Source organism: Falco biarmicus, chromosome 7 (assembly GCF_023638135.1).
Source record: "Falco biarmicus isolate bFalBia1 chromosome 7, bFalBia1.pri, whole genome shotgun sequence".
Lineage (NCBI taxonomy): Eukaryota > Metazoa > Chordata > Aves > Falconiformes > Falconidae > Falco > Falco biarmicus.
Window position 1 is genome coordinate 45,131,243 of NC_079294.1, and position 71,674 is coordinate 45,202,916.

General features: G+C 43.7%; 2 protein-coding genes across 2 annotated transcripts; one reads left to right on the plus strand and one right to left on the minus strand.

Annotated features, from left to right (window-relative positions):
* Positions 1–16,613: 16,613 nt before the first annotated feature.
* On the plus strand, positions 16,614–35,391 carry TMEM179 (transmembrane protein 179). The gene is made up of 4 exons (XM_056347497.1): positions 16,614–17,080; positions 20,921–21,058; positions 22,600–22,678; positions 25,416–35,391. The coding sequence occupies exons 1-4, from the start codon at positions 16,779–16,781 to the stop codon at positions 25,593–25,595; spliced, it is 699 nt and encodes a 232-aa protein (XP_056203472.1). The 5' UTR covers positions 16,614–16,778; the 3' UTR covers positions 25,596–35,391.
* Positions 35,392–39,094: 3,703 nt separating this feature from the next.
* Positions 39,095–48,755, minus strand: C7H14orf180 (chromosome 7 C14orf180 homolog). The gene is made up of 4 exons (XM_056347106.1): positions 48,551–48,755; positions 44,598–44,721; positions 42,712–42,738; positions 39,095–39,907 (listed from the first exon to the last, which is right to left on the minus strand). Exons 1-4 carry the CDS (start codon positions 48,566–48,568, stop codon positions 39,705–39,707), a joined length of 372 nt encoding a protein of 123 aa, XP_056203081.1. The 5' UTR covers positions 48,569–48,755; the 3' UTR covers positions 39,095–39,704.
* Between the last annotated feature and the right edge of the window lie 22,919 nt (positions 48,756–71,674).

Below are 71,674 nucleotides of genomic sequence, written 5' to 3' on the forward strand. Positions count from 1 at the left end.
TGTTGTAGCAGAGATAACTTTGGCTTCGAGTGCTTTTCTTTGGCCTGTGAAGATGCAAAGGCTCTCAGCATTTTGAAATGTTGATGTTCAGTGTTCCCTCCGACTTCCATGACCCATGAAAATAGGGAGATATTTTGCAGAAAGGGAGACCTGGAGAATTTGCCTGCCTTCTGCTAAACCTTGCCCACGTGGTCTGCGCTTACAGAGAACGAAGGTTAAACTCCCTCAGCGTAACGGAAAGCTGTTTGGCACTCGCACACCAAAACACACTGAACCTGCCCACCCTCTGACCTGTTCATCTCTTCTCTGATGGAAAGCAGCCAGATTCAGCATACACAACTTTATTATCAGAAAAGTGAGATAAATGTCTTTAGCAACACTTTATTTACTTCAGAAGTAACCTTGAGTTGTCAGCTGGAGAGGAATAGGTTCCCTCTCTGTATCCACTTCACATTTCCCTTGCTTCCAAGATCCCAGTTGGAGGCAGTTTCTGCTGCTGTGGGAGGAACAATAGCATGTTGCTGCGTGCCTGGTTAAGATATTTATAGGTGCACATTTAGAGCCAAAGACTGCACTGGAGCATTATGTTTTCTAGACACAAAGAACAGTTACATGTTTTCAGCTAAATTGTTTTCTATTTGAAATGAAGACACTCAGCACCATAAAAAGTGCAAAATCAAACTCACCCAGAGGCAGCTTGCTGAGCATTTTTGATATGAACTGTGCTGCGGGAACAATGAGAGCAAAACTGCTGCTTTTCCAGGAGTACGAGAAGGGACCTTAGGAAGTCAGTCACCCACTAGCAAAGGTAGTTACCTCACAGCTTCTTATTACAGCAGGTTGGAAAAGGGTACTTGGTCTCATTCACAACATTTCTATTCTGAACAGTGTGTAACCAAAGTGTCTGAAGTTTTCATTGAAAACAGGGAGGGTGAGGGAGATTCTGGAAATGTAAGACTCTTGTTCATACCTCTTCCCTTCCTCTGTCTCCCGGCTGGAAGTTTTACTGTCACGCTGCTGGGGAATCTATGGGTGGGAATGAGCCTCAAGGTTGTCTTACTTTGCATGAAAGATTTTTTATGTTTATGCCCTGCATCCTATGGAGCAAGGAAGATAGGTAGATCTCAAAAAAGGCAAACAGAGGAACAGTTAAACAGACTGGAACTCTTCAGCATGGAAAACAGATGACTGATTGATGTTTACTTACTTGGATTACCTTATATAAAACAAACAAAACCCCCAGATGTGTTAATTGAGAGATATTTTTAATTGAATATGTCACTGTGGTTTGAGTAATGCGGTCTCTTCCACAAGCAGTTGACTATAGAGATTAAAAAACTTATTCAATGTAAAGCTCAGCTGACAGAAATAATTTCTGAAATTGTTTTCAATGTTCTGTATGTGGGGGTGAAGTACAGCTGTGTACTGTTACAGGGAAAACAAAACCACACAGGCAGGTTGCTAAGAAGAAGAGAAGTCCAGTAAGTTTTTAAAGTTTCTGTCTACAGCCGGTATGATTTTATGAGGCAAATTATCCATGACACATCTCTACGAGCTGGCCCTTGGCTGTTGAGAGTCCTTTTTAGCTTATGTATTTTTCCCTCCTTCCAATTTCTTCCCCTTTAAGGAAGAGAAAAAGTAACCTCTGAAAAGTTTGTTTGAGGACACAGCACCTGGGATGTTGAAAGACAGTCCAGTGGTGGAGTTGGTTTGATGGCCATGGAAGCACTCTGGGAAGAGATGCTTTGCTGAGGTTTCTGGCCCTTGCCAGCCACAGCAAACCTCTCCTGGAGGTACCTGGAACAGAAGAACAAACTCTCCCCTAAAGCAACAATATGGGACCCTGCCCAGGCTTCATTAATGCTGGGGAAAAGATGAATTTCATGAGCTTAGGCAAATGATTTAGCCTATGGTCATTAGCTGGAAATTAAATGTAAAAGATTACAAGAGAGACAGTGTTTTTTGGAAAATTATGTCCTGTAAAACGTTAGAAGTTGAGGCTAATTAAAGCTACACCTTCCTTTGGATCATCGGTATGTTTGCTCTAGGACTAAAACCAAGGCTAACTTTGGCTTTTGGTGGATGTTTGTGAACAGTGATGAGTAGGTCATATATTTGTTTTAAAACATCTCCAGGATTACAGCTTAGAAATGGGAATGGAGAAAAGAGGCAGACTTTAGTGGAATAAATAAAACCTGCAGTTTAATCTGTCATTTGAATAAATTATATAAATTACACAATGTCTTGGAATATTGCGTGCTGGGTTTTGACAGGGTTGGCCTCCAAATTATATCCTGCACTGGAGAAGTTATCACTCAATTGAAGACCCTGACTCATACTAGCAAAGCAGCACTACTCGCAACACATTTTTGTTAATAACTTCTGTTGCAATGTCAAACAAAGCAATGGGATTACAGCCTGACAGGAAAGAAAGGCAATGCGAACAGCCCCTGCAGCAGCCACGCTATCCATTAAGCACAAACCCAGTCAGGGAGACAGGAGGTTTTTGCCACGCCAGGTAATTCTTCTCCCAGTGATCAGGAATTAGCACAGCAGCAGCAAAATGCAGGGAATTTTCTTTTCATTCATTCAGACAGCTTCTCACTCCACACTCTCAGATTTCAGGAATCGTATTCTTCACTGCTTAATTATCCCCCAGCACTGAGCACGGCCTCTTCTGTGGGGTAGATAATCCCACTGCTGTCTGGGCATCTAACACCTCTCTTGCAATGTCTGGGTCACTAGGTGACTGCTTCTTTATAGCTAGTTCCTTCTCTAGATGTCTTTTTTTTAAAAAAAAATGTTGATAACCTGAAATCCTGAATCACTTTAACAAAACAAGAATGAATGTGAGGCTGCTTCAGTTTGAAGTTGCTCTTCTGGTGCTCTGATGGGACCAGATGGCAATTCATGCAAGGGAAAGCACCCTTGCCCAGGTTGCCCTCAGAGAGCAAAAGCACCATCAAACAGCCTCTGGGGTGGACCTGTTTTATGCTCCTCCATCTCTGAGACCTTTCCTGTCTCCATACTGGAGGATTTCAGCCGTGGGGTGATGATGCTGAGGGCTGGCATATGCTGGGAGACTGACAGCCAGCTCTGCGAGTGGAGCTGGCACCAGCCCCTCTGCTCCAGGGTGATGAGAGCAGAGGACTTGTCATGGGATAATAAAATATTCATGTGTTTGGGAAACATGGATTTCCCTTACACGTGGGCACTCTGGGTCAGAGCTTGTTCTCAGTGACTGCAGTGCAAATCCCAAATAGCTGCTTTGACGACGGGATGTGTCTGTGTGTGTGAGACTGTTTTTACACCAGTGTGAGAGGTCTTAGGGAATCTGACACCTTCTACCAAAACTTTTTGGAAGCTGTTGGTTCAGGAGGAGACTGGCATTAGCAGGCTCTAGGGGTTGCTATTTATACATATATTTTAAACTGCAGTTGTACTCAGAAAATCCACTTTAAAAATAGCGGTATGCCTTTGTATTCCCCTGGTTGCCATACGAGATGCCACGTGTTCCCATGTGTTTGGGTTTTTTCCTTCCTAACTGCCAGCACTAGAAATTCAATCTCAGGTCTGAGAGCAAACAACATCCTTGTCTTCTCACATATCATCATCAGCAATAAAAACCTGAAGATCAAAGTGTGCCCTTGGTAACACCTCTACAGCCACTTTATCTGCAAGCGGTCAGCCCTCAGCAGGAATCCTGCCAGCCCTGAGAAAGGGCTGAACCCAGACTGCACTTTGTGTTGTGTCTCCCTCAACAGCAAAAGAAAAACGAGAGTAAAACAATGACTTTCCAAATGGAAGGGATGGGGATGTGATCACATGTAGCATTACCTCATTGTTACTAGATGCAATATTGCATCAGCATTATTCCTCTGGTAGAGGGTATTGGTTTTGCCTTTGTGGGCAAGATGTGTGCTTCACTGCACTTCCTTGGACTGACAAATGTCCAAGTCTGATGTTGCTGTGACTGTCCCCAACAAGTCTCTTTTAGGTATGGAGAGGAGAGGAAACTAACTCTGAAGCCTCTAAGCCATGGTTCTAAACCCAAGTTCTTCAAACTCCAGTGACTCTCCCCCAGACTGCAAGTCATTCTCTGCTCCTCACATTGCTTTCTTGAACCAAAGAGGACATATCCATGTGGAAAATATGCTAAAACACCCCAATTAGACAGAGTACTTAAGCAGCTGATGAGTGTTTGACACCTGACATGCTCAAATTTATGCATTTATTGAAACAGGCCCTACGGGCAGACAGGGCTGTGCTTGCTACACCAGTGTTGCCGACGGGGCTCGTGGTGCCCCGCAGCTCTGGTCCATGTTCAGAGAGCCACGCCGCTCGAAGGGATGCACATGCTGTGTGGGATGCAGTGTCAGCCCTCATCTCGGTGGCACCAAAGCCTTACCCAGCCTTGGATGTAAATTTAATCTTGTTGGGAGGTAATGGAGTAAGGAACTTGACACACCTTTTCCCTCTCTTTAGATGGGAGCCATATGGCTCCTGACTCTCACAACGTTCCTCAATCTGAAGATGAATGAGCATTAGCATATGTTCTCTGGAGTAATTAGAAATGTGCTCATAAACACAGTCTGACTCACTGAAGGTAGAATGTGTTACCAGGGGACCCACCTCCAGCAGCCGGGCAGGATCTTTGGAGAAAATTAAGGAAATAGGAGCTGAAAAACTATTTGGGGGTTGCCAAGCCTATTCCAAGTGTGACTTACACCACAGCATTTTAACTCTTTTTTTCATATTCATGCAAGTTGGTTTGATGAGATGCAGGGAAGTCTGTCTGTACTTTGTCACTATGAAAAACCTGTGCAGATTGCTTTTGCTGGAGGCAGTGACTGAAAAAGCCAAGCCGGTGCTAAAGAGGCAAGCATCCACCTGCGGTCCCAAATGCAGATAAAAGCGCGGCAGTTGCATTCAGCATCAGCAAGGAGAGCACTGGGAAAAGGAAAGGAGGCTTTTTGTGTTAACCACATCAGCTTAAAGCTCTCTCAAGTTTGAATTAAAACATTTTAGGGTGTTTGAATTAAGACATTTTATGGTGTGGACAGAAGCAGCTGCTGCAGCTCATCTGAGGTGAGATAACTCACTGAGCCAGAGGAATTCAGTTATGTATCTAAGTCCTAAGAAATTCCAGTTGCTGCACTAAAGCGACATTTGAGGGACGTTTGAGAATTTCCCTGGAAAATATCTGAAGCCTGGATAGCCCTGGAAACAGAAGCAATCTCTAAGGCTGGAAGAAGAGCTTTTATACATCTCTTAAAATAGCTGAATTTCATAAAGTCCCTCTACCAGTGATATAAAAGATATGATACTTCCTATGGATGTTCAAGGAACCCATCCTGGAAAGCTTTGTGAAAAAGGAAGGTGATTGCTGTTTTCCATCTCTCATGAGAGAAAGAAGTGACTGAGTGTGAAAGCATTCATGGAGGGAGAGCTTTTCAAAGCAAGAAACCTTCAGAGATGCTCCAAAATGAAAAGCCTGGAGCCCTACCACTTATGCTGGTTGTGCCTGACACATTCTTCTCTGTTTCAAAGAAGTCTTCCAAAACTAAAAGCAAACTTAAGGCTGGCTTTGGAGTTCTGCACTGCTTCTTTTTTTCCTGCTGTCCTGTAAGACAGGGTTTCCTGATGCGCTACCATTTTGCCTGGCCCTCAGCACAGAAAGTGAATCTTACTGAAAACCCATGGCTGGGAGAGCGGCTCCTCGAGGGCTGCCTGGGCTCAGGGGAACCCTATGGCCATGAAATACAGCAAAACCTGTCAGTGCTACCAAAGGAGGAAGAATTTGACAATTTATTCTGTGGACATCAGTGATATGGCCACTCTTGGAGCCAGGAATAGCAGTGGAGCTAGAAAGGGCAGTGCCCAGGGAAGGCAGCTCACCTGCTTCGGGAGAGCAATAAAAGCTGATTCTTATCATTTGTGAGAGTCATGGCCACCTTGCCCAGGCATATCCCTTCCCTTTCTCCACCAATTTATTTTAAAATTGTGCTGTGTCTGGCTCCTCGGTGCTATGGTGGTGTGTCCCAACTGTTCAACCTGAAAAGAAGCAGAACCAACCCCTTCCACTGTGCTTTAGCCTTCTGGTTTTGGCAGCAAGCTGCCAGCAGCCTTGAGATCCTCAGGTTCTGGTAACCAAGAAAAAACACCATAAAAAGAAAAAGAAGTCACATTTTATATATAAGAATAATTTTTAGGAAACTGAACTCTAAAAGGCTAATTGAACACCATTGAAGTTGGTGCGAAAACTAATAATATCAAGGGTAGAAGGATTTCACCTTAGGAAATACAATATTGATAAGTGTACAGGGAATTTTCTAGGTTTCAAGATGAAAATTTCCAGTTAATGAGTATTACCAAACTGATATTCTTTAAGAGATTGAAGGTTTTTCTTGCTTAATGACTGGGAAGTTCTAGATAAGGTGTGTTGGCTTCTCTGAATTAGTGATACATTAATGGGAGAAAAAAGAAAGGAACAAACTCTTAAAACTAGGTTAACATCAGTAAAAAATACTCTCCAAAGTTCAAAAATATCTGTTTGAATTCAGTGTTTGGTCTGATGGTGTCTGCTACTTTCAGTTATTTTCTGTATATTTTGGACAGTAGAAATGGCTTTGGACATTTTTTAAAATGGTTTTTCTAAAGAATTTCCCAACATATCATAGGTCAAAAGGCAAACAGAAAAAAAAAAAAGCAAATTTGATATAAATAATTTATTGCAAATACTTTGCTTAGTGAATGATGAACCAGAATAACAGAACAGATTTAGGTCTGCCTCTCTAGGTCATGATATATTACTGTCTGCAGGTCCTTTCCCATTCTTCACCCATTCACATCTCCATAAAATGTCTTGAAAAGAAAGTGAGTAATAGCCCAAGTCCTAATGTCCAAGCACTGTCAAATGGATGGAGGAAAAAATGCGACAAATGTAAATGTAAATTCCACACTGCTCTGTAATAGTAGGGCATAATTTGCATAAATATTGTTTGCAAAGAGCAATTAGCACTTCATTTACATTCAGTGAAGTAGCAATTTGCACATTTTCAGGAAACAATTTCTTTACCCATATGTGCAAATTTTGTGCACTGCAATTGACACGCTAATAAAAAGATGTTAATAGACCAATTTTTTTTTACTTTATATCACAGTGTACTGAAATATTGATTCACTCTCCTGAAATATTGATTTGGTGGGCTATTTGTAAAACCAGAAAAATGCAGATTTGAATTTTTAAAACTTGCTTTTTTTTTAAAAAAAATCAGAATTAATTTCAGATGTCTGCAGTCTTCATGCTCTTTAAGTGGTATTTTAATGGGTATTTCTGCCAGAGAAATATAATAAACATTATTAAAAAACATTAGCAAATTCAGTTTCCTAATCTGCAATAAGAATGAGTATATTTGCATATCACAGTATAAAAATAATACAGTCCATTTTCTGGTGTCAATATAGCACTCAATTCTCCATTAAATGCTAATAAAGATATTTCATATTTATATAGCATTTTTTTAAGAATGCAGAAACTTCCTAATTAAGAGACAAATTTTACAATTTTTGGGACTACAGAGCATTTTCTTAAACAAATTGGTCTTACAGATGAGCTGGTCAGGGGAAGAACAGCTCCAGGAGATCAGCCAGCTACTGTCAATGGACATTTCTGACCTTTGCAGCAGGAGAAATTCACGTTAAGTGATTTGTTCAGACCTCCTTCAGCACCGTCACTAGAAGTTCTGTTTGTTGTGTTTCCTTCGCTCTTTTGTCATTTCTACCATGTCACGTGCGTTTCGGGAGAGGCAGGGGTCGGGAATCCCACGGGAATTGGGTGCATTGCGGTTGGTAGCTATTGAAGGAGTGGAGAGAAATCTTTTGGGTAAGGCTATGGATTTTTGGGGTGTTGCATTTTTCCATTCTCAGTCTGAGTTTCCTAGAAAGGGTCATTTTTGGAGATTGTTCAGTTGCCCATTCTGAAGAGGGGCAGGCTTTAGGACATAGCAGCAGAGAAGGATGCAGACAGACACAAATTCCTCTGTCAAGCAGGCTGGGCACAGCCTGGCTCTGCAAGCCATGTAACAACGTGTCCTGGCTAGCAGAACTTGCATCTCTTAGCAGGAGACTCTCAAATGCATGTCTTAGCTAAATTTGCTCTAGTGATGGCAAGCTTAGAGTACAGACAGAGTCAAATGGGTCTGTCTGTCACTGTCTGTGTAGAGACAGCATTAGTGGGACATCCAAAGATCACAAAGCACTTCTGAAAATCTTGCTCATACTGTGCATTTTAGTAAAAGGCATTATGTATCAGTTGTTGATCAATCACAAGGAAAATGAATACCAAATATGACAAGAAACAGCAAAACCCCCACCAAATTCCCCTTTTACATGCTTATTAAAGTAATTGTTACAATAACGAGCTCGTATTCCCTGTCTTTTCATCTCTGCCACAGGATAAGGTATCACTATGGTTGCACCCAGGAGTGTGACATTCAGATCTATTTTGATATCTCATTATTGCTGTTGTTGTCTTTTTACTTTGCAAATCACAGACCTGTATTTCATCTCCTATGTCAAGTATTCGAAGCTCTGCTTTGATCAATGCAGAATGCATGTACCCCTGACACAAGGCGGGACCTCTGTTTGAACATACAAAGTAGTTAATTTTGAGCTCACATGCGGATCTCTGATTTGCTAATCATTATTTTACTCTCCCTTTATTTACTCTTTTTTCTTTTTTTTTTTTTTGTTTGTTTATTTGTTTTTTTCCCTAGCATCCTACAGAATATTTGAGGCCCTTGGCAATAACTGATGCATAATATGGCTGCATCTCAGCTACGCAGCGACTTCTGGGGACCTCAGGATTTACCCAGGCTGTGAGTGTTATCTTCCCTGAACAGCCCTTTAAATACAAAGTCCATTATGTCATTTTATAATTGATCCTTGTACATTACAAACAAATAGCCTAATGAGAAGGGGAATAAATAGTTGAACTTTTAATGTTTCTAAAGCCTCAGCAGGACTGTATTTTGCAAACCTCATAATGTTACAAGAGAGGCTAATGCTAAAAAAGCAATAATGACCTGGGACATTTTGGAGTCCTCTGATCTTCAGAAAGCCCATGGGTTTATTGTTTTAAAAACCAAACAGATCTATCCTATTTTCTGTTGATTACCAATAATCACTAAATCTAGTGACAGCAATTGATGCTTACCCAGCATCCTTGCACAGCATAAGCCAGGGCCAGCCCGTGTGGGTTAGCTGGCAGGTACTTCTGGCTTGGATTGAAATAGGGAAACGGGGCTCTGCAAAACCACCTGGTTTATATGGATTAATCTGCTGAGTTGAAAACTGCACCAAGCCAGGAATATGGTGATCTGAGGCTCTTTTTTTTTCTTTTTTTCTTTTCCCCCATTTCTTTCTCAGTAGCCTCGAAAGATGATGTACCAGGTCAGACCTCCTGCTGGCTATAATTAGGTTAGTAGCAGAGCCTTCAGCTGAGGAGCTGAGCTGGGGAACATTTGTCTCCATCTCACGTATAAGCAATGTGACTAATGAGGCCACAATACACTCTGGAGCTATTTGAGGGCCATGGTCATCTTATTTCCCTCTATATCTGTGTCTTCTCTTTTACTGGGGCTGGCACTCAGACTTCACAGCTGCTTGCCCAATGTGCAATTTGGTGGTGGAACTTTACTCAGACTGACGGTCTTCAGGATGCTGAATGCAGACTGTGACATGACTGTGTGGTGGAGAAGCCACAAGACCCTTGTCCTTTACCCTTAATCTATGGCTCAAGAATCAGTTTAAGTCCACTTCCTCCCATTACAGCTGCCTTGTCCCACCCGCAGGCAGCAGCAAAGACCCGTCTTAAGGTTTTGGATTCTTTTTTGCTCACTGCGTCATCAGAGGTAAACAGTCACCATCAAGTTCCTCCTGTCTCCAGGAATTAAGGATGTGCCTCTCTGTCCTGATTTATTCACTTTTGAGACAGAGTTTAATTTTGCAAACCATCTCTCTCCTCAGTCTTTGCATTTATTTTTGGCAGGAGCGGTTGCCTGCGGCATGAGCACTGAAGACTAGCTCCGTGTTAGTAGTTGTCAGGGAAAATGAAGAGGCTATTTCTCACATCAGGCTTTCACCCTGCATGACAAATGCTAGTTTGAGCAGATTAAAAATCAATGCATGGTGCAATATGTCACACATAAAACAACTACATGTTATTAATTGGCATGCTACCCATTACCTGCTCTTCGTACATGTCTATGTGAGTGGAACAGAAACTGGTGAAGACAGGTGAGTCAGAACCTCCTTTGGTATAAAGTAGTGCAGCAGCATTGGAACTAATTGAGATATGCTGATTTGTAGCACCCAGTTACTTGGACAAGGATTTGAGATAATTTTGGGGTTTTTTTTCCTGAAATGTAATTTATCACACATTTAATTAGAATGAACAACAGACATACTCTGTGACACGTCTTCCCCTGCAACCTAAACCCTTTTTAATCACAATAGCTCATTTAAAAGCATCATGCGGTATACAGAGGGATTTTTTTCTTCCTGCTTTTCAGCTGTCTTTGTGGTGGATCCGTGATTACTGACCTTGAGAATTTCCCAGGAAAATGACTCGTGTTAAGATAGAAATTAAAAATGTTTTTACAAAGAAAACCAAAACCAGCAAAGGCTGAAGTTCGTTTTCAAAGTCATATTAGGGCTGGGAAATGTTTGAGTGATCTTCAAGAAAAGACCACTGAGTACCATTTTCAAAAGGCCCAGAGTCAGAGCTGTGAGCGCTGAGCACCCCCTGCGCCAGGCTCTGAGTGCCAGACTCACTTCTGCAAAGTGTCAGTCACCAGTAAAGGCCTGAGAATAAACCAGTTTGGAGGTCTTCCCCAAAACTGCTACTAGATTTCTGCATGTAATAACAATCATGCCTGTTAAACACACCTTCCTGCAAGAGGTAGAAACAGAGAAGGGGATGGGGACAGCACAAGGAACTTTGCTGCCGTGTGGCTGGCGAGGCCACCCCCTTGCCCGCTGGTTCTGCCCTGTGCCTCTCATGCTATGGAGATGGCAGCGGCATTAGAAAGAGGAACAGAACAGCCATTTTATCAAGGGAAATAGTGCATCCCAGTCATTGTCCAGGTGGAAAAAAAGCAGCTGAAATAGAGCAGAACACCGCAACAAACTGCAATATGCACACAAGGGACTTTTGGATGCTGAATGTCTGTAAGTACAGAAAGTACAAGCTCTGAAGTGTAGAGTTTTGAGCAGATCCAGCACTGCTCAGATGCACGGGAACTCAGTGACTGCTTGACTTCTGGATCTGGTGATATTGCAGTCTTTGGCAGTACACAGGTTAAGCTGCAGAGGTATGATATTGATGTAATATGTAATGACCCCATTTAATCTAAAGTGGGGCAGGGTTACATTTATCCTCAGGCTGAGTTTTGATTGCTCAGACTCCGTGGATTCCTAATTTGCTGATCTGTTTTCTGTCATCTTTTTTCCTCCCTTTCATTCCTTTTATTCTTGTAAGAAGTCTCCAACCCTCCCATGCTTATCTAACATCTCTTTGGTGCCAAAAGAAAATATATGTCCACCCCTGAAGCTTGTTTTTTCAATGCACTCTTCACCTGCGCAGAAACTGGGATCAGAGCCTTGCTAGTGTTTGTCCTACCTTTGTCATTACCTCTGTCCTCCTTAAAAGAGGACAGGGGAGGCAGGTGAGCAAATAATGTGCCACTTTGGGACCACGTTCCTGTTAGCTCTGATAGCTCTCACAGGCTGTAGGGTGCTGTGTGAAGTCTGACACTCAGACCTTAGGGTTAATGATGCTCTGAAAAGATCAAGCATCCTTTTCTTTTTTATAGTGGTTTTTTTTTTTGTTTGTTTGTTTTGTTGGTTTTTTTTTTTAATTTTTTTTCTTTTTTTTTTCCATAGACTTGCCTTATTCAGTTCAGAATGTGAATAGGTTTGAATGCATTTGTTTTCCTTTGGGTATCAAAATTCAGAGGTTATTCTAACTGGACACATTAATGACATTCAATTGCCTCCTGATAACTGCTCCATTGATGTCTGTCGGCATGGCACCTTCTATGCCCATAACCTCCTTGTAGACAAGACAGCTTTCCTAGCGGAATGGAGATACTTAAAAAAAGATGCTTGCACACACACACACACACACACACACAAAAAGCAGCAAAATGTCAAGATGTTCCCAGACGAAATGCCCTGAGAGATTCATGATGCAGTGGTAGCTGTGAAGAAATGCAGATGTGACAGGTAGCTGACAGCTACGTACGTTGTCTATAATCCTTCTGAACTAGTGGCAGACACCTTTTTAAAGACAGCGATTAACACGAAAAACCTCTCCCAAAAAGCGATATTTGCAGAAACTATCATATGACGATATGTGGGATGCTTGGATTCTTTCTATTCATTTTAGAGGATAAATACCATAGGTCAAGACTTGTGGAATAATAATAATGAATTAATATAATAATAAAAGAGAACAGAGGGTCTGAATAAAACAGACTCCAGAGCCTGGGGCAAATTGCATTTGCTAAACCATTTGGTAAAATGGGCTGAGGCAGCCATTTGAGCTCAAGTAAATCAGGGAAAAGTTGCCTTCGAGTGACTGAAGGGCTGGCTCAAAAGCAGCCATTTGGACAGGTTTTCTCTGCCTAGAATACAGACATATTGCTCCCTGGGCACCCTTCTGCAGAGACACCACTGTCACCCTGTGCCTCCTCTCCAGAGATAAACAGTGTATTACTGGTATCAAGATGGTAGACACCTTCTGGACATATAGCTGTTATTTTTCATGGACCACAGAAATTATATATCCAAGGTAAAATAAACATATAAATAAATAAAGTTGCTCACAAAAATGTTTTTGCCTGAATAATTAATTCCTCAGCAAATTTTCCCATAGTAAAACATGTCCTAATGAGCTATCAGGAGGAGAGGAAATTCATCACTTACCTCACAAATATCAACTTGAGAGCACTGCTCATGTCAGGTGGCATAATTAATGACGAGAGGGATCATGGAGTAGCACAGCCAAAACCACAGTCCCCATCAGTCATTCCACATCAGTCCAAGTCATACAGTGTTACTCGATCTACAGAGGATTAGCCAGGCAGCTAGAAGGAGATATGGGGCTGAAGGGAATACAGGCAAATATGGTACATCTGATCTTGATTTATCCAGGTTGGTTTTCTGCTTATCACTGTGGTGCTTATCACTGCACAGTTGATTGTGCAGCTTGTTCTAATTTTGTGGCTTTTTTTTTTTCTCAGAAATAGAATTTACAGACTTTAGACTTCACCCTCCCTGATGCTGAGGAAGCCATCTTCAACCCCTTGCCCCAACACATGGTCCCCTTAGGGTTTCTTCTTTGCAGGAGATGGGAGTTCAGTCCCTGTGCAGAGAGCCTGGGGGGGTGCCCTGGAGCAGGCAAGCTCCCTCTGAGCTGCGGGCAGGAGGCCTGGAATGTTGTATTCAAGATGTTGGTCATGGTGGGGCTGCAGTAGGAAAACATCTGAACTGTCCTCCTGGTGCTGGCACCACCGGAGCTGGGGCAATGGGCAGCCTCCTCTCATCACACATCCATCTCCTCGCTCTGCTGGGCATTGCAAGCACTACCCCACTGGCTTCCTCCACAGTGCAAATGGGACCAAGGACGAACCACACATCTGCTCCAGTGGTAACCCCCTCCTAAAGATGTCCACAGGAGCCAAGACACTGCAGGATGCTCTGGAGGAACAACTCTCCCTACTCAGATGGGAAAGCTGAAACAGTAAGCCAGCTGTCAGCTGGTGTAATGAGAAGCTGAAACAGCCATGGTGGGTTAGACCAAAGGGTCATCTCACTGGGGATCCTATCTCCAAGGAGAGCCAGCAGCAAATGCTTGGCTTTGGGAAGAATGGAGGATTCTGGCAAATGCAGGGTGACCATTCTGTGGCTCTACCTTCCCAGCAACTTGCTGTTCAGGGACATCCTGAGCTGAAGGTTACTGCCCCAGCTCTGTGTTTAGCAGCCCTTGATGTGCTTTTTTCCGATTAATTTATCTAATCTCTTTTTGAACTGGCATTCATTTCTGGCCTCTGCAGCGTCCTGTGATAAGTGGCGCAGAATAATTATGTGCTAAGTGAAATATGTGCATCTTTTCCTCTTTCTTAAAATTTTGCCTGACCTGTATATTTCATGTCCTCCATTCTCTGTGATATGAGAAAGAATGAATTGTCACCTTGCCCTTCTCCCCCAGTTTCACCATGGTAAGGAAACTAAGCCTATTTATGCCTTCTTTCTGAAACACCATTGAATTTACTCCACTAAAACAGCTGTATATTTCAGAGACCAAGTTCCAGCCTAGTGTAAATTTTTGTGGGGTATTTTTTTTGGAATAGAAGGATATGACAAATTCAGGCAGCTGCCAGATGAGTGATGGTTGACAGGTCTGTTTTCTACCTCTTTGCTCACTCTGGCGTGTGGTTGCTCCATCTGACCAAACTGTGCTTCAGTAGCTGTCAGCCTCCTAAGTGCAGCTGTTTTACATGTCTGTTATCTTTGCAAATGCCTAACTGTATTTTTTGAAACTCTCTGATAAATGCTCGCTTGAGTTTGTTCATCAGCACAGACAACATTATATGCTCTACAAGTGACCCTCACATTTCACCTCTGCAATAACCCTCCCGCAACAGAGCCCTGTGCTTGCTGGTGGTAAGATCTGAGCATTGGGCTTGCCCAAGGCAAAATGCCCTTGGCATCTGCTGGCCCCTTCTGTGGGCTCCAGTATAAGCAGTAACCGAGCTTTTATGTTGGGGCAGACCTCCCAAGTTAACTTCAGAAAAAATTATCTGGCAAATCTGATGTGTCATGTTTCAAAGAAAAGTGTTTTCCAGCTCAGTCCAGGTCTGATTTCCTTCCTGATAAAGGACAAAACCCTTTGGGAACGCAGCACTTCTTGGAAGGAAGGTTAAGATCCATAGACTTCCCTCTTTACTACCAGACTGAAATATCAGCATCATCTTTTCTGTTAGGAGTGCACGTCTATCCCCACAGGGTCAGGTCAGCACTCTATAATCTTGCAAAATAGAAATACAGGTTTTGATGATCAGAGTCACGTAAGGATCAGACAAATGGCCTGACACATTTCATACATGCTGACAAAAGTTTTTATTCAAGAAGCAGGACATACTATACTTTCCCTGTACTGATAGAGCAAGATTTCAAGATAGTATACATTACAAATGATTTACAATGAAGCTGAATTAATGTCTTCTTTGAGAATTCCCCCCTCCCAGCACCTGCCTCAGGACTGTATCTGTAATGTCTAAAAAGCACAGAAAAATAATTTTGTTGCCCAACGGAAACACAAGCCTGAAATCCCATGTGCATTGTATTAGGGGTTCCAGCTCCAAATCTGCTCCTCTAAATGCTGCCTGGGAAGTGGTACAGTGCCTAAAATGAGCCCTGGGATTAAGAAGTGATCTGAGACCTGCAGTTGATCTCACACTGGCTAGGAAACTGGATTAGAAAATTACCTCAAACTGGAGATGAATTACAATGTCTTGTGTTGGAAAGAGGATTCATGTTTGATAGAAAAATGAAACTGGGATTGAAAGCCAACCCTAACCTGAGATCAGTTTAATTTGGATTTTTCTGCAGGGGGGAGCTGAGCACAAGTCACATTCCTCTCTGTGATGCTTTTTGCTTTCTTGCATCCTGGCCATGCAGTTTTGGGTTTTACAGCTGAGGGGATGTTCTGATGTCTTTTCAAGAGTGGTGCAGGGCAGGGGGCTGGTCCCTGCAGTGCAGAGTGGGGTGGATGCTCACCCCGTGGAATCTAGTGAGCGGCAACCAAGCCTGCCACGCATGTACCATCACTGTGCTGGTCCATTCTCAGCTTGTGTCCAGCTGGTCCTTAGGGTTATTTTCTTTCACACTTACTCTTTCTGACAGCCAGAGGAAAATACAGGTGGTCCCAACCCTGGGCAGCCCCTAACTGACATCAAAGTTTAATGAAAGTTATTCCACCTCCGGTGATTCCTTGCTGCCACTTGCAATATCTTGCTGTGGGGGTAACCAGCTGGGCTAGGAACAAAACCACTTGGTCTGCAGGTCCCCAGGTGGCTGTGCACCCTGTTTCTTATTGCCACCATGTCAAGTTAGGGCCAAAAGCTGCTGGGATCCAGCAGCCAGGATGAAGCCTTTTTTTTTTTTTTTTTTTTCCAGTGGAGATGTGAGTGTCATGGGTGACATCAGTGTCCCCTGTCATTAGGGAGACTGAGAGCCGGTGGTACCCAGCCCTGCTGGGGAGGCACGGACTGATTTAAACCCCTGAGCGCCAGACTGTATCAGCGGCCAGATTTTCCCAAGGAGGGGTCCTCTACAACGTTTTTCCTCTCCACAACCGCCGCAAGCTCTGGAGCCATCAGTACGGGCAGCTCCGGCCGTGGCAGAGGCAGCAGCTGTGTCCGGAGGAGGCATTGCATTGCATTGCACTGCGCATCCTCCCTCCCCACCCCCTACTGCTGCAGGCTTCCTCCCTTCATCCCTTCACGCTCCCCCTCCTCCTGGCCCGCACCCCTCCCACCCCGCATCCCTCCCTCCAGCATCCCTCCCTCCTGCCTCCCTCCCTCCCGCATCCTTCCCTCCTGCCTCCTTCCCTCCTGCTTCCCTCCCTCCTGCCTCCCTCCCTCCTCCATCCCTCCCTCCTCCATCCCTCCCTTCAGCATCCCTCCCTCTGCCTGCGCAGAGCCGCGGACATGGTGCTCAGCAATTTCCTCTTCGCTCAGTGCATCTGCTACTTCCTGGCCTTCCTCTTCAGCTTCATCGTGGTGGTGCCACTCTCCGAGAATGGCAACGACTTCCACGGCCGGTGCCTGCTCTTCACTGAAGGCATGTGGCTCAACGCCAACCTGACGGTGGAGAGGCAGCGCTTCACCGTGCAGGAGTGGGGGCCTGAGGCCGCCTGCCGCTTCAGCATCTTCACCGGGCTCCTCTCCCTGCTGCTGGCCACAGTGCAGGCCTGGAGGACCCTCTTCTTCCTCTGCAAAGGGCATGAGGAGTAAGTATCCCTGGGGATGGCAGGGGGTGCCCATCCCTCCTGCAGGATGGGACAAGTGGGAGCAGCCTGGGGCTGAAGCACTGGGCTTTGCATCCTCCAGATGATCCTTCTCCCTACAGGGGTTTGGGGTGAGGTGGTATATTGCCTGCGTCTGTCTGCATGCACACCACACACACCCCACCTGTGTCCAGGGCCCTCTCCAGAGGATGCTCCCTTGCAGGGGCTTGGGGTGGGGGGCCAGGCTCACTGCAATGCACCCACTGCCCTTTGGCAGGCTGGGAGCAGCACCTGGCAGCTCAGCTGCAGTGGGCATGGAGGGTGCTGGGGGCCATGGGGCGGTGCTGGAGGCTGGTGCTCGCAGGTTCCTCCTCCCCATGGTCCCACTACATGTCCCTGTGAAGGGGGACCTTCCACAGTTGTGCAAAACCAGATGTGTGTGTGTGTGTGTGAAAAACCTTGAAACAATATGGTTGTGTGCGGGATGGGGGTGGGTGGGGTGAAGAAGGGAACAGTTGGTGCCCCCCCTCTATTTTTATCCTGCTTTTGTGGTGGACATGGCAACTATTGCAGAGAGCAACTATTGCTTGGTTACAACAGGGGAGCAATGCTGGGCGCTCCCTGCAGCAGCCGCAGGGCTGCACTGGCAGTGGGTCACTGTGCTCAGACAAACCAAGGGGCATCAGACCCCAGCAGGTACGGTGAGAGGCTCGGTGGTCCAGGCAGCAGCCTGGGGGTGCTGTGCTCTGTGCTTTCCTCTCTGGTGGCCTGTCCTGCCACCCTGGGTAGGACCCCTGGCGCAGGTAACCCAGCCTGTGGGTGCTACAGGGCCAGGGCCCCCCAAACATCCAGCTGCATGGAGGCGGGAAGGCAGGAGCAGGCACTGGGGGCTGGCTAGACTAGGAAAGCCATTTTCCCGTGGATGAGGGACCATGCCAAGGGCAAATCACTCATGTCTGGGTCTATTTGGACTAGAGGTTTTTGAGTCGATGGCTGTTACTCACATCTGGGCTTATACAACACCCTGATGTTGGTGATACTGGGGGCTGGGTAGCAGTGTTTTCTCTCTCTGGCTCTTTGCAACCAGTCTCAAGCTGCCTATTGCTAAAACATGCTATAGTAAGTATAAACTAGAAACTCATTTCCATATTAAAACTTACAAGTTCTAAATATAACCACGTGCTTCTTAATACATTTGAATTCAGCTTCCTCAGGTGATCAGATACCTATAAAGGAATAGCTGAGTCTAGATGCTTTTTTTCAGTTTTGCAGTTCAGAACTAGTTAATTTTTGGAAGAAACCAGCAATAAAAATCCTGTAATAGCAAAATTTGGATTGGATATTTGGCCACCCTCCAAAAGTGGCCATTTAGTTCAAAACAGTTAGGCAGGCCCCTGAAAATTCTCCCTTTCGGAGCGTTTTCAGGGTCCTTTGGGCTGTTAGCAGCTGTATAGCGCCGTTCACAGCCGGTGTGGCTTAGCCCCAGCCAGTAACTCAGTATCACGCAGCTGCTGGCTCACTCACCCAGAGGGATGGGAAGGGAATTGGAAAGGGATGTAAAACTTGAGGGCTGAGATAAGAACAATTTAATAATTGAAACAAAATAAACCCAAAAGAACAATAATAATAAACCTCATAACGAAGGGAGAGAGGAGAGGAAAGAGAAGGGAGAAAAGAAAATGAGTGATGCACAGTACAACTGCTGACTCCCTGCTGACCAATGCCCAGCCAGTCCCCCAGAGAGACCAGAAGACCCTGGCCACGCCCCCAGTTTATATACCAAGCAGGACATCCCATGGTATGGGATATCCCTTTGGCTAGTTCAGGTCAGCTGTCCTGGCTGATACAGGATATGGTCCCAGCTGTATCCCTCCCAATTCCCTGTGCCCCTCCTGAAAAGTCCTTGACTTCATACAAACATCACCCAGTAACAACTAAAACCATCTATGTGCTATCAGCATTGTTCTCACACCAGATCCAAAGCATAGCACTACAACAGCTACTAAGAAGAAAATTAACTCCATCCCAGCTGAAACCAGGACGACAATTTTTCCAGGCAAGAAGGATGATGGGGACCAAAGATGGAGCAAGAGGGCATGATGAGATAACCGTGAAGCATCACAGGAGGGTAAAACAGGACAAGAGGGAAGCTGCTTGGAAACAGTAGCTTCCTAGTAAGAAGGAAGGTCTGATCTTTACCAGATCTTTCAGAAGCAGGCAGGACACACACCATTCTGGTTTTAGACAGCCATTTGTTAATGCTGAAAGGTAGAGGTACAATTCAGATACTTCACTACAAGGATTGCAAAGCCACTTCTACTCCGAGCTCGTACCAGCTCCTTCTGCTTTATGGGTGACCTTGGCACCTGGTGGAGGTGAGCTGATCTAGTCCTCCAAGTCCAGTGAAGCCAAAGGGCAAGAGTAGGATCCATCTTAATGTTGATCTACAAGTTAGGCATCCTGGCATCCAGCTCCCAGTATGGTCTGTAAGAGTGTTTCTGGAAGGTGGTTTATTTCACTTGTTTTCTGTCAGTGTTGGGATGGGATGGCTGTCACTTTGGAGGGAGCCTAGACAGCCCCGCTGAAGCCACAACAACTCAGGAACAAACATCTTAAGCCCACTGGTAATGACTTCCTCCTGATAACTGCTCCATTGATGTCTGTCGGCATGGCACCTTCTATGCCCATAACCTCCTCATAGACAGAAGTCACATATATCTCACCATGTATAACCTGTAGAAATTAGGACTGTCCAGCCCAGAACCTTCCCAGGATTCAAACATGGACTCAGAAAGCCTCTTGGCTTTTCATTTAATGAACTACCAGGGAAAAGAAATGACTTTTTGTTCTCTGGGATGTGTAGACTCCTCTATCCCCAGCATAATGAGAGTGGCACTGATAGAAAATTCATCATATTCACCCTTATCACCTAACCTGAACGGGATGATCTGCCTCCTGGAGTTGCCAGTCTTTCTCCAACCTAGAGTATGTCTAGGTTTCAGATAATGGGACTTTCCAGGAGCCACCTAGAGCAGCTTCAACTAAAGGAAGGCTTGATCAGATGAATGCGGGAAGGATGAGAAAGTTTTCATTAGCTAGAATTAAGGGGGGGAGTTAAACAGTAAGGTTGGAAAATGAGTGGACAATTCTGTGGCCTTATGGGACTGCTGCAAGCCTCCCACCCCATACCATGCCAAACACAGACTGTGCCTGGGGCTGGGCCTGGCTGGCACAATTAACAGGGCTGAGGTAAATTGGTGTTCAGTTGGCAGAGATAACATACTGACACCAGAGCCAGAGAAGTCCCAGGAGAAGCTGGCCTGCTCTGCAAATGGCCCATACAACGGAGATCTGTGTCCTGTGATGGCAGTTCTTTTTGTTACATTGCTTAAAATGATTATAGCTATCAGTACTGTGTTTTTATTTTTAGTTTCTCTGTCCTAGGCAATTTTTGTCCCAATTATCACTTCAGTCATAAAATAAGTTTTAGATCCAGTTACTATATAATTTGAGCTAATGACATTTATTTTAACAATGGTGATTTTCATCATTACAGCTAATGAAAGCCATGCTGTGTATGAACAATCACCACTTAATATTTATATTTAAAGCCCCATCCTTTTATGGTGAAAAAAAGTATCAAAATCAAAAGCGCTTACAAATGAAGGTAATGTGACTCAAAGTCATAATCCATAGTTTTTCAGTGTATTAGGTGTTCTTAATTAAAGCAGATGTGTTTCAAATGGAAACTGATCTTTGTGCCCAGTGTATGCTGCTTACAGAGACTGCTGATGTTGTCTTTCAGCTGTTTATGAGTTACATTTTTCTTCCCTTTTATTGCAGCTCTTTCTTTTACGCCTTCCTGAATCTGCTGATCAGCGCCTTTGTGGTGTTTATCACATTTATTGCTAGCACTATAGTGAGCGTAGGATTTAACATGTGGTGTGATGCAATTACCGAAAAAGGAAGCATGCCAAATAGGTTAGTATTGAAGAATTCATTTTCTTCCTTTTTTCTTTATTTTTTCATGTATGCACAAATGGATAGTGGTATTGCAAACTGTAACTATTGCACACAAGGTGAGCAAGGGGGAGAAGGCATCTGTAATGTGGAAATCCAGATTTTTTCATCTGGAACAAAAAAAGCAAATCAAACTTTTTTTTTGCATTTAGTAGCCCACAAAGAAAAGTGTGTTCCCACAGTGTTTCAAGGTCTCTTTAATAAAGAGTCAAAGATCATACACAAGAAAAATCTGTTAGTTTTAAAATTTTTATTTCCAAAGGAGACCTAGATTTGGGAATGTTCTGAGTATGGTCTTTTGAGCAGGGCAGGGGTCTGGGGGTCAGGGCTTCTGGCTTGCTGCCCTGGCTCTGCCACTGACCCACTGTGTGACAACGGGCAAGTCACTTATCTTGCCTGTGCCATAACACACCATCATCCAGCCCTGGTGTAAAGATTCTGGCCTCGCAGCGGTGCTGTGGATACCCTAAGAGCCACAGAATGGAAAGTACTTTGTAAGTGCAAAGTACAGATGGCTGGTACTTTCTCACAGCACACAAAATGTACAGCTCCTGAAATGGTCTACTGTATCCCATGATGCTTATGCTCCTTATAGGAAACATAGGTTGAGGTAGATCTTTTCTTATCAAGAAAGAACAGTGAAGAGCGAGGAAAAGGTGACATTTTATGTCATATGATATTGAATAATCGTACTACTTAAAGCATACATTTATGTTGCACATTGTCATATGTTGTAAAATGCCATAGTAAATGTTCTGTTTAGGGCTGCAACGATTAATCGAATTATTTGAATATTCGGTTAAAAATTCAATTATAAAAAACATCTAATCGAATATTCGGATAAGAACCCAAGATGACCGACACCACTGAAAAGGAGAGAGAAGAGGCTGCAGAAATCAACCAAGAGATAGAAAGACAACCTCAAAATCCTGGGATTTTTTTCACACCAGTAAAAGTCCAAGTTATTTGTAAAATCTGTAGGCAGCCTCTATCTTACCATCAGAGTATCGTCTCCTTGCTGGAGCATCCGAAACAAAAACACCCACAAAATCCCTTCTTCTGAGGCTTTTCCTGATGAAGTCAAAAGGTAATGGAGGCTCATACACTTTGTTTCATTGAGGGGTGAAGCAACCAACCTGGTGTGATGCCAGATGTATATATGTGGGAGGCTTGGTGGTAGTGGGAGAAGAGGGTTTTAAGGTTTTAAGTATACTGTTTTCATAGTAACTGTTAAAATTCCACTTACGGAACATTGGTGTTATCACTTACATAAATTATACATATATTTTTTAAAAGAAAGCAATTACATGCCTCTTTTAGCCTAGTTTTAGAGAAGATTGGCAAGCCACCTGGTTACTGCAATAACCTAAATATCTTTTGATAGAATATGCCATTGTGACTGAAACACACTTAAGATGCTGCTTCATTTTATATTTGGTTTGCGTCTTTGGGATTTCTGGAATAATTTTCTTTTTTCCCCTCCAAATGCCTTCCTTGGGTAGCTGTGAAGAATTACAGGATATAGATCTTGAACTGAACTTAGAAAACTCTGCTTTCTACGACCAGTTTGCTATTGCACAGGTAGGTCAGCCTAGATTGTGGTTCTATTCCAGTTCATTTGCCATTTGCTCATTGATCTGGGATTGCTGGAGCTGAACTACTATTCCTCTGAAATCAATGGGAATGTTTCCATTGACTTTAGTAAGCGCTGAATCAGGATGATAGTGATGGGTACATTTGCATTTTAAATTCAAAATAGACGGTTTTGAATGTGGACATGTGCAAACCTGACGCTGCCACTGATCCTATTACTCTTGATGGAAAATTTATTTTTTTCCAAAAGATGACCTCTGCAGAAGTTGCAATACTCTGGTGTCCTTGAGCTCTTCATTGCTGTTCAGAATAATGTCTGACCTGCATCAGATCATGGGGCTATTAGCTTTGCCTTCCCTGAGTTTGCCTGAGGTCGCCTGAGGTGTATAAATATCAGACCATGGAAAATAATTAAAGATTACTGTCATTTAGATAGGGCTGTTTTCTGATGAATCTTTGAGAATGAGACCTCTAAGGCTGTCAGACCTTTCTGTTAAATATGCTAGCTCTAAGTCAATGAACACTGGTACCTGAGCACTGGTGCATGTTGAGCATGTAAAAGTTCTGCACTGAGGGTAGCCCCATCCATGCAGAGTTGCACCCATACTCATATGCTTCTTATGGTGTCCTGCATGGGGCGAGGCATTAGCTTGCCTGGGGCACTCCTTGAAAGTAACTGTGCATCTTGGACACAAGCTTTTATATGCCATAAAAGTGACCCCTTTATATGATGCTAGCCCAAGGCCAAGCTGTATTTTGTAGCGGATTTTGCCATTAGCTCCTAATCTGCCAGCTAGTGGGAGGGTAGCAGAAGTAAACCCATTATCAGTCTATGGCTTTGAATTCATGGCAGCTAAACGTCTGTGTCCACCTTGTGATCTCAGGGTGGACAGCTGATAATCTATATGCAAGAGAAGGCATTTCTCTAACAGGGAGCCATGCCTAAAGAGTCAAGGTCAATGCACATAACACTTCAGCTGGAGGAGAATTAACATATCACAGCATAGATGGATCAAGCCAAGCTGTTGGATACACCAATGCAAGACCCTCAGGATGTCCCTGGGCAGAGCTAGCCTGCAAGGTACAGCCACTAAGCTCTGCAAACATCCAAGCAGGAAGAGCCTGGGAGCATAACAGCCCCAGGGGAAAACCATTTGGCTTCAAAAGCTGAACTTGGCAGTGTCAAAGTGAATCCTGATGGTGACTGTTTGAAGAAAGGACCAAACAGGGAACAAAATCCTGCAACATTGTCTTCTGATACCCAGGGTGAAGTAAGCAGAGTTGGCTGAAGGTACAAGAATGAGTCTGTCTATGGAAGGCAAATCAGTTTCTTTGAAACAGTAGAACGAAAACCCCGAGAATAGACTGGACTTACTGGCCAAAGCAAACATGTCCTTGTAAGTGCAATAATTTCTTACAGTAGGCTTTACTCAGAAGCAGTCTCTACCCGTTTTCCTCCGTTTGGATGCTTCCAACACATCAGAATGGGTCTGGGAGTTTCCCTGAATTTGGCTAAATGCAAGTAGATTTTTTTCATGTCAAATAGAAGACCACAGCAGTAGCAGATACCTGAATGCTTTTAAGATAATATTTAATTTATGAAGTGCTTAAGAAATTAATTCAAAGCTTCCAATCGTCTAGATATAGTCATATAAAGCCAAATTAATACCTCCTTCTATTGAAGGTTTGTAGAATAACTGAAATATTCTTTACTTGGTGAACTGAGATAATTGTAGGTATGGGCAGAAATACTGAAGAGAATTTCCAAAGTGTATAAGCTATATAGGAACATAAACTCCTTTCAGAAAATAGTGGTCGTTGCTTATCTAAATTGGCTATTAATGTGCACAGCTGTATTGCTGTCTGGAAGTGTTTAAATTGTTGTATTTTTTTAATTGAAAATTCAGTATGTCAAAACCGAAATACAGGGATTCAACTAATCTTTCTTTGCTAAAGGCATCATAGAATTAAAACAGAATTTCTGCCAGAAAGCCTTACTACAAATGAACCTCCTCTGTGGCAGGGAGGCCAACATTCAAGTACTGGAACCAATCAAAGTGTAATTATTTCTACGGAGTCAGGCGAGAGAGACTAGTTTAGTGATGGGACTTACTGCAGATCTGATGCTTGAAGCCCCAGTCTCTCCTGCCAGGTATATAGGTGTCACCAGGCACCTGAGTGTGTTGTAGTGGGTTTCTCTTGCTCTCTGAGTTCATGCTAATGTGAACCAGTTAGCCCAGAATGTAAGGGTGCAATATAGAAGATTTTCTCAACAATATTTTGAATGGAAATACTTTAAAATTAACACTTCTGCAGGGCTAGTGGAAGGCCTGAAGGACCTGGGAAGAAAGTTTTAAAAAATATCTTTAAAAAAACTGCAACTCCAAAGTAACAAAAATAATATAATCCCAGGAATTTTGGGCTGGCCAGAATGTCAGAAACGGGAAGTTCAATGGATGCACCTAGATTACACAGATTTATTTTTTTCATTATTTTACTTCATACATTTTTGCTTCGGTTTTTCTAGTACATGAAAGAATTTTTTCCTTTTAAGCTACAAATAACTTGACAGAGTTGAAGAAACATGGGGCCAGGACCTCAATGGATGTAACTTGGTGTGACTCCATGGGTTTTGGTCCAGAAGAGATTTTGATATTCACCTGGACAGTTGACTTTGGATTTATAATATGGTACTGACCTCTTTATCATTTCTTTTTTTGTCTAGTTTGGTCTCTGGGCTGCCTGGCTGACTTGGCTGGGAATTACCATTCTGGCTTTCCTGAAGGTTTATCAGAACTACAGACAGGAGGACCTGCTAGATAGCCTGATCCATGAGAAGGAGCTGTTGCTAGGAAGATCCTCTTCACGAGCCTCTTTGCAAGATGAGAAAAGTGGTATGATCTAAAGTGTAAGCAAATTGTCAGGGCAGGATCTAGATTTTATTATTCAGTAGTGTGAGCTGAGGTTGAGTCAGGGTATTGAGTGTGTGAGATTGTTTCTTTCCTTATAACAGATGTCCTTGCCAATCACCCACCTCCTCTGTGAGAAATTGCTGGCGGAAATACTTGCATTAGGATACAGAGAATGGATGGCCCCATGCTCCATTGGCACAGCAAACACTTTGTCCTGCGCAGGCACGATCTGTAACCTGCTCTTGCTAGCAGAGCTGCGGGCTACCCCTGGCTTTCAGGGTAGGGACCTTTTTGGAGGGCTGAGCTAGCAAGACCAGGCTACAGAGTCCAGGCTATTTCTTAAAAATATTCTACAACAACAGTTGTAACTGAGGCTGTGTCCAGTCCCTCTTCTCCCCCTCTCGTCTCTTTTGCCTGTAAAGCTGCACCTATTCTCACTTTATTCTGGGTAATTGCAGCGCTGGTCCAGGTACAGACTCCCACTGTCTCTGCTTTTGCTATGTATGGACACAATGCTGACAAACCTGTTGCTCCTGCTCTGATTTTGAGTTCATTTAGAACATAGAGACCCATGTTCCAGACTTGATATTTAATGGTGATTAGTGTTAATGAATTTCACGAAGCCACTGTATTAGTACCGTATCTGTCAAAAACTGTGTATCATTTCAAAGGATGGTGGAGAATTTCCGTGGTTTTGTTTCTTCTTAGATTGTGGCATGACCAACATTTTTTATGACTCCTGAAGTGCAGTGTAGCTAGCAATTGCTGAAGCTTGCATACTAAAAAATGATGCTGAATAGTGATAATGATTGTGCATTTATAAATGTAACTTGGTCCCTAACATTGTATGCTATTCTGAGTATTAGAATTTACTTGTGATATTGATTTCATATAAGGTATGCAAAATTACTGTGAACATTTGCATTGTAGCTATTTGTACATATTTATAAACATAGCAGGGAGCTTGAACAGCTGAGTTGTTTTATAGGTAGTTCAGTGCTGAATGGGTCTGTTCTCCCCACTTACGGGCAGGAGTTCCAGGGCTGATGAGTTTTGCTGTGAAAAGGGAGAACTGTTATCTACACAAAGCTCACGAGTTGACTTCGTTGTTGCTTTCAATTTTGCTTGGCCAGCGCTTCAACAAATAAGGTGGATAGTTGAGTCAAGAAGTAGATCTGGTAATTAAGAAGATTCACTCAGATGAGTGTGGGTTTGCATGGCGGAGAAGTGGAGTTGTACTAGTATTAGGCAGTTATCCCCAGTTACACATTACACAGGAGATCCTGATTCAGCAGAAAACTTAAGCAAGCAGTTAAGTTTAGGCTGAGGAAGATTTTTTGTGAGTACACTGGCACTGCCTGGGGCAGCTGTGTTGGAGTTGAGACAGCAATTATTGCAACACGAGTGCAAACAGAGCTGTGTTACCTGGTAAATAGGAAGGAGGGGAGAGAAGACAGCAGGCTTCTATCCCATCAGAGCTCCAGCCTGGGACTAGCACAACCATGCAGATTTACTGTTTTCTTCTGGAGAATATCTGATGTTTAAAGTTAAGTACCAGCTTAAGCATTTGGTTAAAACAGAATTTAAAGTCGTAACAAATCCCTTTTAGGGCACAAAATCTAATATTACATTCCCTAGCCAAATTGCTCTCATAGGTTTAGGGTAAAATCCCTCTGTGGGCTTTAAGCAGTGAACCAGCCCTGGGAACATCACTTCCAGCCCCAGCTGGCCACAGCTGTCTGCAGAGAGATCGTGTTTTTCAGCATCATTTCTGCCCACAAGGGAATGCAATACCTTTGCAAGTTTTGCAGCGGTGGCTTTTTTGTAGTTGATAATCGACATCAGAGGAGCAGTTCCTGAAAAGGGAACTGGAGACCAGGTTAGTTAATACCAGTTTAAAATTCAGAGATAGGACTGTTGTAGCGCTTTTGTTTTTATTCATTTGGTCTAATAAGAGATGCACTCTTGCAGGTACCTAAGTCCTTTGCAGGCATGACCTTCCCCTTCTTGCCCTGAAGAAGAGCTTGGGTCCTGAAAGTCAGCCTGTTTCCTATGTTTGCCTAACTGTTTCTCCAGCTGTAAAAGATCTACTTCTCCTTCCAGTCTCACTTTGAATTTGAGATTCAGCAGTGATATCTCTTCCCACAAATTACTTCAGTGCATGCCTTACTCCTCACATGGACCCATGCTGTTGCTTTGTATAATATATTTTATGTATGTGCCAAGTCAGGCTTAGGCTGAAGTAACATGTAGGTTGGGACCATTGTTCCTGGTCTTGCCTGGGGTTTCGAAGAACCAGAAGGTAGCAAATATCTCTTCCTCATCCCTGCTCGGAGACACCAGGGCTCAAGCCTTCTCTCTGGTTCTGAGAAGGAAGAAGATACTGCCCATCAGTGAGGCTGTCCAGAGTTCATGCTCTCTTTTACCTCTCTTTTTTCCTGTCTCAGGGTCTTTTCCTCCTTTCCACTTCCATGAAGAGCAGCAAACACTGGTCCTGGGGTTTCTATTCTTGTAGAAAAAGTACTAACTTTCGTGGCTAGTATTTTCACTAGCATTTGTCACCCAAACACTATCTTCATTGTTCTGTAGATCAATAGACAAAAAGTGGGATCTTTAAAGCACCTGGGGCAGCCAGGATCCCATCTTGAAGTCAATAGGAACAAAATACATCACTTCAGCCTTTGGAAAGTCCAGCCCAACACAAGTACACATACAGACTGACCTGCTAACTTTGGCATCGAGGTTTAGCTTCTCTAATTCACTTACCTGGGTGAATTCTTCTAACCCCAGTTGCATCACAGCATCCATGGATGCAAGCATTTTGGCTGTTGGAGTTGGCATTTGAACTGAAAACAGGCTGAGGCTCTTCTCTGAGTCCTACATGCATCTCAGTCTCTTTTCCCCAGCTTTCCTCACTTGACCAGGTGGGGTGAGGCTGGCACCCAACTTGCAAGCACCAGTGATGCTTAAAAGCAAGGCTAGTTTTGAAGGAAGCTCCTGAACAGGTGAGAAGGCAGAGCACATGGTGAGAAGCTCTCTGGCTTTTTGAGGGGAGGAGGGGTCTTGTGCATGCCCAGTTACTGGACCCACCTTTTTCGTTTGCATATAGCTTTCTGCAACCTCTTCTCCTAAAGCTTGGACACTCAGGCCAACCTGGTGATGCGAGACAGAAAATGTGTTAGAATAGTGGTGTTATTTGTACACACAGACATACATACCTACCTATGCTCTCTCTCACACACGTCTCTCTTCTGTATTTTCTGACTTCTGCTTTTAGTCATCCACTGCCAGCCAGCACAGAGTGTCTTCAGTAGGAGTTTCTCTGAGTCAAATGTTGCATTTCTGTGATATTTCAATGCCTTCTTCAATTTGCCATCTCCAAAAGCAGGCCTCTGGGAACACTCTCGCAAGAACTGTATTCAAAGAACTAGAACCTTGTGTAGCATTTCTACTCGTATTGATTTATTTTCACACAGTGGCAGGGGAAAAAGCTTGGTGGCCTTCGCCCATGCAAACCCTCCTGCTGCTGCCCATCGCAAAGCTGTGAGCCACTCTGGTGGAGAACATAGGATGCAGTTGTTTACTTGCTGTGTTCCCTGCGATGCTAAAACCACAACCAAAAGGCCTTTGTTTTGGCCTGTAAAAATTCCTGGTAATGCAGGGACAGCCTTACTTGGTTGGATGCAACTGGATGATGCTTTCCGAGGCACTGGGTTGTTGTCACACAATTACTCTGCTATATCAAATATATGTTCCCCACGTCCTGGCTACCATCTGTGGTTAATTTCCCTGCCAATTCCCTGCCAGCAGTCCACACTGGGTTAGAAAAATCTAAGCTAACAAGTATCACCTGAGCTTTTAGAGCAATGCTGTTGGTTATTATTTTTATAAAGGAGAAACAATTGAAGCCATTGTTTGGAATATAATTTCCTCATGAAGGCACAAATGCTTATATCTTCTTATCCCAGTAATTTGTGAGGTTTCTTTCACCTGGGAACTTACAGTATTGCAAAAATAAGAGCGTGATGATTTCCTTTAAAACCTGAAGGACACGTATGCTATGGCAGTGTTTCTATGGTCCCTTAGAAAACTGGTTGCTATAATAACCAGTGACAGATGCTCGAGTATACAGACCTTGTCATGAAAGCATTTAGTATCAGGCAGGTGGGGTATGTGTGTCTATACAACGTACACAGATATATGCCAGAAATAATTCCACTGCTCTTTGATATGGATGAATGGTCTTCTCTTAGCAGGTGGTTTGGCCTGGAGTAGTTATTAATTTGCCTTAACTTTCTACACTGCCTTTTTCTTACTTAGTATTAGGATCTGTGCGAGGATACAGAGGTTATGATAGCCAGAAGTGGATGTGGATGTGATGTGAGTGGAGTAGGAAAGCACTGGCCAGTGCAAAGCCTCCAAAGGGCAGAGATGGGTTTCTGATGCAGGTTTGCAGATGTTCTAACTCCTCCCATATCGGTGGGTAATGTCCTGATGTTGGCTTGTACTAGTCCTGTTACGAACAGGGAGCCACACTTCCCTCCAAGGCCTTTCCTCACTGATGTGGAACACTGCTGATTTAACCTATGTAGTATTCAGGATGGAAGCAGAGCTGCAGAGAAGAGGACCACATGCTTTGTAGTCATGTTACATGAGCAAGGAGTACTTTTCCTCTGATTCAGGAATTCTGCACCATGGACTCCTAAATGACCAATGAACCTGGAATGAACATAGTCTTATTAAATCCTGTAAAAACAGTATTGCAGGCAAAAAGCAGAACATATTTCGATAGGACTATCAATCCTTCAGTTGCCAAACCATACTCTTCTGCAACACAGTACAATATTCTGGCTCAAAACAACCAGCATGTCCTTTTGTATGAAGCCATTTATTTGCTGTTAGAAAAGATGCAGTGACAAAGAGGAAAAAAAGATGTGTTTATAACAGTTACTTAGTAGTGGAAGTTTAGATGGGAGAATTAATTTTAAAACATTGTCTTAACGGTTGAAGAAATTCAAGCAGATCTTAGGTGTAGCAAGTTAGTGTGTAGTTCTTGAGGGACAGAAGGGCTAAGCTGATTTATGGTGTCTGAGAATTTAACCAAACTAACCTTCTATATTTAAAGTAACCTGAACACTTACCTTAAGAAAACATGTGCACATGCTCTGTTTCTTCTACACCCCCACTGTGAACAGTGGGTTAGAAAGCCCCAGGCTGTGTTATTCTCTGAAATGGAGGGCTAGACTAGACAAACTGTTTCCTAGTTTGAGGGCTTTGGGTTTTCTTAGTGCAATGGCTATTGCATGTGAAATGCATGACTAGTTGAGAGAGGACACTTAGGATTCTCCTGGACACCTGAAGGTTCTCATCAGTGAGATAAGAAGCCACGTTTCACCTTTATTTGTCCTCCAGAATCTTTTAGTCTTTGTTGCATAATTGGTCCGATCTCAATTTTTAGCACCTCATGCAGCTTAGCCCTTAGGTTGATGGTTGGTCCATCTCCTGAGAAATGGGGGATGTGCACAGGAGTGTCTTTAGGCAGATCTGGGTGCAGAATGCAGGGTCCCTTTGCTAGGGAAGTGTGAGCCACAGGCTGTTGTATAGGCTTTTTGAGGAAAACTGGGTTTCTGCACAACTTTAAATCACAGATCGATCTATGTGATGGGTGTCAGAAAATACAATATCAAATGTGCAAATTCAGAATGAATGTCAGCTGCAAAATATTTGTTACAAGAAAGTACATAGAAACTTGGTGTTTGGGTGTATATGGCTTTTATCATCTCCCTTCTCCAAAGCCCCCATTTCAAACATATTGCATGTAAAATCACTTTTACTATTTAAATAATAAATGTAACAAAAATCCAGATGATCATTCATACTGGCAAGACTTAAGAGTATTTTGTGACAAACCAGTCTAGATTTTGACAAAATTTTTGTCTTTACTTCTTAATCAATGGCCTGGGTGTGAACATCCTTGAGCTAATGGGAATCCTGTCTGTATCCAGAGCCTGAATTTATGTCCCAGACCATTTCCTTTGCTGATGGAAATAGCCCATTTTTATCTCATTGGTATGTTTGCTTTGGAGACCACAAATGCCGTGTCCTTATGCTTAGGCAATCTGGGAAGAGAGGCAGGTTTTTGCCTGGCTAGTTTCCACACCTGCATGCAGGGAGAAAATGCTCATATAACTTCATGAGCACTGAAATTGTTTCAAAACTGTTTCTGTCCATGATCCTAATGCCTTGAAGTGCATGTTTCTGTCCTTGTCCTCCATAAGAAAGAGGAAAACTAACCTAAGCTGTATTTTAGTATTCAGAGATGCACACTTTAAAATTTTTTATATATTTTTTTTTTGAGATGACAAAATTACACTCAATTGATGAAGCTAACAACTGCACTTTGATGTACTCCTGATGTAGAAGGGAAAAACACAACTGCACTCTATCAAAAAAACTTAACATTTGTTTCTGAGAGGTCAGGCAGCAATGTTCCTAATGTATAGCAAGTACTGCATATTTCAGTGCAGGCACATAAATGTCTTTCCATTCTGTTGTTGGGATGAGTATTTAATAGCAATGCTTTCTCTTTAGTTTTTTTTGTCTATGCCAAAGAGTGTATTGAACTGCTATTGCAAGCATAGATGAATCTATTCATCCGAGTCCTTAAACTTTTCTACCTCTCATAGCTACTATAACTGCCTGAACCGTTACTGCACACAACAGTGGAAAGGACTGAATCCATGTGAGAGTCTAAATCCTATTCGCATAGATAACTAAAGGATTTAGGATTTAATGCTTACTGGTTTCCTGCCAGCTCCTCGTTAAAAAGTGGGCACAGGCACCCAAGAAGGGCTGTGTGAATAGCCCTCTTGATTGGTCAAATAATGATTTTATTTTGGTTTGGTTTTCTTAATACTTTTTTTTTTCTCTCCAAAGACATGGAAGGTTATATGTTATGTGAAAAGTTGCATTTCATAGGGGTGGCAGAAAGCGGTGAACTACTTAAAATGCCTGTAGTGGTCCTTCTGCAGCCCTCTCCACTGGCAGCTAACTGCAAGGCACAGGTTTGATCTCCCCCTCTGCCTGGGGAGACACAAGCCTCCATCTACATGGCAAGTGTTGTTACCATGGAGTTATCCTGGATCCCTTTCAAATCCTCTTGTTGGAGCTCTTCTACTTGGCTCCAAATTCCTAAATAACAATGTTTTAGCCTGGCGGCTCTGGTGTTTATCAAGGAGATGAAGTACTTGGCAGCAAGAGCTGCTCACTGAAATAGCTGGGATTATTTGTAGATGCTGGAAACCCAGTCTGAGAACTTTTTGTTCCCCTTTTCCACTTGACTATGTTGTAAAGAGAGGGTTGAGACCAGCCCAGAGGTGGGAATGAAGATCCATTGTTACTGTTGACGTCTTGGGTGATTTGTCACAGAATTGAGTAGACAGTCCTGTGACAAAACTACTCTTTTTTTTTTTCTCTCTCTCCAAAGAAAAAAAAAAAGAAAAAAAAAAAAAAGAAAAGAAAAAAAAAAGAAAAAACTACCTCCTTACTTTCCCCTTTGTGCCCCAGAGCTGAGCAAGTTTGACTCCGGTTTGTATACAGTTTCTGAAGGGTATTACGAATGTGAGAAACATTGCAGCTCCTATGGCAAAATTTACCTTTTGTCAAAAAATAAGAAAGAATGACATAGATTTTCCCTGTTCTCACTTGGGCTGTCTGGGGTACGACGTCAAAGCCTTCCCTTTACATCATCCAGGCCTGATTCCAGTGACATGTTGCTCTAGGAGGTTCCCAAGGCTGGTGCCAGCAGTCCCTTAAGGGACCTGGTGAAGTTAGATGAGTACTAGGTTAAATCATAGATTTTAAGGCAAGGAAATGTTTGAAAATCTTCTTGTCATGGTATCCCACATAAGAGAGTCCAGAGCTCTTCACAGCCTCACTACTGCAGCACCAGGAATTAGTTTTCCCTGTTAACACCGTGCGGTCTCATGGTTTGTGTCTGCAGTACAGCCCATCTTCCCGCAGCACGTTGGGTCTTGATTGCGTCCGTTAACCTGTTCCATTGTCTCTGCTGCTGATACAGTTTTAACATTGTTAAACTGCTGTTCAACATTTGACTTCAAAAGGTGCTAACAGTCTCCTTATTAAACCATAGTTTTCTGGAGTTGCAAGCAGTCCTTTTGCTAAATGATGCTAAGAAAATGCTAAACAGCATCCTTCCAGGGGGATGACTGCTGCATCAGGCCAGTGCAGATGGATGGTATCAGAGCAATTCTGGTCAAATACTCTCGGAATAAAACTAGTGCTGGTTTTCAGCCCAAGCCACACAATTGAGAAATCAATATATTGTGATCTGAAGTACACTCCTAAGAGGTTTTTGAAGGTTTATAAACAAAACAACAACAAAAAAACCCCCAACAGTTTCACTGACATCTCCTTTCCTTGGGTCCTTTCATCTCCAAAAACATTCCTCAAACTTCACAGAGGGTTTTATTGCCATTGAGCTGATCAGGCCTCATTTCTCACATCTCTTCCTGCTGGGGACAAAGGCTGCTGAGGGAGACAGGGGGGTGCTGTAAATCAGAACAGAAATAGGTGGTGAGGAGAACTGCGAGTGCATTTCCTAGGAGGGATTTCGGCTTTCAGGCTGCGATGTGAGGGATCCAGCATGGCAGTGCCCATGCTGGCAGTGCTGACACCGTTTTCACCCTTTGCTTGGCCCGCTCAGCCACCACCTGCTCATCTGGCTTCATGCACAGCAAAGCATCTCCTTGAAGTATGTGCTGCCCTAAACTCAGCTTCTGGAGAGGGCCACCTGTGTCAGCCGTGCAGATATCCGTGTAAAGGTGCTGGCATGGCCACCAGGTTTGGAGGGGCTGCTTTGGAAACCTCTTCTTTCCAGGTTGGCAGATCCAGATACCCTACAGCTGGCCCTTTGCCTTGTGCAGCTCGTGGCTCATGTGGGGAAGGAAGGATTGTTCCCAAATCTCTGTCGACTTGCCATTTTTGAAAGTAGCTCGTAAACACCCATAGTTTTAAAAGGTTTGGGGGGGTTTATGTGGTACCACCTGCAAAGATCTGAAGCAGATCTTGCATACAAGTCAGAGCAGAGCCTGAAAGCATTTCAGCCTCTCTAAAATATATGTCCTGTGACTTACGCGTTCACGAGCTACTGTCTTTTCTTACAGCCTCGTAGGAAAAGCTTTAAGAGTCTCGATTAACTCCTGTGTCATGCTGCTAAAGAGGTCCCCGCATAATGGTATCTGGGGGCAAAACTGAACACTTAAATAATTTGTTTAACCACTGAAAGCAGTAGAGGGGCAGATCCTTTGCTGGTGTATATAGCTTAGCTTTATGAGCCATGCTGGAATCATGCCAGTCCACACAAGCTTAGGGTAGAGCCTGGTCTGTTCTGAATATTATTTCTTTTGATTTGTACGGTCTTTTGCAGTGTAATGACTACTGATTTGGAACTTTATTTGCATGCATTTGACAGAAACAGGATTGAGTGAAGTTTATTATTGTTTTGATACAGTCTCAAAAAGGAAGCTTTTTACTAGCATTTTAATATAGCCCTTTGTAAACACCTAGAAATAAAAATTCTGAGTCCAATCCTTCTGCTAATGGAGTGACTGACAAAGTTTTCTTTGGCTTTAGTAGGAGCTGGACTGGGTTCAGTATAAACGATACACTATAGTGTTACTGATAATGTGTTTTATATATTGATGCTTTTTGCTGGACAGTGCATTGGCTTTTTATGATTTGGTGACATATACAAATAAATTATTTGGAAAGTCAATATTCTGTGACTGGTTTTTGAAGGTGAATTTAAATCATTACAATGTAAGAAAAAATTTGTTCTCAAGGTCAGTGGTAACACCTTAGTTTGTGAACTCATTCCCCAGCATCTCCACGCCACAACCTGTATAGTCAAGGACATGGCCAACACTCCTAAGCTGCCTGAGCCCTTTTGGTATCATCTTCCAGCAGTGAACCCTAATGCCATAGGAGGCTAGGAGAAGATGCTCCCATGCCAGCATGCAGCTGAAAGGCAGCTTGTTACCAAATGTGAAAGGGAACCACAGTCTGCATGGGCAGGCTCATTTTCTAAATGCCGGCTGGTTAATTTTCTTCATGTAACGTCAGCCTTTCTTTTCAGAGGTGGGCCTAAAGGCTCCCAACAGCTATCCTGGAGTAAGGAATTAATAAGAAACAAGTCCATGCTATTATCTTAGAGGTTCCCGAGTTACTCCTTGAGGGCAGTTGGTAATACCCTTTTCCTAAGCACACTCTGCCAGCTCTTCTGCTTGCTTCAAAGTGGAAAAAGGCAGAAATAACTAAAATTGCTGCTAAGGGCTTCTGCTGCTCCATTAACTTGTTTGCAGATGTGGCAGGGCTGGAGACATGAAGTAGGGAATGGGGCTAGAAGCAGTCTTTGGAGCTGCTTTTTACTAGTGCTAATGCTGAGTGCATTAAAAGGTTAATGTAAAAAAAATCTAATGTCATCTCACTGTGTCCTTTACTATCTCCTCTAATCGTATGGGTATGGATGTGCCTGCTAGTGCAATCAGGTGCCTTTGATGTGGTGAGCCTGCCTGAAGAGGTGTTGGCAGCTGCCCTCTGTTCACGCTGCAGGAATGTACTGAACACTGACAAAACAACACTTACCCCGTACTGTTGTGGTCTGCTGATTTCTGTTGTGCATTACTTTCATACTCATTGCATAAGTGATATTAGGCAGCACTTCTACCCTTAGGCCCTGTCACTAGCCCATCTGCATGCACAGGCCTCCTTTGACTCTCTTCTGGCCCTTTGACTCCTGTCAGCACTGCTCCTGGGAAGCCCACCTCCTCACTGTCTGCTTCAAGAACTGCTGCAAGAGTCCTGTCCTCCACCACTCCCTCTTTTAGCCCTTTAAAGCTAATATATTACATTTCCAAGCTGGATTAAATAATTGCTTGGAACTGGTTGGCTGCAGGATTCTTGATTTCTAAAGCAATTCCCCAAACTGACACCAGTTTTCAGGTGAGCATCTCTAGCATTTGTAAGAAATCCTGTACTCCCTCTCCTCTTTTACCTCTTTATGGGCAATTCTCAGGAGTTGTACTGAAGGGAAATATTACCCAGCACAGTCAGCAAGGGAATTATCACCCAACATGACTGATTTTCCCTGACTTTAGGACTCCTGTTAGCTCTTCCAAACTCACAGAGGTGTTGCAGCTAGAGAAACGGCATTAAACAAGAACAAGGAGAAATCCCACCCAGCTCTCAGCAGTAAGGGTAGATCTGTGATGGATAAAGAATGGAATGAAGAGGCAGAGTGGGAAAAAAGTGTGTGTGTGTGTAAGCGGGATGGATGAATGGGGAAAGAGCTTGAGTGAGAAGGCTCTAGAACAGGTAAGTCCCCAGGAGCTGGGACTTTTTCACCTATTCACAGCCTTGTTACTGACCTGCTTCATTCACTCACACAGGTGCACTGTCTTTCTCAGCTTCAGTTTCTTCACCTGCACAATGCCACCACTCTCCCAGGAATGGAGTTTAGCTTTTATTTATGGCAAAGGTTCTGGCTTTGTAGCAAATTTGTTTTGGATTTCTGCAGCCTGCCCCATGTCTGACTGACCACAGTAAACAATCCTGACCTGGGAGGCCTTGCAAGGCCATGGGGAGACCTCAATAGACAACTCAAGTGCTGCTTTTGCCCATGTCCCAAACTGTCCCAAACAGAGCCTAGGCAGAAGCCAAGAATAACTGTTCCTCTGCCTCATGTCCCTGGCAGCCCAGACGCGATAGCCGTTCCCACTCACACTGATAAAGCTGGGCCCCAGCAAGGAGAACATGGCCATTTTCCATTTAAAGCAGACCCAGTGGAAAGGGGGTCCCATGCCCACCTACTGGGGAGCTGTGCAGGATGGTGAGCACACATATGGATTTCACACTGCCTCCGCATCTTCCCCCACAGTCCTAAGAGGAGTTCCTGTTTTACCTTAAACCTTTGACTTGCTTTAAAGTTACTGAAACCAGGCTGCTAACCTATAGATTGTTTCAACTCTATTGTTCTTGCTCTTGAGATTGCTCTGTTCTTGTCAGCTTGGGTTTTGCTTTCTTGTTGCAAAGTGCCATGACATGCAGTGAGGGAACTGTCCCTTCAAAAAAGGCTCCTGTTTTGAAGGGACTAGTTGCTACATGCTGGGAAGACGTGTCAGTCCAGAGCCAAAAAAGAAATGGCACTGATTTGCCCAAGATTTTCAACAAGAACATCAAAAAGATCACAAATATTAATCTGTGTTTGCAAAAATGTAAACAAGTTGCAATGTCCCCCTTGGCCCATGCAGGTACCAATCTAAACCTTTTCATCAGAGATTCACCGGCACATGGGGTTTAAACCTTTCTTATTTATTACCTAAACAGCAGGGCTGAGATGGGGGAGGGGGAAGGGAAGCAGTCGTGAAACTTACCCTCTGAGCTGGGGTACCCAAGTGGTTTGCACAGAGCCCCTGAGCTAAACACTCCTCCTGCAGCAGCCTCTGCTTCCCAGACCAGTGGTGTGTCAAATACAATTGCTGTGGCCTTTGACATCTTAAGAGGGGCATGAGAATAGCCACTGAAGTTACTTCTTTCTATCTTGGACTGCAATTTTTTTTGAGTTGTTTTCAATCAAGTTGCTGCCCACTGTCCTCTTGTGAGAAGGCTGCATGCTGTGTTTGTGTTTATGTCCGTCAAGTCCTTGGTCTGTTTGGAAAAAGGTTGTTGGGGCAGAGGTATGGAGGTATGACCTTTTTTTTTTTTTTTTTTTTTTTTCCAAATATCTTAAAAATAAAGCACCATTTTTCTTTTGGTGGATTGCAATGTCAGGGGAATTCAAGGCCTTGCAGGCATCTCTTCCATCTTCTCTTCAGCGTTTTCTTTCCTCCCCCCCCTTTTTCTTTTCTTTTCTTTTCTTTTCTTTTCTTCAGCTGTTATGGGTTCTGATGTCAATTTTATCATACCAAATAAATCCAAACACACATCAAGTGCTGCCTGGCAAGAATCTAAGGCCTAAACAGCTGGTTGTGCTGGTTTTATATAGGAAGAAAACACAGCTGAAGCTCATAAACTTGCACTCAGTTGTTCTCCTCCCAGACTCTCAAAGCACCATTCCACATGGATTGCATGATCTCCATTAAAGGGATTCCCTTCAGGGAGGTACATGCTATGGTGGGACAATGGAGAGAAAAAGGAGCTTTGCCTCCCACAGCTTGATGAACAGTCCATATTACCACTACATAAGGCCTTGAACACCCAAGCATAAAGGCGTAACCTCTGACTGAATACAACTATCATGAATCTTGTAAGCTCAGCTTGTGAGGTTTATGGACTGAATCAAACCCAGAGGATTAAACTGCTAATTTGGTAATTACCCTGGGATTCAATGCTGCTATTTATCATGTTAGGCAAATAAACTATGTACTGTTTAACTGAGTTTTCCTGTTCTTCTTCACACCTGGGAATCAAGTGAAACATCAAGAAACAGCTTTTGCCTATGGAGGAATAAAATGTATGATGGGAAACAAGAAAGCCACTTGCGGGGATTTTAGTAACAATAGTTTCAGGTGTATAAATATAGCAGCTCGCCAAGCCTTTGGCCACCAGAGCAGTGTTTGTTCAACAGCTCAGCTTTATTTTAAATTTTGTAGAACAGCTCTTAGGAGACTTGAGGAGAAAGATGGTTTGGTATTTAGAGCCTTGACTTGAGACTCAGGAGACTTTTATTCAGAGCTTGCTGCTGTCTGCATAGGTCAATGTATTTCTTGACTTCAGCTCTTTGTATCAGCAGTTTGTAAGCTCTTTGAGGTACAAAATTCAGATACTTGTTTGCTGTTCAGGATGATGGAGCATGAGTTTGGTGGGACCTCAAGGCACTAACATTATTGCCCACTAATGTGAAAAAAAGAAAAAAGAAAGGAGAACAAGTGGCTGCTGGACAGTGCACAACAGGGGTGGTTTTCTTGCTCTTCGAGGTGGATGCTCACATGTTCCATGTGTGTGGCTGGAGTAGACTGGGAGCTCTGCACAGCCATGTGCTGGTCAGCAGTGCTCTGAGATGTCTGACAGGCTGGAGGATATTGCTACTGCCTCATAAACCAGCTCCAGCATTTCTGAGCAATATGTCTTATCTGAAGAAAGAAGATAACAATCCGGGATTTAAATTCCTCCAGGACTTTGACATCTTGCTTCATGCTGATGTAGTAGAGACTCACAGCAAGGATCAGCACTGCACAGAATGAGAGCCACAGGAGCACAGGCAATCCAGATGATGACCTGTCATCTACTGAACGGTGATGAGGAGAAAAAAGAAAGCAGCATTATTTTAGTATCATCTTAAACACTTCCTAAATTTGACCCCCCGCTGATGCCTTTGTCCCACTTTTCTGGGAACAGCGGGGTACACAAGGCTCTGGTTGTGCGTACTTCTGTAGGCATCAGTTCAGTGATAGTGAGTCACACCTCCTGATGGAGGGTGTTGAGTATAAAAGATCTCATCTAATGGAGCATTTAAAGAGTTTAATTATATACAATAAGAACAGGATTACCATAGCTAATGCGTGATCTGAAGTTTCCCTCCAGCAATTATTTTTTATACCTTTATGCTAAATGTTAAGTTAAATACTAGGAGAATATTAAGCTACCTCATCTAATTATTTAATGCTTACAAATGTTCCATAAAAGAGAGGAGATCTAGATTTCTGTCCTTTTCCCTGCTAGAGCAGCTTGTTTGAGGCTCCTGTTAATTACAGTAAGAACCAAAACATGGCTCTATTAACGGAGAGGCATATTGAGAAAGCTCTGGTAGTTTTAACCTCTCTCTAAGTGCTAGGTGTGCTAATTACACTGGAACATCCTCTGCACTGGGTCTTAAGGAGGAGGGCACTGTAAACAGTTTTCTTGCCTTTAAAATATAGTTCACGTATGTTTAAAGTGCCATAGGTCAGGCACACAGTACACGCGTGGAGATCAATGGGCTACATTTAGTTTGCCGACATCCGTGCCCCAGCCCTTGCATGCATGTATCCCACCATGGGTACTGGGGATCCAGTCTGATTCAGATCTGGCTGCTCTGTTTGACTGCATGGCCATTGCACAGTCAGTATTATTTTACAAAGCACTTTGCGTATTAAACATGCAGTATAAAGCCAAATTCATGCCTGAATAAAAATCCGTAGTGTGCAGCTATTTTCCTGCCATACGCACATAATCAATAAGGAGATAAAAATGTGGTGTGCATTATTATGGGTAAAGGGCCAACATTAGCTGTAACATATTTAAATTAGCTTCTACTATGAGCCCTGGAATACACAGCAGTCAATTAAACTGTCATACAGATGTACAGGGAGGAAGGTAAAAGTCATAAAACCAAGCAAGAAACACATAATAATGTATCAAAAAGTGTATGGGGAGAAGGTAAAATGTTAATAGGCAGTCATTTTATAGCTAACCAGAAACGAAATCAATGTCCCATAATAGATCCGAGTGAATTATTTGCAGCAAATAATTTATTCATTTGAATTTAGCCCTTCTTTCTGTTTGCAAATTATCCATGAGCAGACTTCAATTTTTATAAACTTGTTTATTTGGCATTATTCTAGGAATGGTTTATATGAAGGTATTTAGCCAGGGAATTATTCACCATTTTCTGCTTTTGCAGAGATTTGTGACTTGGAAGTTGGTATTTCCCTTGCGTGATCTCTCACACCACATGATGCAGTTCTCACCTGGGTGATGACTTGCCATTCAAAGCCTGGGGCCTGCCTGATGAGCATACCTGCTAATGGTGAGACTTTGGCGGGGGAGCTAAACCGCTTTCCACATCAGCCCTTTTCTATCAAGTACTTATAACCTTTTTCAGTCTTGCCAAAGTTACTTTCCATGTGAAATTTGTGGGTGATCTCAGATTAAAATGTGGCTTTTCCTTGTATCCTGTCAATTACAGAATATGTTCAGTCCAGGAACAGAATAAGAGATAATGTGGAAGAATAATCCCACCCACAAAAGAGTGATGAGCTATTGCTCACAGTAGCTTCAGCACATCACTATAATTATGTGCTTAAAGGTAAACTTGCTTTTTTCTAGATTACAAATAGAAAATTAATGCTTAAATCTGTTAGTTGCATTGCTTGTTGGAACAGCACGCTCAGCCCTAGCCATATGCCCAGTCTAAGCAAAAGGCAGCTCATCTGAGAAAAGCACTGGGTTGGGATGCAGGACATTATGGTTCAGTTCCTGTCTTGGACACACATTTCCACTGTCACCTGGGGGATATTCGGGCTTTCCTTTTCCAACTGGCTCTTTCCTGCCTATACGACCTTGTTCCTGCCTGTAGTACCTCGTTCCTAGCACAATAACTGCCTTAGCTGATGTTGCCATTGGCATGAGCCTACAAACCTCTTCCTGGGCAACAGCAACAGCCAGGGGATATGGGGACCTTTGCTTGGGAGGCCCTTTGGCTGCCCAATGCTATGGCTCTGCGTGTGTGTATACATACATGTATGTATATATGTATTGCTCTTCCCTTATTGCACTGCATGCAGCAGGGGCTGGATGTGGGCCAGGGCCTCTAGAAATGATCACCATCATAAGGACATCCAGATACACATATTTGCTTGAGGTTCTGTCAGGCTGCCTGGCCTCAAACATCCTTGCAAACAAAAAAGGAAAAAACAGACTATTTTTATTATTTCTATCCTGCTGCCAGCATATAAATGAATTGTCTGTTCCCCACACATGAAAGTCAGCAGGCAGAACTATTGTTTCGCTTGGGGTGCTTTCCCTGCATATCATAGTGAAAAACCTGTACCTATTTTATTGCCATAAAATATATTAATTATATTTAAATTAAAAATAGCTTCAGGGATTTCATTTTTGCTTCCACTATTTGTTTTACTAGATGTCTTGCTTAAAATACTGCACAGACCTCATCAACACCTTGCGCTTCATATGCTGAGAAGAAAAAGCAACAGTGTATGAAATGTTTGGTGTACAGAGGCTGTATTTGCACAGTGTATCCCTGCAGCCACAAAGCAAACTCAGGTTAGTGCCACGGATGGCTCACGGTTATAATGTGGATCTTCAACTTACCCACTACGTAGTCACAGCAGGCAATGGCTAGAAAACAGAATGAACATTTTCTTAGAAGTGTGGAAAGGTCTTTTTGCAGCAGATGAATAAGAAAGGAAGCACCAAGCAGTGTCTCTGAAATTGTTGCCTTGTAAATGCTGGACCACTTCTTACACTGCTTTTGGCTGTACAGATTTATGTCAGATGATGATTTACCCACTCTGTGCAAACATGCAGGTGTAGGTGCACTTCAGGAAAGTGAGAAAAACTATTGTATGGGGGGGTCAGAGACAGAGATTACTGCTGTTGCAGGGAGGTGAGGAGTCAGCTCTTACAGAAAAGCCCTCTCTATTCCACAGCATTTCTAGAAAGACCAACAGAATGAGAGAAGTATGAAAGTTAAGAAAGCAAACCCCACTGTCAGATGCAACTTTCATCCAACGATATCCTGGAACTGCCTCTGCTTGGCAGCTGGGGCCCAGACACAACCCAGGACAAAAAGTCCAGAGAATGGAAAACTTTGAGTGATGCACCCAGCCTTCCCCTTACCCACCTTTATGTTAATGACATTGTGTGGGTGAAGAGCAAATCATCTAAATCATAGGCTGTTTGCAACACAGAATACGAATTACAGGGTGGGATATTTCTCATGTCTTCTCATGTCCTCATGGAAAAGAGCCAGAGTCTTCTCTGTCCTTGCAGCTCCCTGGAGCTCAAGCATGGCAGTGCTGAACCGAGAGCCAGCGAGTGATGAACCTGGTCCCCCCCAGCTGGACTGGCTGCAGGATGGCTCGTGCAGGATTAAGTCTGGGACACGGACTCTGTCAGGGAGCTGAAGGAGGTATTCACTCTTATCAAAAGCTTGCTCTTGAGCAGCTAGATGAGCTTTGACGAGTTTAGAGCTGACTCACTGAGTCTTGCCAGGAGTTCAGTTTTGATGGGAAAGCCCAGGCCATGTCAACAACCTTATCAAGAAACAGTTTTTCCCTTCTGCATTAGGAGGCACCACAAATAATGTATTGCAAAACCTCTGAGAGGTCTGTTTACAGACACATCAGCAGACACCAAGCCTTGTTTTCAGCTGAGTAGCAGCCCAAACAGGTGGCTGACCCAGAAATTTTACCATTCTGTCACCTGCATTTTTACTGACAGACATATCAAAACAATACAATTGTAGTTCCCTACCACTAAATACATTTTTTCTTAGCAGGGTCAGTTTGTGAAAATCAGAATGAAACAACAGTTCTTTCTTGGTTACAGGTTTTATATAGCATGTGCAGAACTGCAAACTGGACCCTTCTGCTAGACTTGTGCTTAAGGTCACTCCCACCTGACCTACCTGCAAACGTATTTTGGCTCAGGAGTGAAAGACCAGAGGCTGCATTAGCTGTACCATTCCTTGGGTGCCCTGTTAGCAGAAATGGTTATGTCCTGGCTGCTTTTAACCCCAGCGGGCCAGCTGGGCTCAGACCTTCACTATTGTATCCAGTGGCATGCATGCTGCTTGGAAGCATGAAAGGGCTGGCTCTCTCCCCGCCATTACATCCTAGTTACCCGGAATGACATAAGTGTGTTTAAATTTGGTCTGAGATCCTTTTCTCTTCTGGGGTGGACCTGAGGTTCAGCCAAACCCATGGTCTACAATGATCCCTGACTGAGGGGTTCGCTGTGAGGACAGCCCTGAGGCTGTTCTAATGGATGCAGGAGCCCGTCTCCTCCCAGGGCAGGCAAGCAAATGGACCAGATGCAACCCTGCAGTGCACAGAGCAAAACTTGTCTGTCCTCCCCTCTGTGCTGAGCTCAAAATCCCAAATAACGCTGTCAGAGGGGGCAGCTGATGTGGACAGACAGGGTGCATGTTAGAAGCTAGAAAGGTCATAACAAAAGGCTTAATAGCTTGAGCGTACCATGTTCAGTGACTTCTGGCTCACGAAATCGAACCCTTCTCTCTGCTTTCCGCTTTTCCCCCACGGCTTGGTCCACAGGTGGCCTTTTTCTCAGTATTGAAGGAGGATAGCTACTGTCATCTGTCTAAAGAGTTAATCACAAAACACAAAACACAGGGCCGTTCAAACTGGAGTAATGCATCTGGGTGAAGCTTTGAGCTTTTGAGGCTATGTTACCATGTCCCTCGAAGGACATGGTGTGAAACACATCTGTTCGGACATTTATAGTCAGACCGTTGTAATATTTATAGCAAGACAATATGGATATTCCTTCATTGTCATAGATCTTTGGTACTCTAAAGCTGTCTTCTTAGGAAAAAGGCTGGTTAAAGTAACAGACAGCAAAGGGTTCAGAAAGGATTTCTCTGAATTGCAGTGAACAGTTACTGAAGGTGGCTGCTCATCAGCCCTGGGGTAAACAGGCATAAATGTGATATGAAATATATGAACCATATCATTGGGAGCACCTTTGAAGTGCTCTTCTAAGCTAAGCAGCCCCATTCTGAATGCGGTGTTGCCATTTTGACAACCGAGGCTATGCAGCAGTATGGGGTTTGGACATTATCCTGATGGGTACAAAAAGGCAATTTGTTTGCACTTCTATATTGCAATTATGTTGTTCTCCTGGTTTTTGCTTGGAAGCCACATGCACTCTCTGGTAACAGAATCAGATTGCTGTGGATTCTGCTAAATGATAAGAAACATAGCTGCAATAATAAAAAATGGTAAGTCCCTCTCCTGCATAGGAATGCTCCCACAGTCAACTCCCCAAAGTGAATCCAAGGCATCTCAGTTCAGAAGCCCCCACTGCCCTCTGGAAGTGGAAAGCAGGTGGCAAATCTACTTTTCAAAGACCTCAGTGGGTGGCAGAGATTCTCCACATTTTATTTTTACTTTAAGATTGAAATAATCTCTACCTTTTTCTCCCCCTTCCCCCTGTTCCTTAGCAAGGTAAGGGATATTGTTTCACAGATGGTTTTTCTCCTTCTGGTCACTGTCCTCACTCTTTTTTTTTTTCCTTTCTGTGTCATTTCCCCACTCAGTGATAGCATGCTTCTTCCTACATGTTATTCTTCCTGCTTTAATCTTCCTGCTCCTCAGTGCCTGCTATTTTTGCCCATTTGTAGACTCAGATACACTTGCTGCACACTTTTCTCTTCCAATGCTTTCCCTGCACTCACCATTTCGTTCCCCTCCCCCCCCCCCCTCCCCACTCCTGGGGCTGCAGAAGCAGGATTAAGTCCCATTAGCTACAGTCTGGGAGTGTCAGACCTCAGAGCACAGAGGAGATGTGGGTTTCCCTACACGTCACACTGGATAATCTCAGAAAGGCACATGAACATAGCCAGCAGGAACTGCCATGGAGTGAAGAACATCTTCAGCTTTGACATGTTCCCCTGAGGGATTTATAAACCAGATTTTGGCTTAACTAGTCACTGGTAAGGATGCTTTCTCTGATCTTGGGATAATACAAGAACCCATACCACCTCTGTCTCCTGACCAGGGACAGTGTGTGTTGGAGCTTTGTGTGCTTTATTCAGCAGCTCAGAAGCTGTAAGACCCATCTGGGGTATGGGAGATGTGGATCCAACTTCTTTTTAAGTCCAAAGGAATATGAACCCACATCTCTTATCCACATGCCCTCATCATCAAGGCTATGGCGCACACATAGGAGCAGGGAATCTCAGTCTCTGCCACTGAAGCTGTCTTGTTTGGCCTTGAATAATTAAATATTCATTGAGCTAAAGAAAGAAAGAATGAAAGAAAGACTTTACAGCCTGGTGTTTGGGTGCTCCCTTGGGGGTGGGAGAAGTCTGCTCTTGTCCTTGCTCCAATGAATACTTAATATGAAATACTTAAATATTCATTGGAGCAGTCACTGGGAACAGGACCTCTCATCTACCAGGTGACTGCCCTAATCACTGTGCTACAGCCACACACACACACACACACACACACACACACACTCTTACTTTCTGGCATAATGAATATTTAACTAGTCTGTGTAAAATGAAACAGGTTTGGGGAGGGACAGCCCAGTTCAGGCTACTGGTGGTTATAGCTTTAGTTAGGACAGCTCCTCCCATGTCACAACCAAAGAAACTGAACTTCAAATATTTAAAGAGATTTATAACTCCTAGTGTGGCTTTGGTCCGTATGAACTTTTCCAAACACTTAACAGCAACATCACACCAGAAAAGAAAAACATTAAACAACTATCTGGTTGGGTAACACCTAGCCAAGGGAGACCTTAAAAGGGAAGTGGTATTTACAATATTTACTAGACTTTAATAACTTAAGGAAATCAAGCAGAGTGCCAGATGATGCATGCTGCCCTCAGACAGAAACCTGGTGTTAACATACTGTGACAAGAGGTGGAAACCTACCAAAGTGCTAGCTGGGAAATTATATACCCTTAAAAACAACCCATTTGTGGAAAGCTCTGGGCGTTAGACACAAGGACTCTATCACCCATGAAGAGATTACTTACCGGCAACTCCTCTGCACTAGGATCAGAAGGTGGGGCTGGACATGTTTGGGACATGTACTCTGGATGCCAACACGAAGACTCCCACACAAAGCTTCGGTTGGAAAGCCACTCGCTTGACAAAATGAGAAGGACTAGGGGAAAGCGTCTGGAGATCCCTCTGCAGCAAGGACCAGGCAGGCAGTGCCACTGAGCAGATGGGAGCAGCAGCAAATGATAGAGGAGTGGAAGGAAGAATTTCCACCCTTCATACCAGTGTTGGCTTGGGAAGGATGACGTGACTTGAAATGTACTCCGTAACCAAAAATAGCACATAGTGCTAATACTGAATGTGCAGCTGGAAAGCAGGGCTTTCCTGACAACTGGAAAGGGCCTGAATGGAGCAAATCACAGATAAACACCTACATATTTACGTGTGTAACGTGAACTCGAGGCTGTTCTTTTAATAATGATTGCTGCATTTCTGTGATCACATGGATCTCCCTTCCAGAAGCCATTCCCAATCTCAAAAATCCTTCCAGTGGGATTGCTTTTAATCCTTCCCCCATTCAAAATATGTGGGTAAAGCCATCAGGAAATGATATAGATGTAGTGGGATCACATACATCTCCCTCCAGTACAGTTATGGCCTCACTTTATATGTTTTACAAATTAGATCCATTATTATAGTAATAAAGTGGGGTTTTAACATTAGACATTTCTACAGATATTATAATAAGATTATTGATAGGAAGAGAGATGATTTACTCTTCAAGAGGCTTTAACAGCCCCTTGTCAAATGCTGAAGGCTGGTCATCATCAAATATACCATTTCCAGTCAGAAACACCTGCCATGACGGCTGAAATATTGTGCTTTACTGTCTCTACGAGCACAAGCTTGAGGTTTTTTTGTTGTTTTTTTCCTGGAGCTATTTATTTGCTGTGACATGTCTAAAGCACTCCAGTTCTGTGTTATTTTCCAGGTGGTTGGATGGATTCTCTCATGGCATGCTCAGACTGGCCCCCGTTTTGCACCTACCCAGTGGAGCGAGGGTTGCAAGATGCTTACATTGGCACTAGGAACCAGGGGGCACAGCAGCTTTGTGGGCTTCACTGTTTTGGTCTTTCTTTCAGGGGTTTGGGTATTGGGTGAGTAGATGGGATGGATTGGGATTGTCCCCCAGATCCAGATCCAGAAACCCCAGAGAAAACTGGGCCAACACATCAGAGGAGGCATCCATCGCTGATGTGGGGGTCAGCAATGCCTTGAGCCTAGCTGCCCTCCTCCAGCTCAGCCCCTGCAGGGGTCTGCAGTGCTTACAGGGGCTGTGGTCCTCAAGCCCTTCCCTTTCCAGCAGTGAAAGCACTGTCAACATGGAGAAGAACAGATTTTTCTGGCCTGGGGATCTTCACTGAGTGCACCATATCTAAACACCAGTAACCTTACCTTCTCTTTCCTGTACATGGAGGTGATGGAGGGCTTTTCCTCATGCTGCAACCAGCTCACAGCTGCAGGGCTTGTGAAACGCTCTCAAAATCCCCTCTCTGGTGTGTCCTGCAAGCGTTGCACAGCAGTTATTTTGGGATATCTAAGCTGAGCTTTTGGTGGCGAAGAGTAATTCTTCAAAATTTTGTTCACAGTAGATCCTAGACAGGAAGGTGACAAAGTCTTCCAAACCATGGTCCCTAGCTTCTCCTCTGGTTCCTTCTTCCTCCTGCTGTGATAATAACTTGCTACTAATTAATGTAGGAGTGAATTTATGTGCCTACATTGGCCAGCTACACTGATCAAGGTGGGAAGAGGGAAGTCAATCTCTACACTTCATCTAGCTTTGACTTTCTCGTGTGAATTGTGTCATTTATTTCTACTAGTGTCATCCAGCAAGGCACATAAGAAGCTTGTGCAGCCCCTTATTCCTGCCAAGAACAACATCGAGCTCGTGAGCTTTTAGACATGAGTGAAAAAACTTGTTCCTATGTTTTTACTGAATCTTGTTGTATTGAAAAAAAACCTCACATTTTTCTAAACAATTAGGCAGAAACCTTTTGCTATTTTCTTTAAAAAAAAAACACTGCAAAAATGTCAAAGGGTTTTGATGTTTTCAAGAAGTGGACATATGGAGATAACATTTATCATTTTTGATACCAGAAACCATTTCTTTTCAATTCTAGATTCCGCTTAAATGTAAACAATTTTTTATGTTCATTTGATTAAAAAATAATTGGGCTGTTTATAAATGTTTTCATGAAAGATTGCTATCCAAATGCTAGGAATGCTAATTTCATTGTCACTTTTATCCCACAATGTGTTAATTATATTGATAGTAATGGTTGTAAATGCTTGAATAATTAGTAGTTACCTGGGCACTCAAGTTTCAGTAGATAAAGATGTCAGTAGTTCAAATCTCATAACATGGACAGATCCATTCCTACTAAGTGCTTTTGATTGCAGTTTAACAACCTAAAATTGGATATACATTAGGAATAAAACACAGTTTAATGCATGAAGTGAAAGATTCCAGGAAAATAACTTCACTAACCTCTGAAATCACTGGTAATAAATAATAGTTACAATAGCGGGATAATTTCTGCTTTGGAAGCTGGAAGAATTTCCTTTAACATTGCCCTTCTTTTTAAGGTAATTTTTCATCTAAGCTTTGATCTCATTTCATGCAACATATGTCAGAAGCAAAGCTGGACAAAGAATTCATAAATGAATTATTTAGCTGATGAGTGTTACCTCTATTTCTTCAGCTAATTGTTCACAAATGGATAGTGACTTTTGTGAATGAATTCATTATTCAGATTTATTCAGTGGATAATTGCTGGGAGTAATTCTTTGTAGATTGCTTGGAAGCATTTCGCTATGAACTTCTAATAGTAAAAATCTAGCCAGGCTTTCAATACAAGACAGACTGAAAATAACTGTAACTACTGACGGAGTCCTTAACCACGAACAATATACTGCAGTCTTAATGAGCAATGCCAGCATTTTCAGGAAGAACTCAGCTACTTCCCATGGTACATCTCAACGATCTGTGTAGCGCTGACTTTGAATGGTGCGCATTGTATATGCAAATAGTTTTTACAAGAAAAGGCTTTCTTAAGTGTTTGCTCAGCAGAAGAACAAAACAAGCCTGAACAAAACATGATTGACTTCTCAGTGAATAAATACGAACAGTCCACACAAAGGAACTAACTGCACAGCCAGTATTTTCCTGCAATACCCCAATGGAAGATGTCTAGGAAATAAACATAACATGATAAAACAATTTTACACACAGAGGATAGCTGTGTAACCATATGAACTCTTTTTCCATTTCCTTCTGTGGGAATAAATATTTCAGACAAGCAAAGTACTTTGTAAATGATGCCTTTGTGGGAATTCGTCTGGCCTGGTTCAATTATTCTGAAACCTAGCAATTTTCTCCTATCATTGAATCTGGTTTTATTGCAAATAGGGTCATAGAAATAGTCACTCATTGCGATAATGGACTTCGTTTATCTTAACTATTAACACTTCCAGTAGGTTTACACACACGTATATATTCAATATTTATGGATATGCACAGTGCATATATATTAATAATGAAGTAACTTTATCTCCAACAATCTGAAAACAAAATCACGTAATACCATACAGTGCGGGGTGCAGTGGTAACTGGAAGCAGCATATCAGGATAACAGAACAGAAAAGGAATAAATAAATTAGAAGGGAGTCTTCCATATCTTCTTCAACTTCCAGAGTGTCAATTGAGCCTTTGTTCAATATTCCACCTTTCGCAATTCTGTGTGCTCTTGATTAATAATTTAGAGGTGCACCTTTTGGCAGCAAAGTAAGTTTTGCATTTGCCAAGAGTGATTTTCCACCAGTCAGGGAATACATCAGGAAATAAAAAGGCAAATTGCCCCACAGTGTATAATTAGCAGTGTGCTTTCTTCCTTTTTCTGCCTCTGGAGAAACAGATTTACTGCTGAAAGGTGTAGGACACCCATGAGGTGCTGTATGGCACCGTTTCTGCTCCTCAGACCTTCTAGGAAGAAAAACACTTTATAAATCCCAACACTAAGACAAAACTCATCCCTTTGGACTCTGTTTCCACGTGTATTCCATGGCCAGAAGGGTCATGATTGATGTCTTGTCTGGTGGCCACTCCAAAATGGGGTGTTTTTGTGGAGTTGGGGAAAAAGGATCAACAACAAACATAATGGAGACAGAGCAATGAATGGGAAGATGGCCTGATAACACTTGGCATGTGCAACCAGCTAGGCTGAAAGCAATCAGTTTTCCTTCCCGTATAGTCATTAATTCCTGTGACACCCAGGGATCTGTGTACTCCAGAGTGTTTCTTCCCACGGAAGGGCAGTGCGGTCAGCGCAACGTGGAACCGACAGTCCCTGTGGTGCTCTGTGGAGGACCCACAAGGTTATACCCCCAGTGAGACCTTTTCTTCACCCTTTAGATATTACCACCCTGCACTGGAAGTTTTCATGATCGCACAGATCTATAAGCTCCCCTTTGATACCAGCAGGCAGACCTGGGGCCACCCATTCACCCAGGAACTGCGGGCCTGGATCTTTAGCCCTTTGCTAAGAATAGATTAAGCATCTGGTCAAGTACAACAGGATTCATTTCTGAAGGCAGAGCCCTGGCTCTGTTAATGGATGTAGCAGGTCCTTCTGTGTGATGATTGTCTTCCTGGGGCCAACGCACTGGTTTCAAATCCACAGTGGGCAGGGGTTGGTGCTGGTTTTGAACGGAACTCTTTTCTAAGGCAAAGACACAAGCACTAAGCAGAATGTGTCATCGGGTTTTGCGCTATGGTGAGAACATCCCCACTGCAAGGCACGGCGGTTTCTGCTCTGTTGGGACTGGTTAGAAATGATTTAACTTTGTTGAAGAACCTGTTCTCAATTCATCCCTGGCATGAATCCATTGACTTACAAAAGGCATGGATCTGTCCCCATTTCTTAAAATTGCCTCTCTTATTCATGCGTCTTTCCGGGTAGACATTACAAATAACCGCAGAATACTTGTGACGATCTATAGTAAACAGAGAGAGGATTTCTGGCTGCTGAAATAAACTTTCTAAATAATTACAGAATGATTCCACATCCATTTCATAATTAGACTCCTGAGATTGCAGCCAAGCTATTATTTGTGATTCAACATGCATTTTTATTTTGGAAATGTCCCATAAGCCACTAGGTTTGTTCCACCTGAGGTTTTCTAATTTGTTATGTTCATCCTGCCACTGGGATCTTAAATGTAAAGCATGTATTGATCGAAGAAGAGTTACCAAGTAACCAAATGCTAATATCTGCAGTTGGCTCACTGATTCCACCTCAGCCAGCCCTTTTCATGTGGGTCGTAGGAGATGGACAGGGATGGAGTGGGTGAGGTCATTCTGAATCAGCTTTTACCACAGACTTTCTGTATTTGAGGAACAAAGAGGAGTGGAACTGGAATCCCCGCTTAAAGCATCTGGGCTGCTGTTGATGGCAGGGCTGTCACCAGCCATGACATGAATGAGAAGGATGAACCCACTGCCAGCAGGAGGATGGCTGAGCTGGTGTAAAACAGAAAGGGAAGCAAAAAAAAACATGAAAAGAAAACCCCTTAGAAACAGTGAAAGTGCAATTATCTTTAGGGGTTCTGTCTTAGCAGTAATCGCTTTGTGCTCTCTGTTGTGTTGATCGGGGCTTTCTGTAACAATTCCCCATTTTCCAGGGTGAGTTTTTGCCTGATGAGAATTCAGGATGACTGCAGGCTATAGCCTGAAAAGGGGATTAGCTGTCTTGTCTAAATCCCAGATATCAAAAAGCTCCTGTTGAATTCCATGAGCCTCTGTCCTTAATGGATTTTAGAAACCTGGTAGCCATTACTGCCAAGCTGGTCCTGAGAAGGGCAGCAAGTGGGACTGGCAACAATGGGAAGGAAAGAAGCCAAGGGAATCGTAAAGCACCTAGATGCAGGAATTGCTACATAAGATGATTTGAAGGCACTGATGTAAATGCTCTTGAGCTCTGTTTGCAGTGTCACCTTGGAAAGGGATTAGATTAGATTAATGACATGAAAGAAGAACAGAGAAATGGAGAAAAGAGCAGATCGAAGCATAGGGAAAGCCCAAATGAGTACAATATGCGTGAATTGGAAAGAGTTTGGATGATGGAGAATATAAAATGCAAGTGGCAAATCCCTCTGTCATTGGCAGCCACTTTATATTGAAGTTAAGTCTATTAATGGTGATGTTTGTTTTGGATTTAATTCCTTGTAATTAGTATGTAAGTCTCTTTCCTCCACCTCTCCAAGCCCTGGAGGCTAGTGTTCTCAGAATAAAACAAGTAGGTTTAACAAAGAGTAATTGGTACAATTTCCAAAACTGGCCAAGTGCTTCTGGAGCCTATATTCAATTTCATCTCAATTTAAGCTGAGGCGAGGAAACTAAGCAAGGGAAAATTCAGGCAGCACTTCAAAGGACGCTTGTGGACATGAGGATATACAGATAAGTCAGGTTGAAAGCCAGTTATGTTTTGCACAGCAAGCTGGAGATGGAAGTTGTGTTTTTGTTCCAGAGCAGAACATCCTTTGGCGTGCCTGCAGGAGCGTTTCAGGGTCCTGCTCACACCAAGATGAGCAGAACTGGCTTTTACTGGAGGGTGTGGAACTGGGGTCCAGCTCTGATCCCTGGCAGGTTTGGATCAGATCCTTAAAACGTGATGCCTTTAGGAGGCAGCTTCTAACAAGCTGCCTTGTAACAGTTACAGCCCTCTCCTCTGCCCTTCTGTCTCCTTCATTCTTAGTGGAAATTTGGTCCAGGACGAGGAAACCTGATTAATATATGTTGGTCAGAATCATCTCTGCTTCATCAAATGCACTTTTTCTGATGCGAAGGGTTTTCATCAGCATGTTTTTCATCATCTCAAATGTATGAGCCTTTCAATCAGTCTCCTCAATGAAACAATGGGAATTACATTGCCTTTTCTTTTAAAGCTAGACAAATGCAAAGGTAAGGGATAATCTTCACAGGACAGCAATGGAAATGGTGAATTAATGGCATCTGAAGGGAGAACTGAAACTGAGCTCTTGGTCTATCATACGATTCTGGCTACATGGCTGATTTCTGACAGAGGCAAAACTTCTGGGTACAGAAAGCTGGTTCAGTATCTTGCATTCTCTCTTTTATGCATTACGCCCACTCCAGCAAGTGGGAAAAATTTCTGGGAGAAATATTGAGTCTGTAGTGTTCTTATGCTCTTTACCTCATGTTAGTATTTCTCCCTGTGTATGGGGGAGCCTGAAAATATCAGAACCCTTTTGCAGCATACTGGGCCAAAAGGCTCTTTCCAGCTCTAAAATGAAGGTGATGGAAGGGTGATGCCACCACTCCTTCCTGGAAGACCTCTTCTGCTTCTGTGACTCCCTTGAAGCTGTAGAAACACCTTTGCCTGACACTTCTGGCTTTAGCAAGATTTGTCACTTGCTGCATGGATAGTGCCAGAGCAGGGAAATAGTGTCAACTTCTTCCATGGACATATCTGACAGTCCAAATCAAAAAATTATCAGCAAGGGATGCTATAAGACTTCTTTACAGAAAAGTTGACTTCTGTTTGACTGACATATTTTCTTTACAAGTCTTTTTTTTTTTTTTTTTTTTTTTGTACAACATTTCTAGAAGAAAGTAAAAGGACACCTGGTTGTTCCCTACGCCACAATCAAGGATGCCACTGATTCCAGTGAAGAGTTCTGCATGTGCAACCCAGGCAGGATTTCGCCTCTGCTACTCACATCTATGTGACCTATACATTTCCATTAAATGAACAAAACTTATCTCTGTTAGGGCACTTTGGGTCAAGCTGCCTTTCTACTTACACCCCTGAAAGAATATTGCAGTGAATGGAAATTTGTTAGTGCATGTGCAATGGCATTTGCTCTTTGGTTAAATGAAGTTAGATGAAACACAAAGACTGGGGCAAAGTACAGTTGATCCTAAAACACAAGTATCAAATTTTTTGTCTGACAAGAGCAATAATTTCTATTTTTCTCTGGTTAAAGTAATGTTACCGTGAGGGGCGCAGCTTGACTGTAAGGTTGGCACTCTGCTCTCTTGAGCTATGGCTTTGCTGGCTTCTGCCAAAAGGACAAGCAATTTCATCTGTCATTCCCACTGCCTAGTCTGCTATCACTAGCTTATTACAGCTGGTGACTTTTCATCATTTTGGCACTCCTGATGCAATGAAAGACACCATAATCTGAATAATACACTCTGCTTGCAGTACACAATTAACGAAAATATCTGCCTGCTTCACACTTTCTTTCATTAAATGGATTTTCCTCACATTCACCCGTTTCGGCAAAGTGACACCTGGTTCCCATTTCTAAGCCCAGTAGCCAGCCTGCTCCTCACCTGCTCCTCCAGCCTCGGCTCCTTCGGGCTGTGCTGGGTGACTTTACATGACATTTGTCATGGTGGCAGCAAATGCTGCAGATCTGGCTGCAGCCTGCTACCAGAGAGTGACAGGTGATCCAGGTGTTGGGTGCCTCTCCTGTTTTAGATAGGCAGGTGTCTCAAGAAAGACGTGCTTTCTTGAAGCCTTCTAATTTTCCTTGGTGCAAAACATGTCCCTTGGCTAAAGCACATACAAAAAGCACATCTGGGAATAGAGGAGAGGATTTCCTCAAACTAAACCAGAGGAAGGTGGCTCCACCACTCTTTCATGCCTTTCAGGAGGATCTGGTGTGAACCAGCATCAGTGTTGGAGAAGAAGATGAAGAAAGTGCCAGGCTAATCAAGGCTGGTGGGCTTATGTGGCCATGAAACTATGTTCTGTGCTCCCTGTCGCTGCTTCAGAATCCTTTGCCTTTACTGAATAGGAATCAAATACCTGTAAGGCAGTAAAATGGCACCGCTTCCTTTTTTTCTGGGGATGCACAACATAAATAAGCAATATAGAAGATGAAAAGGAATTTGGAGAATTTGGAGCAGGTGGCACTGGTAGTTGTCACCTTCACTTGTCAGTTCAGAGTTGGATTTTGGGGCAGCACGTAGTGGTGGAAATAGGCTGGCCTGGGCAAGGAGAAGCTAGCGCTCAGTGTACCAAGCAGCTTTCAGACCTTCAAGCCATCTGCTTACACAGGAGTTTTTTACTAAACCAATGCTGGAGATGTCTTGGGGGTGAATCCCCCCGAAACCTGGCTCTGCCCAACAGTCCATACAGTAGTAGCTCTTGCCCTTGGCATGTGCAAGCAAACCCCTACTATCTGAAATCTTCGCTTTACTTGGTCCCCAAGAAGTAAAGTAGCTGCTCCAGGAAGCTTATATAGAACTTTGTACATTCAGGTACTTGTCAAAACCTTTTATTGCAGAATATTCCTGTCTGAATAATGACCCATTCATTCTAGGTGCTTTACATGAGCAAAATGGAGGTTAATTTATGGCTTTGGGAATGGCATTAGGAAGGGAACATAGAGCTTTCCTGATACACACAGCATTATGCAGATCAGATGTCCTTTCTGGAGGTAAAGTGGGTTGTTTGGGACCTGAAATGTTGTCTGCCTTGTTCTCAACATTGATGGCAAAATAGGCTTTAGAGGAACAGGTTGTCCTATTGCTCTTGTACTGATTCAATTCGAAAATGACTGCTAAAAGATTTCATTGCAGCTCCCAATAATGGTTATTCTTGGTCATAAGTAATATGCTCATTGTCATAAGGCTTGTTTAAGACCAGGGCTGTATGAAAGCTACAGTATAGAGTCTGTTCCTGCCATGAAGTCTGTATAAACTGCAGGAGCAATGACAGTTTACACCAGACTAAAGATTTGGCCCACAGCTTCCAGACAGGCTAAATATACAATATAAGGGAAAAGAAGCCAAGAAGCCACAGCGTTTTGACAGAAGCAGGTTAAGCAGTTTTATGATAGAGGCTCTCTCCACACTGGCCTATGCAGGTAAGAACACAAAACCTTTTTTAGACGTACCTGGTGGTCATGATGAAAAACGTAGACAGCATCTCATACTGACATCCCTAGCTTGGGAGGCCTGCTCAGAAAAGTCCTTCATCAGAGCAGCAGCTGTCTCCTTCCCCCGAGCAAATTCCTTTAAGGCTGTCAAAGATGCTGTAATCAGACTAGGTCATCAAAACCTGTCCTCCTGAGGACTGGAAATAAGATCCAGAGATGAGCATTCAGCTACATGGGCAAGGTCTAAAACACTAAAGTTTCCATTGAAATTAAATGAAGGGACTGTAATTGCTGTGAAAGAAAAGCAAAGCAATCACTGGGAGAGCCTGAAAGCTTTCAAACTACCTCCTGAAATGATGCTGGCTGTAAAGCAGGGATCTATGTAGCACATAACAGAATCTGATAACAGAGCAAAGCTTTTACCAGGAAACCGACTTAGATAACTGCTGGAGCATTTGCCTCTGTGGCTCCTGGAGCTAAGGCAAATATTAATCGAGATTTCACCACACAGTTGAGTAGTTTTATTACCAGGTTAAACAAAAAAAAGGTTAATAAAGTAATAAAAATGGATTCTTTGTCTTCTTGATTTCAAAACATGAAGCTGTGGTCAATATGTTTAATAATTTGTAAATAGAGTGGAACAAAGCACAAGAGCTGTGGTGACCACTGAGAGGGGACTGCTTTGCATTTGCACCCCCTCTTGTACTTGTGCTTCCATCAGCATTTTTTCAGTTTCCATAAATCGTTTGTCAGTAAAAAAGAGAAAATGGACTGAGTTCCTCTCTGGTGCAATTTTTACTGCTGTTACTGGAGTTACTTCTGGGATAAATTTGGCCTTGGATTTGACAAAACCCAATCTTGGACAAAATTAAAGGGTATCAGTGTATTTGATTTTAGCTGTATTTAATGTACATAGTTTACAGTGTCTCTGGTTTTAGGTGGCTGATCCTTGCTTGAGGAATAGTATTAGAGGAAATAGATCAAAATGTGTCCTTAATGCTTCTCCAGTGTTCCAGCATTACGCAAGCTACTGCTTCCAAGCTCTTTCCTATTGCTCAAATTTTAATAAAGGAAACCATCACAGTGCGTGGTGTGAATGTTTGCATAACTACAGCAAAAATGAGGAACAAGCACCCTCTCTCCTAGGCAGGAATAGCTGGGGAAAATCACTGACACATGATGTCCTGATGGTCTAGCCAGCCCTTTGTTACCATTGGGCTTACAGCTGCCCAGGAGGAGCCGGCAGTGCCCTGGCTGCTGCGGTGGGCACCGGCGAGGGGAGGAGAGGGCATGCCAGGCTGCCCACGCTGCAAACAGCAGCCCATACTTGAGGGGAGGAATCTCTGGGAGGGGGAAAGAAAGAAAATGAAGGTAATATGCTCCACTGAGCTTCTGGGAAAAGATGGTTGAAGGAGAGGTTGCTGAAGCACAGAAGAGGTGGAGGTGTGGCGTGGGGATCTCTAAAGCACTTGGGGAGACCCCGGAGCAGTAAGGCACAGGCAAAGCTGGTGCAGGCAAGGAGAGGGCAGCAGTCCCAGGAGGTAGATCATTAGTGATATTGAGGAATCTGTTTCCTATTTCTGATTGTTGTGTTTATCAAAGTCTCCAAGACAGTTCACCCAACTGGCTCTGTGCTGCTTTTTCCACCTGTCAGAAGGGGAAACTGAGGCACCAGGTTGCAAAGTGACTCACCCAAGGCCACTCAGCAAGCCAGCAGCAGAGCTGAGTACCGGGGTCAACTGACTGCTCATCCCACCTCATACAATATGACCCACTATGCCAGACAGATGACCGCTCTGAGATGCTTCAACCAAAGGTTTCTGCATTCTGTGAAGCTCACAGCTATCTGGGGGGGTATGTCAAGATTAATCAAGCTAAAAACTGTGGGAAATGCTGCTATAAATACTTTAACATCAAGGAGCAACCCCGTGAAAGTTTTGCAATGAGGCAGAGTGGAGTATGGAGCAAGCAGGACAGAGGAATATTGCAATATATATAAAGCCACGTACTTGCCTGCACCCTCTTGAAGAGCAACACCCACCGAAGGCACTGTGCCTGAGCGAGCCGCAGGGCTTCCTCAGCTGTTTGTCCTGGTGAAGGATATTTAACAGCTCAGTCAACTGGCTGAAGCTCAGCTGGAAAACCACAGTGTCAAAAGCCCAGGAGGCAGAGCCAGTGCAATAAACACAAGGCTGCCTTGAGTTTTTTTCCACGTCTAATTATATATATGTTCAGAATTCCTGGGACTCAATTAGAACCTTAACATTGCTTTTCCTTCCTCAAAGGCTTTGTGCCTGAGCTAAGCAACTAAGAACAAAACAACAAGTGTCTACTCCACAGCTCGTGTGCCACATTATTCCCGTATCGAATCTGGCAGCTCCCAGCCTTCCCAACACTATAATTAGAGCATCTCGCAGCCATCGAAATAGCGCTGACCCTTGCCACAGCACTGACCTGTCTGCTTTGCAGCTTTCATCTGTCACACACGACAGCTCCTTGCCCACACAAAGAAGCGCACAGAGGGGATGGAGGTTTTGGATTTCAGCCGTGCCTAGCCTAGAACTGGGGTCCACACATCGCCCCGGCTCCTGCACACCCTGCCCTGTGTTATAGGAGGCTGCCCATGCTCCAGCTTGCTGCTGGAATGGGAGAGCTGGTTGAAATGGGGAGCTGGAGGAAGGACACACTTTACTTTGGCATCCCTTCACCCAGGCTGCTTCTTGAATTAGTGCACGGAACTTGGCTCTTCTGTCCACATTTCATTCGGGTTTGATATATACGAACATTCAGGCAGGCTGTGGCTGACTGTACAGGCTGCTGATTTAGGGAGAGCTGAGACCCCAGGATAAATTAATACAGCCTGGTTTCTTTGTTTCTTTCAATCTGTGCTGTTTGTCTGGGCTTCCACCTCCAGAAACCCCTCCCTGAGGGCCAGGGAGCCCCCATCACCTCCCAGGCTCCCTGCAAGGAGGGGGGGGTGGGGATTGAAAGGGAGGAGCAGAGGGTTTCCCTGCCAGCAAGGATTGCCCTGTTGTGGGTTGATGGGCTAAATTTACCCTCAGTCTGCTTTGAACAGCTGGGTGGATTCAAACCGCTTTCAGTATTTTGCTGAGTTTCACTTAGAATTTATACTCCTTATTCACCCTCTTTATCACCCTCCTTAGGGGTGAGGAAGCAGCCAGGGGAGGTGTAGGCAGTCAGAGAGAGCAGTTATCCCATCCTAAAAACTCTAAAACAGGTGAGCTAATCGCCCCCTGAAGGCTTTCTCCAGGGAGCCACGGTGGCTACTTTGGATCAGACATCTGATTTTATGTGGCTGAGAAGACACATGGATTGGGTCCCCTCCTGAGTGGGGCCAGAGTCTGTGGTTTCATCACTGGGTGCACATCAGATTCAGCTGCCTTGGGGTTTCAAGTGCTCTGACACCAAGACTTTTGTCCTATTCCCCACCATTCTTCTCACACATGGACTATTGTGCAGTAAATGCAGCATCCCTTGCCTCCCTCTTCTGCTCCCTCCTGGGCTCACCAATCTAAACTGGAAAAGCTGCAAAAGGTCCAGCTTCATTCCAGCTCCTCTTTGTGTCAGCCAACTGGCAAAAGTCGACAGCAAATCCATGCTCATCTGGATGGAGCAAAAGCACGAGTGCTTTCACCCTGCCCAGGATTTCCTCCACCCCAGAAAAGAGTCTCTCTCACTAAGTGCAAAGTCAGGCAGGATTCAGCTGCTCTGACTTTTGCTGCCCCGCAGACACCCCCCCTTCAGTACATCACCCCAGGCTCCCACTACAGTCAAGTGAGACGAAGAAATGTTTTTAGGGGCAATTCATCCACTCTAATTTAAATGTCTATATCAGACATAGATGAGCCCTATCCTGTAGGTGCCTGTTCCTCTCCATATAGCATGAAGTTCTGATGCAGATGCTCTGCCCAGCCAGCTCCATCACACCTACCCTATGCTCAGGCAGACATTTTTTTTTTTTCCTGAAGGTCAGAATGACATTTTAATATGTATTGCTGGGATGCATGGGAGGGGTAGGTCTCTTCAGGGTGACCTTGCACTGCATGCGAATTCTCTATGGTGAGTTTGTTTAGCTGCAAGGGGGGAAAGGCAAGGAGAGTTTGCTAAAGTACAAACTAACCCCTGTATCAAAGCCTCGGTGCAGAACTGCACAGCTGAACTGCATGTGTCCTGCACCAGCACCTCTTTACAGCTGTCTCTGCCCGTAACTGTGTTTCAGAGAGTTCATTTTAAATGTTAACCAAGCCTCTTTCCCTTCTTCTGAAGTCTCTCTTTGTTTATCAGAAAATCACTTACATTTTCTTTTACTTTATGGGAGGTTTGCATTTCCATGTATGTCAGCAGTGTACAGAACAGGCATCCGTGTGGGTGAAGTGGAATTTTGATTTATTAGAGGACAGTGCATTATCAGTAAATTCAAGAGACTAAATCTGCCACCGAGAGGACTTCTTTTGTTTCCATCATCAAGGCAGACATTATATCCTGTCAAACATCCCAAGGGGTGCTTTTGCTCCAGGCACCAGAGGTAGTAACTCTGCTCAGCAATTCATTGTATACCAAAGTCTTCGTCTTACAAAGCCTTCAACTCTTGTTCAAATGCAGGACACAAGTGAAGGGGAATAAAATTAGGAATTAATCCTTAGTCTGACCAGTCCTGTGATAGCCCTGTTTTTTCATTGCAGGCTGTGAGGTTCTTCATCTGAACTTTTTCTCCTGGTATGATCCCACGGCTGAGGGTGGTGTTGCACAATGACATTTTCAGGTTTGCATGCAGCGCACAGCGTTACAAACATCAGGTGGCAAAGTCCCATTACTACTGTGACTGTTTCATCACCTTCCAGTCCTCAGAATAGCTATAACGCTTGTTATTAAAAGACAAATGGATCCTCCTTTTCACCTTTATCCCCTTGCCTGGTGGGTTATGCTATGGAGAGGTGGCCTCTCACTCCTGGGCACCCTGGCACTGCTCCTCGTCCATGCCCTTGCACAGAGGAGACCACGGTCACATCCTTCCGCGCCAATGTCTCTGCTTCATTGACATCACTGCTACCTACAGCACTAACACCACGCAGGTCACTTGTTGCTGGCTTAAATACGTTCAGTTCTGGTGGCATTTGTGGAGAGCCACCAGTTCACCTCTGCAGCTCATCTGCTCCTTCACTGGGAGTGTTCATTTGCTGAAAGTCTCCTTTGTTTCAGTGAAGCCAGTGAGACCTTAGTACAGGAAATTGCCTCAGATAACAGCATTTTACAGCATGCAGTTTTGGACTGTGCTGGTGACATTGCTGTGACACCAGCCTATGGCAAATCAAGCCATGCTCCAAGGGTAGTTTTTAACCAGAGCGCTCAGCCTGGAGAGGAGCCTGCCTCAAACTGGGGTGTTATCCCTCCTGCTTCTTCAAAAACCCCTGTAGCCCTTCTGCTCTTTACAGAGGTCTGGTGACCAGCTGCAACATTTACTGACTGATTTTTGACCCTCTTTCAGGCTTCACAGGCCAATACTGACCTACTATTGGGACATCTGAATAAAACTCACAGAAGCTTGTACAGGGCACGTTTGGTGCCAGCTGAGTAAAGAAATATACTGTTGAGTGAGTTCCACAAAGCAGGGGGAGATGCACTGAACAGCCAGCTATTTATGAATAAATATATCTATTCAGACGGGGAATCACATAAAACAATGGGCTGGCAGTGGCTGGTAATTTAAAATGCAGCAGGCAGACTGTTGCTCGCATTAGTAACCTACGAGACACGTTGCTTAAATAGCACAATCAGCCCCAACCAGCTCCTTGGGAATTACTGAACCATTTGTGGCCTGCTTTATTCTGAGAGAAACTTGCTCTTAAGACTTTATTGTATCTGTTTTCTTTATTTACATAAACTCGATAACTTTAAGTGACTATGGTTTCCTTTAAACCATATGCTTTTCATTTACAGAAAGCCACATATAGTCAACTCCTAATATTACTTACTTTGGGGTCCTGGTAGGGTAGTAGTATTTAACAGTCCAGTACTACATAATTTGTTTCATTATTTTTGTCATTTCTTTTCATCTCTGATATGCAACAGATTCTTCTCCCCACTAAACTTGGAGCTAAACTGTATGCGTTCCCCATGTATTGATTGTGCCTTATCCTAATCATTTGGTGCTTATATCATCCTCTTAATTTTGCGAATACCATCTGTTGTACCACAGATACTTTAATGATGAGCTGTGTTTATATGGTGAACTTTTTTCTAACAAAGAGCTATATGGAAAATGGAGGTTAGATCATATGCTTGAAGCAAGAGGAGGATTTTTGAGAATCAATTCAGTAGATCCTCATCTGGCCTCAGCTACAAATGGAAGCAGCTCTGTCAAATGCAATGAAAGGTGCTAATTGAGACCAACTTGTCCAAACATGAACTTGAGTACAATCATAAAGCAGAATAATCACACAACTGAAAAAAGTGTAACAAAAAAGCATAATTTCCTTCTTTGTAGCTAAAGAAGACGTTGTCTGTTAAAGGATACTACTAACCTATTCTTAAAGCGGCTTGCCCAGATTTTCCATTTCTATTCCAGACCGGAATAAATATGATCTCAGGAAGACTAGGAGGAAGGAAAACTGGCTTTTAAATACACAGCTAAAATGTGACCTGGAATAGCAGGAGTAGCTGGCCCCTGATGGCCGGGGGGGAGGACGGTGGTCTGCTGGAGCAGCCAGCCACGGCGCCTTTGGTTTAGCATGGGCATAAGGAACAAACCAAACAGCTGTTACCCAGGAAGGAAATTATCAAGTAGCTTGAGGTTTTGTGGGGTGTGGCCTAGGTCTTTTTTATATTTTTTGTAAGTGGTTCAGGACTTTTCTGATATATTCACCAACCAATGGGATAGAAGGCACAGGGGAGTGGTTTTTCATCTTAACTGTATCGGCTGCCTTTGCCACCAGGAGCTGCCTCCTTCATCCAGTCCTTCCTCTCAAACCTCAAGCTACTTCCATACCATGCCTGCCCTCCCTCCTGGGATCACTGTCAGTGATGTTGGTCCTGCTCAGCCTTTCTTTCCATTGACCCTTCACTGACCCCATTTCCACCAACTGTACCATACTTGTGCAAGTGACTTAGCTGAGCTCAATAATAAGCAACAACAACCAGGCAGAGGACCACCCAGGTGAAATGAAAATGAAATAAAAGGCTGCTTTGGTTCTTATTTTCAAACTTTTAGTGACTTTTTTTCCCTAGTGCCTTTTGACCAGACAGGATATAGTAGTTTATTCTCATGGTAGGATCCTTTAGCTTCCACAGCTCCTCCACAGAAGAAACCACAGTGCCATTTTACTTTGATTTTTAATTATTCAGATGAGAAATAATGCTCTTAAATGCCAAAGATCAGGATGAAACCTAATGTGTAGCTGTGATGGGGAAAATATTCCCGATATCCTGCTGAGCCCATGTAGTAATTTCTATGTTTGGGTCTGATTGTAAATGTCTGATTCAGTGTCAGGGAGAGACAAGGTAGTGAGGGAACAAGAGAAAAGACATTACAAAAGAAATTCCTCCTTCCTCCCCCTTGCCTCTCCTCTAAGTGGTGAGCTTCTTGCATGCAATCCTTCAGGAGCAACTGTAGTGATTACTGGAATGGAGATTTCTGTTCCACTGAGGCGTTGTTTCAGAAAGTCCTGCTGCTGCATCTGAGCAGTCCCTGTGACGATGCCAGGAGACACAATGCCGTGGCACCTCCTGTTCATGGTCACAGCTCCGTCCCAGTCCACAGGAGTAACTGAAACAGATGCTAATTTTACTGCTTCTTCTCCATTCAATTTCATTTCACCCTTGCTCATGAGAGTGAGAAGGTTTAAGATCGTTCGTTATGCCAAACTGCATGTGAGCTCCAAGCAGCTTTTTGGAGAGGGCTTGGCCAGTACAATGTCTTTGTGGTCCAGGAATTTTCACACTGGCTCTTACATTCCAGACAAGGCTGCTGTAAATGATGATTCCTCAATTTCACTTTCCTCAGTAAACGGATGTTTAGATGTTTAATTAGGAAGCAAACCATATAATCAACATTCTGCAGATATAGCTGCACAGTGTAATCAATCTTGTTCAGCTTCTTTCCATGCTGCTGGAGTACCAGCAACTGCTGAATTTATCAACAGTGTTGTGGCTCGAGTGGCAATTTGCCCAAGGATTTCTCAATTAATAAATATGAAGCAGCAGGCAGCCCAAGCACTGCACGGGCTATGCTGCATATCTAACACAGTGGTTTCACTCTATTTTTGTCAGGAAACAAGCTCCAAAGAAATCAGGCAGAAACACAAGTGGCAATAATAACAAACTGCATTTACCTTTTTGTGTTTGGATTTTTTTTTTGGCACTATTTCCTTTTCAGATTCCCACAAAGTGTTTGTCTGAGCAGTGTAAGTTACCCCAGCCGGCATTTAAGGCTATTGCATTCTTGGTGAATGGTCCAGGGCCGACCTGCCAGGCAGGCCGAGGTGGGGGAAGCAGGACAAGGATGTGCAGCACACACGAGACGTGCAGCAGAAATAAGGAGGTGCCCCTGACACGGCTTGCAGTCCCACAGCTCTTAGACTAAGTGGTAAAAAGAGGTAAGGCTGGGTCAAAGCAGATGTTGGCTGGCAGCAGGATCCTTGGGAGGGCAGTGAACTGGAGAAAGCAGGAACAGAGGAGTATTTCTACTTGCTTAAGGTGTCTTCTCCTGGTGCTTCCCATGCAAGCATGGGAGGAAAGTGTTGAATTCAGAGGGTGAATTGAACTGTCTTTTGAATAAATCTCTTCTGCACTGGCAGTACAGGCAGCCAAGGAATACTGGCCTTCAGCACGTGCCTGTAGCAGGTCTCTGTGAGCTCCTGGCCAGAGGGTTCAAACTTGCAATCTGTGAGTGTCCAGGTATTTTCCAGTGACAGTGCAGACCCTCTGACAGTGGGACAGTCTGGTTTCTCATGCTGAAGGCCACTGGATCACTGATGCCTCCTCTGCCTGGGTCCTGCTAAGGACTAAAGCTGCAAAAGATGTGTTATTTGCATATTCAGCCCCATCCCTTTTGCTTGCAGCGGTAGACTGCCAGAAATATCTGACCAAGACAGCTGGTTTGGAACACAATTTCTGTTTGGTCTGTCCCAAACCTACTTCTAGTCCCAGGCCAGGGAGGCTGCTGCAGAGAAGCCCCCTCTCCCCTGCTAGAGTTAACGAGGAGCTGCACATCTGTCAAAACCATGCATCAGGAGTGCCTTCAGAGACGCTTTCTTGTTATTTTGGTTTTGGCAGCCCTCAGTCCCTTCGTGCCACAATCATTTGAACTACTGACACACTAATCCTTTTTGACACTTCCACTGCTTTACTGCATTCAAGCTGCAATGAAACATGAAGTGCCTGCCAGGCTTCCACGACAGCCTGTTCAGAAGAAGTGTTTGCTCCCTGTCCTGGAGGCAGAGCTACTGTATCCCTGCGTGGGAATGTCTCTGCATCTGGGCTTCATGCAGCCGTGACAAACCAGAGCAAGCACTGAGAGGACAAACTGGGACAACCTCCTGTGGCTCTTAGTCGCCCAAGACACTTTTGGTGCAGGAGAACTGATGGCAGTAGGTGAAGCAAAAGCCTCAGACAAGCCATGCAACTCTGGCAGCTGAGCAAGTAACAGCACATTGGCAGGTCCAGAGTAACTGCTGGTGTGCGCTCTCACTGATCATGGCAACTGGGAGATAACTCACCTTATCTGATGCTGCTCTGAGAGATCTACACTAAGTCACCCTATTATCCATTTTTTGCACATTAGGAACACTTAAGCAGACTGTTACCAGAACATGGTAACTAATGGCTTTTTAGATGCCATTAAATTGACATGTGTCAGTGTAGTTCTGGACTACAGAAAGATTAAATAAGTTCGCAAACTCTATGGAAGAAAATGTTGGAGACTGACTTTAAAAGCAGGCAAACTGCACACTGAAAGGTGTGCATTGAAATAGATGCCCAGGGCAATGTCTGAGCATTCACAATGACATGGCTGTTCCAACCAGATGACGTAATAAGCCAATAAATTTTTTTTTGGCTTGGGCTCAGAAATGGAGATTTAGAGGTTGATAGATTTTTTTAAGCCCAGAAAGATCCATATTATTTGATTACCTCTGTAACACTGACCCACACCGAGCAAAATACGTACTGTTTGACGGAAACATGATTTCCCAAATGGTGTCTGAACATCATTTGCAACAGAAAATAATTGAAAATTCCCAAGGCCCAATTCCCCATCGCTATGTAATTACTGATGTCTATGTAATACACTATTGATTTGCCCATTTTTTCCTCCTCTCATTTTGCACAGGTGCTAATGACTTACAAAACATAAAATATTGGAGAAACCACCCCAAAGCCTTAACAAGAGTAAAGCACAGTTCAGAGGTCTTTAATTCCCTTATCTCCGTATTTATGTGTGGTATACATTCCTCAGCAGCCACGTGGAAGTGAATAAGACCTGACTCTGGAAATGTTCCACATTTAAGGCCTTTTACTTGCAAATGTAACCCCACAGCCTTCCTTGCTGCTTTATGCACTATTTGCTGTCGTCAGTTTTCCTGCTGGTTTTGTGGACAGTGGCAGAAGCATTGAACAACTGGCTGCTGTTCCGGAGATCCGGAATGCAGCGCAGCGATTCTTTTCGACCGCACAGCCCTTTTAAGGATCCCAGTGGTCCTGTCAATCAATGTTTACTTTTAATGAGCCCAATTAGGTATATCTCTCCAGTGCAGGATTATGAGGATTTGAAAAGGGTCAATTTGTAATGGTTCTTGTGGCAGTCGCTGCTACCTGCAACGTTAATGAAGATTTATTAAATTAACAACACATGGTTTTTCAGTAATCCAGAATTCACACACACAGTTAATTAGGGTTGGATTCTATACATGCACCAGCTTGGTGAGCTGCTTATGTCTTATGTGTGCAGAATTGATTAGCTGTAGTCCCGGAATATTCATCCAGAACTTTTCTGTCCTATTTATAATCTCATTTGTTCTTCATAAGATCTTTTAAAAACTTTGTGGAGTGCTGCCTGTATTTAAACCACAGACCACCACAGAATGTCTTTTTACTCAGAATATTGTAGAGTCCTCAGAGAGTAGGTAAAGTTGCTGCAGAAAGATTTTGGGGCCTGAATGGGAAATTGATTTCTTTTTTTAACATTTCTTTTCCCCGCTCAAGCCTCAAATTAATACATAAGACAATAGTCAACTACTTTAACAAAATCACTCAGGCATTAAGAGAAGAAATGTCACCATAATATTTCCAGAAGGAATATTCATGTAACCAGCCAGCCCATTAATTACATCTTTTGCTCATGTTTTATAACCTTAAACAATATAGCTCAATCAAACAGACTTCAGTATTTTTACAATATTTGAGGTTAGCTTCAAGGGAAACGTTCAGGCCAGATGTGTGATCTGGACTAGATATCTAGTAAATATTTGATAACTAAGAATCTGCCTTCATTCAGCAAGGAGAATTCAGAACACCTGATGCAATGCATTTGGACTTTTTATCTCCAACTGCAAATGGATGGGAGGTTGTCTGGTTCTGCTAAGATGCAGTAGGTGTCCAGGTATTTTGGAAGCTTTGGGAACAATTCTCCAATTTATTAGAAATTTTACTTCTGTCCTTGGCAAGCTACTGTCTCCATTCAGCCAGGGTTGGCTTAGGGATGCGTACATGGATTTAATCTGGCTTGGGTGGCTGTAGCAGTATGGGCTCTACTAATAGCATACCTGCTGGAAAGGAGACTCTTCCAACATTTATCCACCTAAGGTATTTCCATGCTTCTCGCATTACTGGCATTACAACCAAGCATAAATCTTAATGCATTTTCCACCTGGAGCTCTGGGTAGGTTTTCAGTAAATAAAACACCCCACTCCTGAAATTATAGTTATAATTGTCTGATTTAGAAAATATAAACTTGTTTGTGGATTGAATGCACTGCTAGGTACACACTGTCAATCTCCTTTACCCTCCGTGCTCCTTCCTATTAAAAAAGGGCATAATAAAACCTCTTTACCTGGCTGCTATATGGACAAATACATGAAAGATCACAAGGCTTCTCAGTTACTGTTAGAATGGATGCCATACAAATAATTGAGACAGACACCGGGCTACTCTGCTGTGCCACTTTATGCAAACCACAAGGACAGCGCTTGGCTGGGGGTTAAGGCAGCTGTGGTGTCCCATTAGATGGGTCCTCTGCTGCCTTTCGTTTACAGGACCGAGGAGCCATACTCCTGTTTCAGGTCTGACTTGCTGAACCTGCTCCCTGCCCCCTGTGCCTCCCTCCCTGATGCTTAGTTTAGATAATTGCTTCACATCTGAAACCAAATGGTCTCGGAAGAGTGAAGCGGCAGGGTGGCAACATTGCAAGCACAACACTGTATGACTCCGGGAAGAAAAGGAAGAGACTTTTTAAAACAGTGGTGAAAATTGCTGACAACACTGAAATTTCCAATGTTCCCCAAAGATTTCACAGAAGTGGGAATGCTAGCTGGGCAGAAAGAGATCATCAGTCTTTGACTAAAATCACTGGCAATGTTCTTGCTGCTCCAGCCCTGCATGTCATCAGAAGTATAGCAAATCCCATATCCCCTCTCCTCCCCTTCACACCAGAGCATTTTGCTAACCCTGCTCCCCAAGGATGGTTTGGTGGACCAGACATCCGCCATGAATGTGGCACTGGGCTGAGTGCTGGCTCCCACAGAGACCTCATGCTGAAGCCTGGAGAAGCCATGTCCATCTACAACCACAAGTGTATTCAGGCACTTAACTTCTGCTTGAGAAAGTAAGTCCCACTGATGTCACTTTGCTGACGGTGTTTTATTCGTTATTCCCAGGAATTAGTTATCAGGGGTAAGGCTTTAAACAGTTGCGGTGAATATGAAACTTCATTGCTTGGTGCTTAATCTTCTAATGGGAATAATAATATTGTCACGCTTCACTGGACTGCTGTAAGACATGCACATTAAAGATTATGAGACGCTCACATGCTATTGTTGTAAGAGCCATGAACACACTGAGGGAGAGAGATGAAGTGATACCAGTGTGAGCAAGAGAACAAAGACATAGCCTTGACTGATTGTTTTTTTGTCTTGCAATAATATACACAATCAGTGCCAATCAAATAATGAAGACTGTGAAAGCTGCCATGGAGTTGCTTTGCACTGCAGTTCTGATATGAGAGATTGATCCAAAGCTGGATCCTTTGATTAACAGATAAAGGTCTAGGCTCCGTGTTCAAGATCCCGTGCTGCTTCCAGCCTCCTGTGTGGCTGTCCTCAGGTCACTCAGGCTTCCCTGTGCCTGCAAGGTCTCGTAAGTGATCAGTGAGGGTGATAATACCGGAGGTCTTAGTCAAGTATTGCATAATAAATTCTACGAGGGGTCACAATCCTATCTACAGATGGTTTGTTGATGCTTGTTTTGTGATATCAGAGTCAGATAACACAGAGCAGTGTGAACTGTGACTCAGCTGAGCCTGTGAGAGGTTTTGGCTGACGTGCCTTCGTGTCGGTCAGAGATAAACAAGATTTGTCACTAGCAAGTGATGTCCTCCTACCCCCGGTTCACTCAGCAGTGTGTGCCACCCCAGGACAGAGGCTGACCCACAACCCAGTCACAACTTGGGCATCGCTTGAGCCAGAGAAGCTCATGAGAAGGTTTTGTTGGGTATTTTTTTGTGTTGTTTAATGCACATGCTCAGGCATACGAGGGACTGAGCTTTGTACTGCTGAGGGAAGGAATCATGGACCTGCCATACCCCTTCTGCACGCCCTGCCAGTGTGGGGCCAGTGGCTGGGGCTGTGCCTTCTCTGTCCCTGCCAGTGTCCAACGAGGCTGCTCCCCATGTAGGGAGAGTGCCTTGGGGACATGCCTCTGCACTGCTGTGTGCAGCTGTGTATGTGCTCCAAGACCACTTATTACCTGGAGAGGAGAACTGCAGGTATAGGACCCACTGTCCCACTGTGTGCACTGGGAGTGTTTCCAGCATGCAGGAGGAACAGCAGCTCTCGGCTGCAGATGCATGGGGTGGGGGGGACGCATAGGGACACATTGTCCTCGAGTCACCCTCCAAACATGGGATCTGACAAGCTTGCTATATCGCTATCCCTGGAAGTGTTTAAAAAACATGTAGATGCAGTGCTTAGAGACATGGTTTAGTGGTGGACTTGACAGTCCTGGGTTCATGATTGGACTCGATGACTGTAAAGCTCTTTTCCAGCCTAAATGGTTCTATGATTCTTCCTACTCAGACAGAGAACCAGGATGCCAGAAACATGGGAGACAAAAAATTACTCTCATTGCTTATTAGCTACAATTAAACTGCTATCAAATGCCTGTGCAAGAGGGAGTCTTTGTGCGAACTGTAGTTTTTGTTTTTATAGAGGAAAGCAGGCAAACAAACCTGGCCTGTTCAGTGATTGGAAACTGTATTGCTTTGGAGCAGCCTCATCTCCCCTTGCTGGTGTGCGGTGGTTATTGCAGCCCTCCCTGTCCTGGTTTCTGTGCTCAGGCTTTGCGCTGCATTCCAGCTGCAGGTTTGCAGGATTTCCCAAGAA

What these genes read in the sequence shown, in the direction of transcription:
- TMEM179 (XM_056347497.1), top strand. Translation starts at nt 16,779, where the DNA reads ATGGTGCTCAGCAATTTCCTCTTCGCTCAGTGCATCTGCTACTTCCTG. An exon ending in AAAGGAAGCATGCCAAATAG is followed by an intron (nt 21,059 to 22,599) that starts GTTAGTATTGAA and finishes TTCCTTGGGTAG; the next exon opens with CTGTGAAGAATTACAGGATA. An exon ending in ACCAGTTTGCTATTGCACAG is followed by an intron (nt 22,679 to 25,415) that starts GTAGGTCAGCCT and finishes TTTTTTGTCTAG; the next exon opens with TTTGGTCTCTGGGCTGCCTG.
- C7H14orf180 (XM_056347106.1), bottom strand. An exon ending in GCCAGAAGTCACTGAACATG is followed by an intron (nt 42,739 to 44,597) that starts GTACGCTCAAGC and finishes TCTGTTTTCTAG; the next exon opens with CCATTGCCTGCTGTGACTAC. An exon ending in CTGCTGTGACTACGTAGTGG is followed by an intron (nt 39,908 to 42,711) that starts GTAAGTTGAAGA and finishes ATCACCGTTCAG; the next exon opens with TAGATGACAGGTCATCATCT.